We start from the raw sequence: 72,089 nt of genomic DNA, 5'->3' as shown, positions 1-72,089 counted from the left end.
GAATATGTTCTTTTGTACAACTCCCGTTTCAGATTCTTTGCAGGAAAACTCCTCTCAAAATAGGAAGGCCCCTATGTCATTAAGGAGGTTTATCGGTCTGGAGCCATCAAAATACATAATGTCGAAGGTACTACCCCGAAGGTTGTCAATGGGCAACGAATAAAACAATATATCTCAGGTACGCACATTAAAGTTGAAAGTAATATTATCCAAACTTTGACACCAGAAGAACACATAAAATAGTCCTTCCGAAACACTCCAGAATCGTGAAAAAAATGAGGTACGTGATACGGTAAGTAAACGGACTCCAAAAAATCCGCAAAAATATTTTTTATCAGTTTTGGAATATTTAGAAAATTAGGAAAATAAGAAACTTCCAGGCAGCGTACCCTGGTGGGTACAAGCCTGGCGCGCCCTGGCGGGTTGTGCCCACCTGGGACACCTTCCGGACTCTGTTTTTCTACCGTATGCTTGTCCTACAAGATAAAAATCTATATATACTTCCCGAACCTGTTAACCACCATATCACGGAGAAATCCTTTGTTCTCTTTTCTTGTTGTTTTTCTGACAGATTCAGGCAGACCAACATCATGTCTTTCTCACCCTTCAACAATGGAGAAGGAGACATAAGGTTTGTTTAGGAGGATCTAAGAAGGGATGAAGCTGAAGAGGTTGCTATGGAGGAAGAGGAGGAAAATCCTTTTGGGATTCACTCTTCGGCCTCCGAGAGAGGCACACTAGCCGGCATCTCTATTCACCCCAATCCTCATCAAGCCATGGGATCTTCAAACAATCAAGCGATCCTAGAAGTGCAAGAAGAACTCCCTCCGAGAAGGCCTTTACACAGGTTACATAGTAATAATTTTCATAATTTGATTCACAATTATGGGTTCGAGAATACTCCTCGTAGGCACATACCATCCAATTGGGACATATCTCGGACAAGAGAAAACAATGCAGGAACAAAACCGTGGGGCCCGGAAAATAAACACATAATGGCTGAGGTGAAGAAAAACAGTGAATTAATTCATCAAGCCCTTTGAGAGATTCAAAGTTTCAAGGAGATACTCATGGTTGAATTGGAGAATACTGCTTCATCACCACCATCATCTTCTTCACCACCAAAAGAGAATTGAGTATCGGGTATGGGCACTCCCCTTGGCTTCCGCCAAGCTTGGGGGAGGTGCCTCGGTATCGTATCATCCCACTATCTTTTTGCCTTTACTTATTTTAGTTTGATCTTTTGCTTTAGATAAATAAGAGTTTAGTTCGATCCTTTCTTCTTTGAGAGTTTTCTTAGTGATCTATCCTTGTAATCGTGTGCGAGCTATATAATAAAGTTTAGTTTGAGTTTTGCTTTCTTTACTTTCATGTTGCAAATAAAAGAAAAGAAAGAAGAAAGAAAAGGAGAAAGAAAATAGATAAAAGGAAAGAAATAATGAAAAAGATCATATACTAATCTTATAGTATGTGATGGCACCACATAAGGAAAAGTATAAGTAGGAAATTTTATAACAGATTGACAAACATAGCATTAGTCAATGATGCAACTCAGGAAAGAATTAATAAGGGAAGAGAAGATTCACATATAAATATACTATCTTAGAAATCTTTTGTGACTGTGAGCCCTCATCAAAATATTAGACGCCAAAATTGTTGACGTTGGACAAGGAAGACAACTTAATGGTTTATGTTTGTTTATATTCACATAGAAGTCATATTGTCATAGATCCTTTAACATGTGGTGCTTGCCCCCTATCTTTGCTAGCCAAAAATTCTGCACTAAGTAGAGATACTACTTGTGCATCCAAAGACCCTTAAAACCAAATCTTATTTTCATGTGTCCACCATACCTACCTAGGGATTGAGCAAGATCCCTCAAGTAAGTTGTCATAGGTGCAAAAAGGCAATAAAAATTGCTTCTAAATGTGTGAGATCAGTTAGTGTAAGAGAAAATTGAGCGTTGCACGAACTTCTGATGGTGAGGAATAAAAGTGACAGACTTCATAATAAAGGTCGCTATCACAAGGGAAATGTAACGTGACGTTCTTTTGCACTAAGGAGTTGAGCATACAAATAAATAAGTGCATGGCAACCTCTGCTTCCCTCTGCGAAGGGCCTATCTTTTACTTTTATGTATTTACTTTTATGCAAAGAGTCAAAGTTTTCCCTCTATTCCTTTTTATTTTTCTCCTTTGGAAAGCATCATGTGGTGAGGAAAGGTCTAGGCACATATGTCCAGTTGAATATAGATAGCATGAGTTATTATTGTTGACATCACCCTTGTGGTGAATACGTTGGGAGGCAAAACTATAAGCCCTATCTATCTATGTGTCAGGTTGAAACGTTTTGCTCATGTGTATGTGGTGAGTGTTAGCAATCATAGAAGACTATATGATGGTTGAGTATGTGGACTTGACTAAAGGCTCCGATACGTGACCCTTCCTGAAAAGATGATGAATTGTAGTTGCAAAGTTGACTGAGAACATAGTTTGTTGGTTTTTAATAGAGTTTTTGCTTTATACTTCGATTGTGTGATGAACTGTTACTTATTCATGAGAAGTATATGATAAAAGTTCTATGCTAAAAGTCTTATTTTTAAGTTTGTTGTTGTTATAATAATGAACATGATGCTTCTATGTCTGTATTTTGTTTTTATCGACACCTCTCTCTCAAAGCATGTGGACATGTTTTTCGATTTCGGTTTTCGCTTGAGGACAAGCGAGGTCTAAGCTTGGGGGAGTTGATATGCCATTTTGCATCATATTTTCGTACTGCTATTTATGATGTTTTTACCGTTAATAATGCTTTTTGGAGTAATTCTAATGCCTTTTCTCTCATAATATGCAAGATATACACAAAGAGGGAGAATTCCGGCAGCTGGAAATCTGGACCTGGAAAAGCTACGTCAGGCTACCTATTCTGCACAACTCCAAATAAGCTGAAACTTCACGGAGAATTTTTATGGAATATTTAAGGAATATTGGAGCAAATAACTACCCGAGGGGGCCCACCAGGTGGGCACAACCCACCTGGGCGCGCCAGCGAGCTCAGGCGCGCCCTGGTGGGTTGTGCTCACCCAGGCCCACCTGCGGTGCCCATCTTCTAGTATATAGGTCATTTTGACCTAGAAAAAAAGGAGAAGACTTTTGGGATGGAACGCCGCCTTCTCGAGGCGGAACTTGGGCAGGAGCACTTTTGCCCTCCGGTGGAGTGATTCCACCGGGGGAACTTCCCTCCCGGAGGGGGAAATCATCGTCATCATCATCACCAACAACTCTCCCATCTTGGGGAGGGAAATCTCCATCAACATCTTCAACAGCACCATCTCATCTCAAACCCTAGTTCATCTCTTGTGTTCAATCTTGTTACCGGAACTATAGATTGGTGCTTGTGGGTGACTAGTAGTGTTAATTACATCTTGTAGTTGATTACTATATGGTTTATTTGGTGGAAGATTATATGTTCAGATCCAATATGCTATTTAATGCCCCTTTGATCATGAGGATGATTATCATTTATGAGTAGTTACTTTTGTTCTTGAGGTCACGGGAGAAATCATGTTGCAAGTAATCATGTGAACTTGATATGTGTTCGATATTTTGATAGTATGTATGTTGTGATTCCCTTAGTGGTGTCATGGGAACATCGACTACATGACACTTCACCATATTTGGGCCTAAGGGAATGCATTGTGTAGTAGCAATTAGATGATGGGTTGCGAGAGTGACAGAAGCTTAAACCCCAGTTTATGCGCTATTCCGTGAGGGACCGATTGGATCCAAAAGTTTAATGCTATGGTTAGAATTTATTCTAAATACTTTTCTCGTAGTTGCGGATGCTTGCGGGGGGGGGGGGGGGGGGGGTTAATCATAAGTAGGAGGTTTGTTCAAGTAAGAACAGCACCGAAGCACGGATCCATCCACATATCAAATTATCAAACTAGCGAACACAAATCGAACCAACATGATGAAAGTGACTAGATGAAAATCCCGTGTACCCTCAAGAACGCTTTGCTTATCATAAGAGAGCGTTTTGGCCTGTCCTTTGCCTCAAAAGGATTGGGCTATCTTCCTGCACTTTTGTTACTACTATCGTTACTTGCTTGTTACAAATTATCTTGCTATCAATCTACTCTGCTACTTATAATTTCAGCACTTGCATACATTACCTTGCTGAAAAGCACTTGTCATTTCCTTCTGCTCCTCGTTGGGTTCGACACTCTTACTTATCGAAAAGAGCTACAATTGATCCCCTATACTTGTGGGTCATCAGGGTCCTGACTCGCCAGGCTGGCCATTATTGTTGCCATGATTCTGAAGTAAGTTAGAATTCTTGTACTCTTTCATGATGAAACAGTCCTTCCAAACATGAGTTGATGGCCGACCGGGCAGACTATGCTTTGGGCAAGGGTCATTAAGCATTGCCTCAAGGTTAAATTTTGGTCCTCCAAATTGCCTTTTACCCTTACGACGCTGATTTTTATTCTCAGCATTGGTGTTAGCCACAAAATCTGACCCGCATTGGTTTGTTTGCGGTTACCACCGTTGCCCTGGTTATGACCATTATGCCCTGTCACATTCTGCTGCTGACCCTTACTATTGCCACTCTTCTTCCCCTTGTTGGATTTTTCATCATCAGATCCAGGGCCCTTAGTGTTGTCTGAGTCAGCATACTTGATGAGAACCGCCATGAGCTCTCCCATGTCATCGCAGTGACGTTTAAGCCGCCCCAGCTTCTGCTTGAGAGACGTGAAGTGACAATTCTTCTCCAAATTCAGAACAGCAGAACCTGTCGCAGTGCTATCCGATGAGTGGATGATAGCTGAGACCCTGCGTACCCAATGGTGGGCCGACTCATCCTCTCGTTGTACGTAGTTGTCCAGATCAATAATCGACAGAGGATGCTTACATGTTCCTTTGAAATTCTGAATAAAGCGCGCCTTCAACTCAGCCCATGAGTTGACGGAATTGGTAGGTAGCCCATTTAACCAGGTTCGCGCTGGTCCATCTAACATCATAGTGAAGTACTTGGCACATATAGCATCACTAACGTCTAACATCTCCATAGCTAGCTCATAGCGCTCAATCCACGCCTTAGGTGGAAGATCAGGTGTGTAATTAAGCACCTTACGAGGGCGCTTATAATCTTTAGGCAGACGCTCATTGCGTAGAGCCGGCACTAGACACGGCACGCCAACTGTCCTGGAAGTCATCCCAGCCTCCACAAACGCCGAAGGGTTTAACTGAAATTGCTGATGAGCCATCAATTGAGCAGCCAATTCTGCCTCACGGCAGGCTCTAGCCTGATCCACAAGGGCCTGAGCATTATTATCATCACGGGGCGGGTTATGTCTGTGGGGCGAGTCATCCTGACGAGGCGGGTTATGATGTCTTTCGCTGCTGGAAACCGCCGGCGACTCAATAAGTCGGCTATAACTTTGACTTGGGCAGGGAGTTGAATGGACACACTCACGACTGTATGAATAAGCCGCCTGTTGCGCCACTGTCGTCTGAAGAAGCTCCACCGCATTCCGGGTCTCTATTGCAGCTGAAGACTCGCCCTCGATTGGAATAGCCGCCAACCGTGAGGCTGCAGCGATCATATTATCCACCGGGTTAGAGTAATGGCCAGAAGGTGTTGGAACCCGTTGAGGTGGGGCCAGATCCCTATGAGGCGGGTCTGGCACATGAGGCTAAACCGCCGCTCCGGTTCCAGGTGCCTCAGCAGCCCGGGTCACACCGGGCGGATTACTCGTTCCTGCTCCAGGCGTGTTAGAGAGATTCCGCCCCTAAAACTGCGAAGGTAGCACTACAAAAAAATACACTTCCGTGATGATACGTGTTTGTCATAATAGGTTTTGTTTTCCGTCATGCATGTACATCCATGATGATTTAATGACAGAATCAAGATAGTCATACCTGTGCTGTCATAGAAGTGTTCCATGACATTACCAAAATTATCATCATGAAGTAACCGACACGTGGCATCCACCGTAACGGATGGCCTTTAAGCTATCGGGTTCCGGTTTGGATCCAATCACTACTGGAATCAGCTTCTTTGCCGTCCGCCATGGCGGACGGCAAACTGTCCGGATGAACACGTGCCAGCAAAGGCCTTCTTTGCCGTCCGCTTCCTAGAAACGGACGGCAAAGGATTATGCCGTCCGCCGTCCGAGGCCAGCAGACGGCAAAGACAGTGGACGGCAGTGCGGTGGCGTGAGAGCCGTTAGGGGGTTAACGGCGCTCCATGCCGTCTGCCAGCAGACGGCAAAGATTCGAAGCTCTATGCCGTCCGCTGACAGACGGCAAAGATCTCAGCCAGGCAGCACTAGGAAGCTGCCACGTGTCCATCTATGCCGTCCGCCAGCAGACGGCAAAGAGGTTTGAATATTTGCCGTCTGCTGGCAGACGGCATAGCTGGTCACTTTGTCGTCTGCCAGCAGACGGCAAAATGACCAAATAGGCAGCCAGTGTTCCCAATTTGCACAGATGACTGCCATGTGTCCTCTTTGCCGTCTGCCAGCAGACGGCAAAGCTCTTTGTCGTCTGCCAGCGGACGGCAAAGAGGCTATATATCCCCTGTTTTTATTTATATCCCATTAATTAGACATGGTTTCAGACAAAGATATACATGCATACATATCCAACATATCCAACAGCATGTCCAACAACATATTTCATCAAATCCAACAACATAGGTCAACAAAGTCCAACATATCCATATATACATAACCAGAAACAAGTTTCCAACAACATATTCAAACAAGTTTCCATAAACAACAAGGAAGCACCAGAAGAATAGTACACTCCATGAATCCAAGCTTCCTCATGTAAAGCAAATCTGCAAATTGGGAAAGATGAAAGTTAGAAGAAGAAGAAGAAGAAGAAGAAGAAGAAGAAGAAGAACACTAGATAGAAGAAGAAGATTATTTTTTTTCTTCTCTTTCTTTTTCTCCTCTCCTCTTCTTTATCCTCTTCTTCTTCTAACTAAGCTAGGTAAAAATGTCATTTTATTGCTAAGCTAGGTAAAAATGCTAAGTGTAGGTCATTTTAGTGCTAAGCTAGGTAAATAGGTCATTTTGGAGCTTAGTAAGGTTATTATGTCATTTTCGAGGAAAATAAGCTAAGTCTATATCATTTTGGAGCTAACAAAGATTATCATGCCATTTTTTACCTAAGTATGCTAAGTATGTCATAAATGAACTGAATAAGCCAAGTATAGCTCATTTTTTATCTAACTTAGGTAATTATGCCATTTAGGAGGAAAATAAGCTAAGTATCCATTTGCAAAGCAAAACACTAGAGAAAACATACCCTCATCACAACAAATGTGATGAAGATCGCAACTAAGGTAACAATTGATCCAACGGCATAATGATACCAAGCCTCATTATCAATGGCATATTTTCTAATCTTCTTAAGCTTCAGGCGCATTGCATCCATCTTCAAGTGCATTGCATTCATCTTCATCTTGTGGTCATCGATGACATCCGCAACATACAACTCCAATGTCATCTTCTCTTCTTCAATTCTTTTAATTTTTTCTTTCAAATACTCATTTTCTTTTTCAACTAAATTTAACTTCTCGACAAGAGGGTCCGTTTCAAATTCCGGTTCACATACCTCCTAGATTAAAATATCTGTATGTAAACTTGATGGCCATAATTGTCATAAATGCGAAATGCAAAAAATAGTTATGAAAGAGAATTTACCACATCCGAATCATAAAGCGGGCGAGGGCCGACCGGGACGGACATCAAGACCATGGCACTATGTATAAGAAAAAATCATACAAAGTAACAAAATTATAAATACCAACTATATATCATACAAATAACTATATAAATCAAGTACAACGTAAAAATTTGAATACCTAATAATCACTATCGGTAATGACGTGCTCATCATCATCATCATTAATAAAAGCATCATCATCATCATCACTATCGGTAATGACGTGCTCATCATCATCATTAATAAATGCATCATCATGTGGAAGGCCACCTTTACGTAATCGTTCAAGCATTAACAGGTCATCTGCAGCAGTAACTTCTTCTTCTTCCGGCTCTTCTTGTTCCGGTTCAGGGGTGAATTCAGATTCACTATCGTTGTCTACTTCAATGTTCTGGGGTGGAGTAGAGCGGTTCTTGAAACGTTTTTTTGGAAAGACGTGTTTCTTGGAAGAATTCTCCTTCGTCATATGTTTCTTGGTTAATGTGAGGTTCATAATCCTTTTCATTGAGGGGAGGTGGTCTAACACATGGCGGCACTTCATAAACGACGGCCCAACCACTGAGATTTGGATCACTTTGACATGCCCACGGTAGATAGAAAACTTTGGTTGCCTGTTGAGCCGTAATATAGACATCGGGAACGTCCAAATGGGTGCTTTGTTTGATTTCTACTAGCCCTATATGTTCATGAGTCCTTCTAGTCTCCCTCGACTGGAACCAATAACATCTGAAGACTACGACGTTTGGTGGGTTTTCACCATAGAATTCAAGTTCATAAATTGCTTCAACTCTTCCATAATACTCGATACCTCCTTCGCTGATAGGAGAGATACGGAAGAAATAGCTTAGCTCTGCCAGTACTAGCCATTCATCCTCAGGGATGAAATCACGCAACATCACCGGCATTATCCGCTCAATCCATATGTGCCAATCATGACTTTTTAGACCAAATATTTTCAATTTTTTAAGACTCGCTCCCCTCTTTAGATTTGCTGCATACCCATCGGGGAACATCAACTGCATTTTGACCCACAAAATAATTTCCTTCATAGCTGGCCTTTCAAGATTGAACCATGCCTTTCGCTTCGTCCAGTTCCCCTTTCCTTTTGGTTCTTTCATGTTTTGTAACGGTCTATCACATAGCTCCTCTTAATCGACTCTAGCCTTAGTATTATCCTTTGATTTCCCCTCTATGCCGAACAATGTACCAAAAATGGCTTCAGCGATATTCTTTTCAGTGTGCATCATGTCGATGTTGTGTGGGCATAGGAGGTCTTTGAAGTAAGGCAGATCCCAGAAGCATGTCTTGTGAGTCCAAGCGTGTTCCTTATTATACCCCTTGAAATACCCTGGACGCTCTGGATCTGGCTCTGCATGGCTAGGCTACTCCAGAGGAGGTCTTGCGCCGTCCGCCTCGCGTTTAACTGATCTAGGGTCTGTTGGCCTGTCAATGCAGGTGGTGCAGAGTGTTTACAACTCTACCTTTGATGAAGTTCTTGTCTTTCCAGAACTTATGGCCAGGATGTAGCAACGGTCTATGCAAGTCGAAGCAACTATACTTGTGCCCTGCCGTTAGCCAACGAAACTCAAGAGCTCCCTTGCATGTGGGGCACGAGAACCTTCCATGCACACACCAGCCAACGAATAGCGCATACGCCGGCAAGTCATGCGTCGAGTACACATACCAGGCACGCATTATGAAGTTATGTTTGCTAAAGGTGTCATATGTTTTGAACCCATTACCCCAAGCTTCTTGCAATTCGTCCTTAAGCGGCTGCATGTACACATTCATATTCTTCCCCAGATAGTTGGGCCCTGGAATTATCAACGTCAGGAAAATGTTCTTTCTTTGCATAATCTGCCCGGGGGGAGATTGAGTGGAATGACAAACACGGTGTCGGCGTTCTGGGAACGGGGGTCCCCAGACTTGCCTGCCTGCAGCCCACAGCGTGGCTAAGCCAGCAGGCCGTATGGCCCATCTTTATCAACAAGGCATCCAAGACCCTCGCGAGGGTCCAAGCCTCGCAAGGCGGATGGCGCAAGACCTCCTCTGGAGTAGCCTAGCCATGCAGGCTCACGAGGAGCAGAGATATCAAGGTGGGGCAAACCTCACGAGGCTCTCGTGACGTGAGCCATGACGAACGACGCCAGGCAGGCGCCAGCGCGCGCAGCGTCCTTATTTCCTCTTTAGTGCTAAGGAGGCCAGTGCAGGCGAGGAGTACCGAGGCATCAGGCAAAGGTTGCTATATTGGTGCAACGAGACCAAGACTAGAAGGACGGCAAGACGGAGGTCATAGTGGAGCCCAAGGCAGCGTCACCACTAGAGCTTTTCGCAGGCGAAGACCGCTTTTGTCAGGATAGCTTGTACTAGCTGTCCCCCTTCAAACTTGCCCGCCGTTGTTGGCTCCCTTCCCGCTCGATATTTGTGAAGAGGACCAGGGCCTCTATAAATAGGACTAGCCACCACAGTAGTAGGCATCTCATCGGATCCAGAGATACACACAAGTCCGCAAGCACAAGAACACCTCAACCTCAGGAGGCTGTTCTTCCCTTGTACTGTTCATCATCAGCCCTAGAGGCAATCCACCACCACCACACTAGAGTATGGTATTACACCACAACGGTGGCCCGAACCAGTATAAACCTCGTGTCTTTCTGTGTTGCGAGCTCGTCGAGTTCGTCCGCGAGATCTTAGCGAGCTAGGGCGTAGATCGGTAGGAGGGAAAGACTTCGCGCGCACCCCAGTGTTCGAACCTTAAGGGTTTGTCGGAACCCCACATCCGACATTTGGCGCGCCAGGTAGGGGTGCGCCAGGGCTCCTCTCCACCAACCTGCGCCCCGTACCGCCGCACTACGCTCCCATGGCAGGTGCCCCGCCACCCACCTCTGCGGCCGACACCAGCAGCAGGGAGTCTGGGTACCGAGCCCTGGCCCCCGCCCTGCGGCGAGTGCAGTGGCCGACCAAGTTCAAGCCGGAGATGCCGCCGTGTTACGATGGTGCGGCAGACCCGGCGCCATTCTTGCTGGCGTACGAGGAGGCCGTCCTCGAAGCTGGAGGCAACGACAAGATCATGGCCAACTGGTTCCCCATGGCCCTCGCCGGCGAGCCGCGCGCCTGGCTGCTCAACCTCCCGGGATCCATAGTGGCATCCTGGGGGAACTCCGCAACCTCTTCACCGCGCGCTAGGCGGTGCCGGCGCACCACGCAGTCGCAGCACTGCTGGGTGGCTCCCAAGCACCGCCTTCAGATCGCGACGTCAACCTTTCTTCCGTCAGATTGGGGTAGCCTCCAAGCGCCCGGGGGCTCTGCCGGTTTGGGCTGCGCCGGAGGCCGACCTCACCTTCGGCTCGGAAGACCACACCGACTCCACCGCCGGCTCCGGGATGCTCCCGATGATCTGCACACCCACCATCTGCAACGTGGCCGTTACCAAGACCCTCATCGACGGCGGCGCCAGCCTCAACTTGCTCTCCGTAGAAGCCTTCAGCCTTCTTCATGTGCCGCTCGAGCGGCTTGGCCTCAGCAGGCCTTTCACGGGAGTGGGTGGTGGAGCTGCCCACTCTCTGGGGCAGATCCGCCTCCCTGTCACCTTTGGCACGCGAGGCAACTATTGCACCGAGCTGGTGGACTTTGACATCGCCCGCATCGGTCTCCCGTACAATGCCATCCTCGGGTTCCCGGCTCTCGCTCAGTTCATGGCAGCGACTCCCCCGGCCTACAACCTCATGAAGATGCCAGGGAGCAAGGGCGTCCTCACCATCAAGGGGGACACTAAGGAGGCCGTGACGGCGCTCAGGCTCGCCTTCAAGACCGCGGCAGCAGCACAGCCAGCCGGCGCCGGTACGCCCGAGGCCAAGGAGACCGCGCCCACCAAGAAGAAGCAGTTGTTCACTCAAGACAAGGCGGAGACCAAGCAGGTGCCGGTCAACGAGGACGGGTCTTTGAGAGCCACCTTCACCATAGGAACCGGCCTTGACCCGGGACTAGAAGAAGCTTTGGTGAGGTTTTTGCGCGCGAACAAGGAGATATTCGCGTGGGAGCCCAATCAGGTGGTAGGGGTCCCGAGAGAGGTAATCCAGCATCATCTAAGGGTGTGCCTCAACGTACGCCCCGTGAAGCAGCGAGCAAGACGGCAGTCCACTGAGAAGCAGGCCTTCATCGTCCAAGAGACACGCAAGCTGGAGGCAGCAGGTACCATCTGAGAAGTTCGATACCCCGAATGGCTGGCAAACCCCATCGTAGTACCGAAGAAAGGCGGGAAGGAACGTATGTGCGTCGACTTCACCAACCTTAACAAAGTGTGCCCCCAAGATCCGTTCCCGCTTCCGTGCATCGATCAAATCATCAAATCCACCGCCGAGTGCGACTTGCTATGTTTCCTGGATGCATTCTCAGGATACCACCAAATCAAGATGGCGGTGGAGGATGTGGAGAAGACAACCTTCCTGACACCATGCGGGGTGTACTGCTACACCTGCATGCCCTTTGGGCTGTGCAACGCGGGCGCAACCTTTCAACGGTTGATGCACATCGCCTTGGGGCGGCAGCTCGGCAGAAACACAGAGGCCTACGTTGATGACATAGTGGTCAAATCTCGCGAAGCGAGGACATTGATTCAAGACTTAGAGGAGACCTTCGAGAGCTTGCGCCAAATGAACTTGAGGCTTAACCCGGAGACGTGCGTGTTTGGCGTCCCCTCCGGCAAGCTACTGGGGTTCCTCGTATCCCACAGAGGGATCGAGGCGAACCCGGAGAAGATCAAGGCCATTGAAGACATGAGCCCACCACAGACCCTGAAGGAGATGCAGAAGCTAGCAGAGCGGGTGACCGCGTTAGGGCGTTTCATCTCCAAGCTAGGCGAGCGCGCCTTACCCTTCTTTAAGCTCATGAAGAAGAAGGGCCCGTTCGAGTGGACCCCGGAGGCCGACTGGGCCTTCCAAGACCTCAAGAAATACCTCACCAGCCCCCGGTGATGGTGGCACCGCGACCTCTCGAGCCTCTGGTGCTCTACCTTGCCGCCACCCCGTACTCCGCCAGCGCGGCGCTGGTGGCGGTTCGGGGGGAGCGCCAAGACAAGGGTGTGTCGCGCCAAGCCAGAGCTGATGCAGCGCGGGGTCAGGAAGGCGCAGCAAAGCCATCAGCGGCGGAAGACCAAGCTCAGCAGGGCAACATCGCAGAAGCTCCTGAGGACGGTCAGGTCTCAGGAAACCCACCACCTTAGGATATGCCACAATCTCCGCAGGACCCGAGCCTCGACAGTGTGCCAGCCCTCGTCTAGCACCCGGTGTACTTCGTCAGCACCGTACTGCGGGACGCGAGGGCGCGCTACCCCATGCCGCAAAAGCTCCTTCTCGCACTCTTGGTGGCCTCGGGCAAGCTGCGGCACTACTTCCAGGGCCAACCCATCAAGGTCGTCTCAGCCTACCCATTGGAGAGGGTGCTCAGGAGCCCTAACTCAGCCGGAAGGGTCACTGAGTGGAACATCAAGTTGCAGGCATTCCAGTTGGAGTTCAGCACTACCAGGGTCATCAAGGGAGCCGCGCTCGCCGATTTTGTGGCAGAATGGACAAATTCCCCGGCTCTTGAGGAAGGAGAAGACCGGTCCACCTCCCCAGGTAGCGAGGCACCAGATGGCTGGGTCATGTATTTCGATGGCGCCTTCGCGCATCAGGGCGCGGGGGCTGGAGCAGTGCTCATCTTGCCCACTCAGGACAAGCTCTACTACGCCGTGCAACTCTGTTTTCAGCATGGCGAGAAGGTCTCCAACAACATCGCAGAATACGAAGGCCTCATAGCTGGCCTGAAGGCTGCGGCGGCTCTAGGGGTGAAGCGCCTCACCGTTAAAGGCGACTCGCAGCTCCTCGTCAACTTCTCCAACAAGGTGTATGAGCAGAAGGACGAGCACATGAAGGCCTACCTCACGGAGGTGCGCAAGATGGAAAAGCAGTTCTCAGGCCTGGAGCTGCAGCACGTGCCCCGGGGCACCAACAAGGAAGCCGACGACATCGCTAGGAGAGCATCCAAGCGGCAACCGCAAGAGCCCGGCGTCTTCGAAGAGCGGCTCTCCAAGCTATCAGCTACGCCACCTCTTTCAAGAATGACTCAGCCTCGGGAGGAGCTCCCACAGCCCCCGGCCACGGGAGCCCCAGCCTGTGGCCCGACCTCAGGAGCTCGGCTGCTCTTGGCGCTCGAGCCCCAGGAGGAGTGCTGGATCAAGGAATTCAAAGAGTACCTGATGCACGGGAAGCTGCCGGAGAAGGAAGAGGACGCGGAGCGCGTGGCCCGGCAAGCCACGGCATACTGTATCCATGACGGCGAGTTATACAGGAAACGACCGAACGATGTCACGTTGCGCTGCATCTCCAGCGATCAAGGAAGGGAGTTGCTGATTGACATACACGGCGGTGACTGCGGACACCACTCGTCGTCACGGACCCTCAACGGCAAGGTGTTCCGCAGTGGGTTCTATTGGCCTACAGCACTCAACGACGTGGCCGAGCTGGTGAAGTCCTGTGAAGCTTGCCAATTCCACACCAAGCAAATCCATCAGCCTGCTCAGGGCCTCCAAACCATCCCGCTCACATTGCCGTTTGCGGTCTACGGGCTGGACATCCTAGGCCCGTTCCCCCGGGTGCCAGTGGGCTACCGCTATCTCTACGTCGCCATTGACAAGTTCACCAAGTGGGCGGAAGTGGAAGCTGTCCGTACCATTCCAACCAGCTCTGCTGCCAAGTTCATCAAGGGCCTCGTGAGCCGCTTCGGGGTCCCCAACCGCATCATCACAGATAACGGTTCGCAGTTTACTAGCAACCTCTTCAAAACCTACTGTGCTAACCTTGGAACGCAGATCTGCTATACTTTGGTGGCCCACCCCAGGAGTAACAGTCAGGCCAAACGCGCTAACGCGGAGGTCCTGTGGGGCCTCAAGACCAGGACCTTCAAGAAGAAGCTGGAGGCCTGCAGCAGGGGCTCACACGACAAGCTCCAGTGCGGGCTGTGGTCCATCCGAACCACCGCCACCAAGCCAACAGGCGAGACTCCATTCTTCCTCGTCTACAGAGCTGAAGCGGTCCTTCCTCACGAGGTGAAGCATCGCTCCGCACGGGTCCTAGCGTTTGATGAAACGCAGCAGGACGCCATGCGGGGGATGGATCTCGTGCTGGGGGAGGAACACCGTCGCGAAGCCGCATTGAGGGCGGCAAGGTACCAACAAGCGCTGCGGCGATACCACTGCCGCAACATCCGCTCCAGGACGCTCGAGGTGGGCGACCTCGTCCTGAGGCGGGTCCTCTCCAGGGAAGGGCTGCACAAGCTTTCGCCCATGTGGGAGGGCCCGTTCAGGGTCGTCCATGTCTCCAGGCCGGGTGCAGCGCTCCTGGAGATGCAGGACGGGATACCCATCCAGAACGCCTGGAACATCCAGCACCTCCAGAAGTTCTATCCATGAAGCAAGGCCCAGAGCCTGAGAAGAAAGGCCCAGAGCCTGTGAAGAAGGCCCGGTGCCTGTGAAGAATCGCCGCCCGTGACACTCTCACGTAATAATGAGTGGGGCTGTACACGCCCCGGAGTCTCAGGAGCGCCGGCCTCAGGCCCTGGGGCTCCCTCCCATGCCTAGTGGACAGCACTTAGCTCCGCGCTGGTGAGAAGACTTGAAGACTAGATTAGGTGCCGGACGCGGCTTTTCATTTGCTTTCCGTAGTTGGCTCGCTTTTCCATAATCAAAGTTTGCCTTTGGCGTTCCTTGCTGATTTGATTCCCTCGCCTCTCACTGCATTTTTTCCGGCTCGAATTTGCTCGTGTTCTCTCTCTCGCATGCCTCGCGAGGGGGCTAGGCAGGTGCCCTCACGAGCATTTTTTCTCCTTTCTGCCTTCTCGCGAGCCACCCTCGTTCGAGCCCAAAAGCTGGCGCACCTCTCCTAGTCCGTGCCCCTCGGGTACCGTGATACGAGGCGCCAGGTCAGGGCTAGGATGAACGGCAAATCTTTTAACGCACTTCCTAACGAGTTTTTCGCAGCTCCTGAGCGAATGCAGGCCGCCAAGGCAAGATGGATGCGAGGAAATAAACGCCTCGCGAGGAAGAGGGCGTCCTGAGTATACCAGGTTAAGTTATCTTTGCGCAAAATAACGACACAGCACGAGAACAACACGCATAATGTTATAACCGAGGAACCATAGTTCGATACACGCCCCCCTGGGCCCATACTGGTTTCATTCTTGATGCAGGAAAAGAGTAAAACAAAAGTAGTGTTGCAGCGATCCGCGAAGACAGGCACCTAGCACTACCCCGAGCCTAGCCAGATCCTTCCTCACGCTTCACGGAGGTGCGGCGACGAGACGACCCACTGCCGCCTTCAAAACGGGCGCGGCGCCGCGGCGGCTGGTCATTGCCGCCACTGCTGGAGCTATTGCCGGAGGAAGAGCCGCCGTAGCTGGACGAGACACGGTCGCCGCCGAGGGCGGGCTCGCCCTCGTCCTTGTCGCGACCGTCCCCAAGGCTGAGTACCTCCTCACCGTCGTTCGCCTCGGGGCAGCACCCGGCGCGACGACCATCTTCCCCAAACACCCTCACATAGAGGGTTGATCCACCATCGTACCTGAAGTGGAGGGTGCACCACCTGCCCAGGCCGCGCGCACGGGCGAATGTCTGCCAGCCGCGGGCCAGGGCTATGTTGCCCACGGCGGAAGTCTCGACTGCAACCCAAGAGGCCTTGCTGCAGCAGCCATCCGCCTGCAGCCAGAGTCCGCCTGGACCAGAGGCCGGCAGTTCGCCGGCGAAGAAGCGTGGAAGTTGGAGCCAGTTGCTGGCCGGGTTCTCCGACCAGACGATAAACTCTGGCGACACCTCCGCCGTGTGGAAGCGCGGACGAGGAGGCCGCGCCACCATAGCATGCCTCCCCTCATCAACTGGACCGCCATGGCTGGGATGACCCACTCCGCGTGCCGTGGCGCCGCCTCGACAATGGGCCACGGCGGGGGTCGTGGCATGCTTGCGCGGGCGGCCGCGGCCGCGCTTGAGCGCCGGGGAGACGGGTCCCTCGCGAGGAGCCTTCCCCTTCTCGGTGGCGGAGAACTTCCTTCGTGGTGCCATGGGTGTCACTGCAAGTGATGGAGCGAGGAGGAAGGAGCAAGCAAGGAAGGAAGAGATGGGCAACGGGGGCTCCGCCCCCCTCCCCATTTATAGCAACAGAAGGCCAACCGGCGTCTCCCACGATCGCAGGTAATGATGGTTTTCCTTGCATGTCGCAGGGACTTGTCAAGTCATGCAGTTGCCGAGGCGGCGTGGGGAAGCAGAGGCGCCCACGTCCAATCAACTGCCACGCGTCAACCGAGGCTACAGGCTTTCGGGGCCCGTGGTGCTCCGAATTTGACCCTTGGCTTCGCCGCGAAGCCAAGCCTGAGCGCACCTTGGGCCCGGGGGCTACTGTCGGTGTTCTGGGAACGGGGGTCCCCAGACTTGCCTGCCTGCGGCCCACAGCGTTTCTAAGCCAGCAGGCCGTACGGCCCATCTTCATCAACAAGGCATCCAAGACCCTCGCGAGGGTCCAAGCCTCGCGAGGCGGACAACGCAAGACCTCCTCTGGAGTAGCCTAGCCAGGCAGGCTCACGAAGCGGAGATATCAAGGCGGGGCAAACCTCACGAGGCTCTCGTGACGTGAGCCATGACGAACGACACCAGGCGGGCGCCCGCGCGTGCAGCGTCCTTATTTCCTCTTTAGTGCTAAGGAGGCCAGCGCAGGCGAGGAGTACCGAGGCATCAGGCAAAGGTTGCTATATTGGTGCAACGAAACCAAGACCAGCAGGATGGCAAGACGGAGGTCAACATGGAGCCCAAGGCAGCGTCACCACCAGAGCTTTTCGCAGGCGAAGACCGCTTTTGTCAGGATAGCTTGTACTAGATGTCCCCCTTCAAATTTGCCCGCCGTTATTGGCTCCCTTCCCGCTCGATATTTGGGAAGAGGACCAGGGCCTCTATAAATAAGACTAGCCACCACAGTAGTAGGCATCTCATCGGATCCAGAGATACACACAAGTCCGCAAGCACAAGAACACCTCAACCTCAGGAGGCTGTTCTTCCCTTGTACTGTTCATCATCAGCCCTAGAGGCAATCCACCACCACCACACTGGAGTAGGGTATTACACCACAACGGTGGCCCGAACTAGTATAAACCTCGTGTCTTTCTGTGTTGCGAGTTCGTCGAGTTCGTCCGCGGGATCTTAGCGAGCTAGGGCGTAGATCGGTAGGAGGGAAAGACTTCGCGCGCACCCTAGTGTTCGAACCTTACGGGTTTGCCGGAACCCCACATCCGACACACGGGCCAACAGTTGTATGGGGTTGCCATCTGACCAAACACACTGAACCCATCTGTGCTGACGGCGACTCGAGGATGCCTTGGATCTGCCGTTTTTTCCTTATGTAATGCATCGAAGCGCTTCCACGCTTCACCATCCGATGTGTGCACCATAATCACATTCCCATCTGCATCTAGTTTGGTTCTTTTGCCCGTTTTGTGCCATGTCATCTGTTTGGCCGTCTCTTCGACCATGAAAAGACGTTGAAGTCTTGGTACGATTGGCATATACTGAAGAACATTAATGGGTATTTTGGTCTGCTTCTTCTCACCCATACCGTTGTCTACCACAACATACCTGGAAGAATTGCAAATGGGACAATAGTTCAAGTCCTCATACTGAAGCCTAAATAAGACACATCCTTTCTCACAGGCATGTATCTTCTCATAGGGCATCTTAAGAGCATGGAGGATTTTTTCTGACTGGTACAGGTTTGGAGGTAGCACATGGCCTTTGGGTAGAAATCGTCCGAATATTGTCATCATAGCGTCGTAGCATTCTCTGCCCAAGTTGAATTGAGCCTTCAAAGCCATTATTTGTGAGATGGCATCCAGCTGACAAAGCTCAGTGTGCTTGTGGAGAGGACGTTTTGAGGACTCCAACATTTCAGTGAAGGCCTTTGCAGATTCGTCCATCTCCTCGCCCGAGTCCCGAGCATCGTCAAAGTCTTGCACCATGTCTGCGGTCCCGATACCATGCTCGTCGGTGCGACGACGAACCACTCGGCTCTGGCACGTTGGGCAGACTCACCATGTAATGTCCAGACCGTGTAACCAGCCGTAAAACCAAACTTCTGCAGGTCTTTACTCATTTCAAGCTCGTCCCTCTTTTTATAGTTGTTGCAACGGGCACAGGGGCACCAGCTTAATTCCTGGCCATTTGCAAATGCGGCTCTAACAAACCCCTTGGTTTTTGTTAACCATTCCTCGGTCCAAACTTTCTGACTAGTGCAACCGGTGTACATCCATGCACGATCACTCATATTGACTTCCTACTGGACACGCAAGAAATATATACATAATTAAGCAAACCATATCCATCAGTTAATGGAGTTTGTCAGTTTTATTACGTCCATGCAACCTACACGCTAATAGGTAAAGATAGGTCATAATCCCACCCGAGTATGTGTAGATTGGGTTCGTTTTCCCATGCTCTGCTCCGGATCCGACGCAAAATTTCGGCAGCACCTCCCTAATGTTCTCCTGATACACGTCTCGGCAATAAGCAGAGAGGATGTGTACCCGGAGAACAACAGGGAGGCACTGACAAAATTCTACATCGGATCCGGAGCAGAGCATATGGGAAAACGAACCCAATCTATACATACTCAGGCTGTCCATGGATAACGTTGGACAATTCGAAAGAATCACGATTATAAATATGCAAATACATGCATATTTATAGATGTAACCCTTTCAAACGGGAGACGCATAGTGGTTACGCATACTGATGATTGACACCTATAGCTAGCAAGTTTCATCGGAAGATGTCATTTGTGCTCACCAACGAACGCATGGGCGGAGCTCGTCGAACACTAGACCCTCGCAGCGACGAAATAACTGCACATTTAAATCCAAAGATGAGTTACATAGCAATTTTGTTTCTTCTGTCGACCTAACTAAATATTGACAACAGGACGAGCGGGTTAGGGGGTCCTTGGCGTCGACGGAATCCTAAATAGCAAGTATCATCGGTGCGAGATACATGTGGCGCTCGGTGTTGAACACTAGATCCACATTCCACAAGTGAAGCCGGCACCCGGCGTCCCGCGACAATAGTTCTGGTGGCCGATGACGGTCGAACACCATCACGAATTTGTCTGGCAGCCTCTGCGATGAGGATTAAAGCCGAGTTTTGAAATTTCAAACAACCAAACCGACTTGAGTCAGTTTGGGTGTTTCAAGTTTCAACACTTGCCTTTTAATCGTCATTGCAGTGGCTGCCAGAAAAATTCGCGATGGTGTTCGACCGCCATCGACGCCGAGAACAGTTGCTTTGGGACGCCGGACGTCAGCGTCACTTGTGGTACGTGGATGTAGTGTTCGACACCGACGGCCACATGTATCTCGCACCGACGATACTTGCTATTTAGGGTTCCATCAACACCGAGGAACCCCCTAATTAACCCGCTCGTCCCCGGGCGCCCCCTTTTCCTACTTCTATTTTCCATCTTCAACTTCTACTTCTTTTTTTCATCTTCTTCTTCTACTACTTATTGTTCTTTTTTCTTCTTCTTCTTCCTCTTCTTCTTTTTCTTTTTCTTTCATCTTTCTTGATTATTCTTAAAAAAAGAAAAAAAACCTAACAAAACTATAAACTAAATGTAACCTAAAATAAACTAAATTAACCTAAACTAACCTAAATAACCTAAACTAACCTAAACAAAACTAACCTAATTAACCTAAACTAAACAAACATAAACTAAATCTAAAAAAATAGAAGAAGAAAAATCACCACGATGAGGGGCAGGGTGGCGGCGGGGCGGGGCCGGGCGGTGCGGTGCGGCCGGGCGGCGGCGGCTCGGGACGGGGGCGGCCGGGGTGGTGTGGGGCGGCCGGCGACTCGGGACGGGGGCGGCGCGGCCAGGCGGGCAGGGCGGCGCGGGCGGCGGCGGTGGCTCGGCTGGGCAGGGCGGGCAGCGCGGGCTCAGGCACGGGGCCGGGGTGGCGCGGCATGGGGCGGGCGGGGCGGCCTGCGACGGGGGTGGCGCGGGGCGGCGGCGGTGCGGGGTGGCCGGCGACGGGGGTGGCGCGGGGCGGGGTGGCCGGCGGCGGGGGTGGCACGGGGCGGCCTGCGACGGGGGTGGCGGCGCGGGTTAGGGGCGGTGGCAGGGGTGAGGGGTGGCGGCGGCTCGGGCAGGGGACGGACAGATCAGAGGGGGGGGCGCGGGCGTGGCCCCTTTTCTGCTAGCTAGTAGGGCACACCTCTTTGCCGTCTACGAGTGGACGGCAAACAGCGTACCTAGTGGGGTGGGGCCGGGGGGAAACGGACGACCTAACAGCCATTTTCATTGCTGTCCGCTGGCTGATGGCAAAGAACTTTTGCCGTCCGCCAGCAGACGGCAAAGAAAATGGCCGTTAGGTCATCCTCATAAGCCCACCACCCATCCTCTTTGCCGTCAGCTAGCAGACGGCAAAGCATCTTTGCCATCAGCTAGCGGATGGCAAAGATATGCTGATGGCAAAGCCTTCCGTTGCCGTCCGCTACCTCTTTGTCGTCCGTTTTCCGGTGGCTGATGGCAAAGCCTTTCTTTGTTGTCCGCTAGCTGAGAGCAAAGAGTCGGCAGATGGCAAAGAAGCTGATTCCAGTAGTGAATAACCCGTTAACAGCCCGGACCAATGGGGATTACCCACCTGTAAAATTCGCAATGGCCAGAGGAACCACGTGTCGGCTGACCATTGGGACAGATGTCATCCACTCATTGGACCGAAGGCGCCTACGATACGTCGACACATGGCACGGCCCAACAGAGGCCCATTCCTGTGAAAAGGTCGGCCTGTTTTACTTGGTAAAAAGGTAGCGGGCCGGCCCATGGAAAGCCTGCTAACGGACTGTTCGCATATAGCCCATTTACAGCCCGCTAACTCATGGCCCGTTACGGCCTATCTGAATTAGGCCCGGTAGCGTCATCTGGGCCGTCCAATATGATTCTAGCCCGTTTGTAACTTCCGGCCCATATATGGCCTATGACGCCTTTCGGCCCATATGAGGCCATTTGTAACTGTTGGCCCATTAACGGCCCGTGGTGAAACTGGCCCGTAATGAACAGTGTATCGCTTTATACCCATTAACAGCCCATTATTACATTGGGTCATTTACAGCTCGTGTTATCTTTCGGCCTTCTCAGGGCCCATTTATTCTTGGGCCCATTTCCAGCATTCAGTTACTTACAACTTGTTACTGGCCTTTTCTGCTTGTGGGCCAAATTCAGCCCGTGGTTATAGTTGGCCCGTTTGTGGCCCATTAATCCGTTGGGCCATTTTCATAGCGTCATCCAATATGGCCGATTAACGATGGCCCATTATGGTCGGCCCATGAACGGACGATTCCAACTCTAGCCCGTTTACGGCCCATAATGCGGTCCGTTATTGGCCCATGTTTGGCCAATCGATCATACGGCCCATAGAAGTCCCATTGTTTCTACGGCCCGTAGGAGGCCCAGGGTCATTACAGTAAATATGTAGCCCATGGTTATTGTGGCCTAGTTTTAAAAAATAGGTTATTGCGGCCACTAGCAAACCGCGAAAAAAGAACTACACTTACTACAAGCAAACAAATAAACAAGACAACAAGGAAATAAATAAGCAAGCAACTTACGCTAGGCTATCACGGCTATTACACATATTACATCCACTGGGCATCAAAGTTAGCCACCAGTGCAAATATAGGGAACAAAGCAACATATCACATACAGTGGTTGTCAAAGTTGGCGACCAGTGCAAATAAACGCCGCAGCAAAACAAGTCCAGAACTTAAACCACTTCAGAAGAGCTCAAGAAACAATATCCTGGGTACCCATAATGTTGGCAAGATGCTTAGCAAGCTTATTAACTTTCTCTTGTTTGGCGCTTAAATCCTCCAACGCTTGCTGTTGCACCAGAAAGTATGCATCTGAATTCTGCAGGGACTTCCTCAGTCCTTCGGCTTCTTGCTGCAGCACAGCTCACTGATGCCTTTCAACTTGTAGCTGCGACTGAAGAAGCCGAAGTGATTCAGGCAGCGAGTTCGAAGAGCATGTGCTAGCGGTACTGGCCAGTAACTCGAACACTACATCAACGCAGGACTGTGGGGTTGTCTCACTGTCTACAAGATCATTTTTATCACCTTTCTTGGAGACCAACAGGGTTGTCTCACTATCTTGAACCTTATCTGCATTACTTTCTCTACCATTGCATAGTGGGGTGCTCTTCTCCAATATTCTGTTCGCATTCTACAAGAGAAACAAGAAGACACATCACAGGTTTAGCATGTAGTATACGAAACTCATTTTGGTAAACCGTTCAGTAGTAAGGTGGACAGGATAACAGCATGAAACAAACTCTATGTACTATGGTCACTGTATTGTCCATATCATCCTAGTTTATGTTGCCAAATCAAGATAGAGACACATTTCTAATCATATATTTTTAAGACATGGCAGCATAGACAAAATATAAGTGTGAGAAACTACACAGCACTGGCAACACTTGTAATGTGCATCACATGAGAACATAACTGTTTATACAACTGAAACTGAAATCAAGATAGAGCAAGAAGTTAGAACAGCAATCCATTTATAGAAATATGTTTAGAACATACCTGTTGCACCAATAGAGTTTCAATTGGATCCTTCAAATTCGAAAGTAGTTGGTATTAGTAAATACAGTGATGCAACAGCAAAGGAGTAGGGACCATAGCTACAGAATCTGACCTGAGAACGGTTGCTCTTCTGCTTTAAACATGGATTTTGGGTTCGTTGTGGTGGTCTTCGTGCTTTGGGCACTGCAGTTGCTTTACAAACCGCTCATGTGGGGGTACTCTATGGTGGACATGGTGCTGTGTCAACTAGAAGTGGGTTACTATCCACTGGGGTTGGGGTTAGATGCGTTGTAGCTGGTTCTCTGTCCAACGTTGTAAGTGTGCAATATGGAAGAGTCTCGATTATTTGTGGTGGGGCTAGTTTGTGGGCCAGTACAACCATGGTTCTATCTGCATCGATGGGTAGCACCGTCTTTTGTGAAGAACGGGCTTTTGCTCCCTTAGGTACTGCCATCACCCCCTCCAATTCAAATGGCTGATAAACAAGAAAAGAAATTGAACATACAGACATTGTATGATAGACAGATGTGGTAATTCACATATATGTTGTCTAACCCAACAGGACAACATGACACAATTTCACATATATGATGGCTAACTAAATTGGATAGCATGACATAGTTTCAGATATATGATGGATAACTTAACAGGATATAATGGCATAATTCAACATATGATGAGTATCTAAAATAGGTTGGGATGAAATAATTAACATACATGTTGTCTAAGTATACAAGATGGCATTATATAATTGACATAATTGATTCATATACTAAGCAACTGGCACTCGCATGTATGATCTCTAAACTAAGTAGGTGGAATTGAATATTGTGCATATGATGTCTAAACTAAGCAATGCAAGACACCATATGCATGATATGAGAAATATAAACATTGCAAATTAGAGCACACACCTCAGGTGGGATATAGGACTGGTCATCTGTCTCTGAATCCTCCTCTCAAGAGCTACCTGTAACCATCAAGATATATGCTTCAACAGGTACCATTGCCTGCTCCGTAGACCTTGTTTTCACTCCTAATATTTGCATAACCGGCTCAAATGGCTGATACACATGAAGAGTAGTTCAATATACATAGATTGTCGACAGATGGAATAGGTAATGGAAAAAAAGGATGGCATGAGATAATTCACATATATGATGCCTGGCTACATGGCGGTGCATAATTCACATATATGATAACTTGCCGAAAAACATGGCATTGCATAATTCACATATCTGATATAGAAAGTAAACAGGAGGCATTTACACAAAGCATGTCTAATCTAAGCAGATGGCATGGCAATGCAAGACACCATATGCATGATATGAGCAATATAACCCTGCCAAGTTAGAGAATGCACCTCGATCGGGGGGGGGGGGGAATACGACCGGTCATCTGTCTCTGAATCCTCCTTTGAGGAGCTATCTATAAGCAGCAAGAAATCTGCATCGTCAGGTAGCACTGACTTTTTAGAAGACCTTGTTTTCACTCCAGATTTTCCCATGACCAACTCAAATGGCTAATGCACATGAAGAGTAGATGAATGTATAACATTGTTGAAAATGGAATACATTATGAAAAGAAATATGGCACGATACAATTCACATATATGATGACTCGCTAAACAGGATGGCATTGCATGATTCACGTATATGATGCCTGGCTAAAGAAGATGGCATTGCATAATTCCCATATACTCCCTCCATTCCTAAATATTTGTCTTTTTGGAGATTTCAAAAGGACTACCACATACGGATGTATATAGACATATTTTAGAGTGTAGATTCACTCATTTTGCTCCGTATGTAGTGACTTGTTGAAATCTCTAAAAAGAAAAATATTTCGGAATGGTGGGAGTATGATATAGAAACCAAACAGGTGGCATTCACACAAAGAAAATCTAAACTAAGCTGATGACATATAAGATGTATAATGTAAGCAATGTGAGGCACCATATGCATGATATGACCAACATCAGCATGCCACATTAGAGCAAACACCTTAGGGGGTAAATAGGAGTGGTCGGCTCCCTCTGAATCCCCCTCTGAACAGTTATCTTCCTCTGGAATACAATCTGGAATTGCGGGAGGGGGCGCACTTCGCCCACCATGGAGCAACGTCTACATGACATTATATTCCCACGCAATGGTCTTCTCTTTTTCTCTACATGTTTAGTACGACTGTGTACAATAACTGACATGCATAATAAAAAAACATAGTTAGATTATGTAAGGCCTAAGGGGTGCATGCAGAAATCAAGACTGATGGTAGCAAACGAGTGGATCGATCCAAAACTAATGATAGCAGGTAGATTATAGCTTCAGTTTAAAAAGATAGATGATGGATCATCTACTGTTTGTTGCCCACCCAACATGAACCACATAGAAGACCCAGATGAACCAGATAGTAGAGAGATACTATTTGTTGATGCCTCGATATGCACCCCACAGGCATTTTAAAACTCAAGTTTGAACATTAGTTTGGACCTGACTCGGAGTCTAAGAGGTGAACATGATGATAAAGTAGAAGGTAATAAAAACTGATGTATAACGTAAGCAGACACGAAAGAGTGCGACCTCTCTTCCGGAATTGTGTAGTCCTCAGGTGCATCTGCTAAGTAGATGATGGTAATGCAATTGCGTGGCTGCCGGCAATGGGGAAGATGATCTGAGGCGGCGAAAGAAAGTCTGCATGGGGAATATCTGCTGCAGTGAATGCTTCCGTCGATGGTGCACCTCAGGTGGGGTGGATGACGGCACGGCAGGAGTAGGACATAACGCATAGAGTTTTCTTTGACACCTATCTGAAAATGAAGTAAATCTGTAAGGGCTCCTTAGAATTGGAGGATTCTGTAAACACAGGGATAGGAAAAACACAGGAATAGGATAGGAATGCACGTGCAAAATAGAGCATTTGCAAACATAGGATTTCTATCAACCTGGGTGTTTGGTTCACATGAAACATGGTCAAATTAAAGTCAAACCACGTGAAAATGAAAAAAACAAGAATCTTATTATGCCAGTAATGCAATTAGTCATGTTCATCATGCATATTAATTTGAAAAGGACGTCCAAGTGGATATTAAAATTCCAATGTTTTTCTTTGAAAGAGACACCGAAGGAAAAAATCCTCCAGTTTTGCTTTGCTCCATTCCTTCTAACCACATGCATGAATAATAGTACCATAGTAAAGTTTCCAATTTCTATGTTTTCCTTTACTTTTTGTTTGAACCGGTGGCTGCAGTCTTCAACAGGCTGAAGCCTACCCTCAAAATATTTTGTGAGCTTAGATTTGGTCCACATTAGTATCATATAATGGCTATCTTGCTAAACTAATTAAAATTGTGGTTCAAAATAGCATTTAGTTTTCTCCCTGTTAACTTTGTGACCCAGATTCATTTATTTCTAGATTTGCAACTGCTTTGAACCAAAGGATCCCTGAGGGATCGACATGAATGCAGAGTAACAAAGTGATGCGACGAGTGTACAACCTCTTTGGCATAGCCTTGTCGACCTCTCCATCATTGGCTTGGACGTGGAGGATGGTGATGCTGGTGTGACTGTCGGAGGCGGGGAAGAAGATCTGAGGCCTCTAGAAACAACGCCGAGGGTACTGCTCCGCTGTGATGGACGGTTCCGTCATTGGAGCAGCTCCGGTGAGGTGTACGGCGTCGAGGCTGAAGCAGGACAAGACAGGCAGCGTTAACCTGAAGTGGGACTCTAATATCATCTACAATAGATGATGTAAAATACATCACCAAAAAGTGCTAGATGTAAAATGCATCAGCCGCGCCACAGCCGCTCCGATAGATGTCGTAAATACTGTTCACTCTGAACTTAACTGAAGGAACTGAACTTTACAGTCGAAACTAAATTTTATTGTTGAAACTGATTGAAGTAGTAGCAAAGCATTGCAATAGAAGTTTAGGGCATTCAAGCACTAGTAGCAGAGAAGCAATGATCTAAATCAGCAGACGGTCGAGCAGGGAACTCACTAGCAGAGAGCAACTCGTGCAGCAGCACCGCGAGCGAGTGCTAAAGCAGCAACTCCTGTATCTGTCGGAGGTCATGTAGTGGCAGGAGCACGAGCAAGAGCAAGAGCAGAGCAGCAACATGAACGAGAGCATGAGCGGAGCAGCAGCGCGATCGACAGCAATAGCAGAGCAGCAGCATGAACAAAAGCAAGAGCAGTGCAGCAGCGCGACCGACGACAAGAACATAGCCGCAGCGCGAGCGAGAGCCGGAGCAGTAGTAGCAGCAGCAGCAGCAGCGCGAGCGAGAGTCGAAACAACAGTAGCTAGTGTCGGTGTGGAAGTCACCGCCGAGGAAGCAACGACACGGGGGAGAGACGCCGTGGATGAAGTGGCCGGTGACGGCGCCGTCGATGGAGACCCGCCATGGCTGCTCGGTATCGAACATCGGCAGCCCCGTGAGATCGAATAAAAGATAAAATGCAGCGGTGAGTGCAGAACCTCCTTGGTGGCGCCGAAGAGGCCTCGACTTGATCAGAGGAATTGGTGAGGGTGCTGCAGGGCGGCTCCTTGGAGCTGGAGGATGGAGCGGGTGATCCGGCGGGACGATGAGATCAACGACGGATCCTCACCCGGTGCGATGGATGAGGGACAGCGAGCTGTTATCGTGGACGACATCGTCGGGGAAGAGTCTCCAGCTGGGCGGCAGTCTGGAGGCCGACGGAGGAGCATGGGGTTTCGCGGGTTTTGGCGGCCTTAGTGTACGAATGGGGGGGCGAAGCGAAAGGTAGGGGAGCCATGACTTAGGGACACGCTTGTCTGAAATCTAGGGTAAGTTACCAACGTACCCCCACCGGTTTTGACCACGCGACGTCGAGGCGGCATTTCCGGTTGAGGGTTAGAAGGGGGATTTCGCGTGTCTGGGTTGCGGGACCGATTTTAGATGAGGAGGGAGTTTTCGCGCACATCGAAATTTTAGGATAACAAGGTGTGGCGCGGGTTGAAGAGACGGGAGTTTCACAGCAGAAAAGACAAAAGATACTCGAGCTTGAAAATTTTGGGATAACAATGCGCGGATTCCATGTTCGGCATAACAAACTTAACGTGTACAAAAAAACAATTCATACAAGACACAAGAGAGTCATGTCCCCTTTTACTATATTGTTGTAAATGCCATTGAAAATACTACAAGAAAAATGTAAAATAAAATTGGGAGAACAAGATTACCGTGTACAGTACCAAATCAAATCGCACTTCCCTCAACAACAACAAACAACAAATCAATTCCCACCACAAGAAAGATTCATGTCCCTTTTTATATGATTACAAATGCCAGGATCTTGAATTTCAATTTTTGAATCCACGTTATGTTGAATTCGAATATATCATTAGGTGACCTTGCAGTTTATAATGGATGTAGTCCTACATTTTGATCTTCCATCTTATATGAACAGTTTATTCCACCCTATGAATATATATACTGTCGTCCACCATATGGACTAAATTTGAATCAATTTTCCTTATTTGAATACGATTGTTGTCAAGTTATACCATCATTTAAATATTATCTTGATAACAGACAACATGCATATAGCAGTAATCATATTTCACTATGAACTACATGTACCATACGATCTCCAATTCAAATATGTGTATCCATTTTATGTTGAATTCAAATCACAGTACATTGGTCTAGGTAGCGAGATGTTCCGGATAATCTAAACCTTGTTTTCATATGTATAAGTTTTGGCTGAATTGGGACAAGTTTTGGTATAAGCTTCTTGCAAACCAGAGATTCTCTCAACAAGCCTCGTGGTTCCGAGAGGGAACGTGTCACCTTTGTGTGCAAAATGATATACGCTGCCTCCCCCCTAATTTTCTTTATAGAGGCAACATAGGACTATATGAGTGACCTGTTAAATTTTGGAATGATTCCGGGTTCGTTAGGCCTTTTTTATATACTAGCAAAACATGCCCGTGCGTTGCAACGGGAGGAAAAAAAGCATCTTTCATACACACATCCGACAACATTAGCAAACAATATTCTTAAAAAATATTTATTGGCACAATTTCAAACAATATGAAAAATCAAATTTAAGCCACTGGTTTACATAAATTAGTATCAACAGTTTAATGTGCATCATCGTATAGGGGTTGGTAGTGCACTGTGCAAAACAGGGAAGATGATTATGTACCTGTTTTAACCTTTAGGATATGGTAGTTGATAGGAATCAACATCCCCTATAGTGCCAATAATAGATTATGTGAGAGCATCAAACTGTCATATCTACTAATTTTGAATATGGTAGAGAACATATATAATAGACATTTAAATGCCCACATAGGGAAGATATTAATTAAGTTTACATTTTGTTATATTTTGGAATTATTCCGGGTTCGTTTGGCCTTTTTATATATTAAATGAGTTTCTGGACATTTAATGTGCATAATTCAAATTTGAACTGCAAGCACATGCTCTAGTGCACCAAAGTTGGTTGAAAATCACATGTGTGTCCTTGGGTGAATTTCTAGGTACCATGCAAGAAATGGGAATGAAATTCAAACATCTCAGCATCGTGACTCGGCCGAGAACATTGAGAAACTTGGTTTTTAAATTCCTGTAAATCCAAAACTCGCTTGGAAATCATGGAACTTGGCATGGCGTGATGTCATGGCACTAAAATGCCGTGGTAAAAAACTTGGCCGAATTTGAACAAGTTTTGGTAAAGCTTCTTGCAAACAAGAGCTTCTCTCAAGAAGGCTCGTGGTTCTGAGAGGGAACGTGTCACCTTTGTGTGTGAAGCGATATACGCTGCCCCCCCTTGATTTTCTTTAGACTGGCAACATAGAACTATATGAGTGTCGTGTTAAATTTTGGGATTAGTCCGGGTTCGTTTGGCCTTTTTAATACATTAATTGAGTTTATGGTCATTTAATGTGCATAATTAAATTTTGAACTACAAACACACGCTCCAGTGCACCAAAGTTGGTTGAAAAATAACATATGTGTCCTCGGGTGAATTTCTAGGTCCCATGCAAGAAATGAGAATGAAATTCAAACATCTGGGCATCGTGGCTCGGTCGAGAACATTGAGAAACTTGGTTTTAAAATTCTTGTAAATCCAAAACACGCCTGAAAATCATGAAACTTGGCATGGTGTCATGTCATGGTACTAACATGCCTTGGTAAATTTTTTGGCCGAATTGGAACAAATTTTGTCATAAGCTTCTTGCAAACCGGAGTTTCTCTCAACAAGGCTCGTGGTTCTGAGAGGGAACCTGTCACCTTTGTGTGCGAAACGGTATACGCTGTCCCCCTTGATTTCCTTTACAGAGGCAACATGGAACTGTCGTGTTAAATTTTGGAATTATTTCGGGTTCATTTGGCTTTTTATACATTAATTGAGTTTTTAGTCATTTAATGTGCATAATTCAAATTTGAACTACAAGCACATGCTCCGGTGCACCAAAGTTGGTTGAAAAATCACATGTGTGTCCTCGGATAAATTTCTAGGTCCCATGCAAGAAATGGGAATGAAATTCAAACATGTGGGCGTCGTGGCTCGGCCGGAAACATTGAGAAACTTGGTTTTTTAATTCCTGAAAATCCAAAACACACATGAAAATCATGAAAATTGGCTTGGTGTCATGACATGGCACCAACATGTTGTGGTAAATTTGCTGTCCGATTTGCGAAGGCGCACATATTAACAATCAACAAAGTCATTTAGGAACAAGTGTTGTCACGTTACAATCGGAAACACAAGTATTATTGGAACTATGGGTGTTCTACTTACCATTTACGTGCCGCCACGGGTCCCCTTTTTTAATTAGCTAGGAGGCTTCATGCAGGGTAGCTATTTGTGTATGGGAGGCGTGCGATTAGACCCCTGAGCGTGCTTATCGGGAGGAGAGCCATTTGACCTCCATCTACCGCCCACCTCTCTCCCAAGGTCTCCATTAATGGTGCCGGAGCCCCTGTTTAATGGTGTGGCTATGTCTCACTCGACTAAGATTTAAGAGAGGAAAAAGAAAATTTTGCACGGATCTTGATGTAAGATCCGACGGACCTATATAGCATCTACTGCGACTTATAGCAAGACTTATGAATATATAAGGACGACGAGAGTGGATTATAATTGTCTTAGATAATTAGGAAGATAATTAAAAAAGCCACATGCGGCTACGCCCAAAATACACAAGGGCAAAAGAAGAAGTAAGATGCATACAATGATCTGGCTCGCTGATCTCTACTTTCTTGATGCGCTGCAGGTCGCGGAGACTAGTTCTCGCGGCGAGTGGCGATGATCTCTTTCATCAGTTTCATGTCCTTAATACGCTGCTTGGCAGCATCCACTGATTCCTTCACCAGCCTTTCGCGCTCTATGAGGAGCATGGCATTCCCGTCCATAAGTTACTTGACGATGACACCCGTCCTCTTCAACAAGGCAGCGATCTCCTCCACCTGCTTCGCCCTTCCGGCGATCCTCGCCCTCAACAGGTCGCGCTCGGCCCGGAGCTTTGCATTGCCCTCCCATAGTTGCCGGATGACACCGTTAGCCTGTTCAAACGAGGCTTTCATGTCGTCCTACAACCTTGCCCAGCCGGAGATCTGATCCATCTGGCTATGGACGATCGCATGAATGCGCCTGTAAGAGTCGTCGCCTTCCCACGAGACATTTTCCCAGGCCGCCGCAGCGCGGGAGGTCATCTCTGCTGCATTCACGGCACGACGGGACATCTCTGCTGCTTCCGCGGCGCGGCCGGACCAGTATGCTGCATCGACGGCGCGGCTAGACCTCCGTGGTGCTTCGGCGATGCGGCGGGACCTCTGTGCTACTACTACTGCGCGGCGGGGCATGCCGGCTGCTTTCGCAGCGAGGCAGGACATCTCTCGTGCTTCCGCTTCCATGCTCGCCTCTCCCTATGGGTAATCTCTCGACCCAGAACTCATGCTGACCATGGCAGACGCAAGGGAACGATGCTGAATGACTTGTTTGTTTTTGTGGATGAGGAGTTGAGGAGGAATGTGCAGTCATCTTGACCTAGTAGTATTTATAACCGAGTACTAATACGCTCCTAAGTGGGAAATCGTTTAGGTTGTGATCGGTGTGAACAGGTTTGCAATTAAATATAGTGTGGTAGTGATTTGGAATGTGACGAGACACAAGCTCAAAATTTATTGACGGTTATAGTTTCTAAGTGCCGCACTATTCCCGGATGGAGTAACGTGGGCACGTGTTCTCGGTCGTGGTGTAGCAGTTTTGTAATATGCCATGGTACTTCTTTTTCTACTACTGTGTACATGGAATAACTGGCACCATCGGATACATATCTTACGGTTATTGGGGCGTTCGACGGGAATAGCCTCATGGCGAGCTATAGACTAGTCTTTTTTTCACACGCATTACATCGACACATATCATCTCTCTCCCTCTTTCCCACGCACACACCTAGTCTCTTGGGACTTCTCGCACGCACCATCTCTAGCTCCCTAGGTCGATGCCACCCACATACACTTGTACTCTGAGTTTAGTACGTTATACACGAAGGGAAGAGGTGCATGCACGCACTCATCCTCTCTCACACACGCATCTGTAGCTATGAATTGTAGTGTTCTCAACCATCCGATTGGCTCTATCATAGGTTCTTGTTGCTCCTTGGCCTTGAGATTTAGAAGTTTAAAACGCAGAGGCTAAGCTGGAGGTGCGAGGTTTTGGTTAATGTGCGGGCCGCACACGGCACCAACACGACACGAGCTTCGTCTGCCTGGTGCGTAGTCGGGTGAGTTGTCCGAGTATAGACACAATCAAGCCCTCCTTAGTATCTGCGCCTCCATTTATGCGCAGAGAAATTAGGATCGAAGGGAGTACTACTAATAGTAGTACTACATTGATGTGTCGCGTCAACTCGCACAAGTATACAACACTTCCTGAACAAACAAGCATATAAGCTACTTATACTTCTTACGCAAAGGATCTTTATATCTAACAGACACAAAATATCCGTTCGACTGCTGGAAATTACTTTAACTGCTGATCTGATGTCGAAGTAATCGTTGCATCGCCACCAAAACGCACCATCTCTTAAGCTAAAGTAGACCGAGCTAACCCCAATATTAGCATATTACTAAGATAAACAGAAGGCACTGTAGAATCATTTAGGAGGTGAGCTTGTCAATCTGAATGTGGAGGGACACCGTCCTCGACAACCAAGCCCCGGCCAGCAGCTTGGGCGGAACTGTGAAGAAGGTCAGCTCCTGCACGGCGACGTCGTCGGGATCCTTGCTGCTTGTCACCTCAATTTCCACCTTGACGGTGTCGGTCCTGCCTTTGGGCTCCCTCGGCGGGCCGTTCGAGCATAGCTTGGCCGTGTAGTGCAGCAATGGGGACGCCCCCGCTCTGATGCATATGACCGACACGGCGATAGGCGTGCCGATGTCGAGCACGCCGCTGACCAAGAAAAACGCGCGGCCGTCCTCCTCCGCGATCAGCAATAGCCATGGCTCCGACACTGGTACTTGCACTTGGAGCACCTTGTCGTACTGGATCCTGTGCACGGGCATGGGATGCACGGTGCTGATGTGGTGGGAGAGCGATGGCAGCGGGCCATCGTAGCCGCAGACGGCCACGGGGCATTTGCAGGGCGCGAGCGGACACACGCTCTGGTGATCGGTGAGCTTGTGGTAAGTGACGTAGAGCCCACAGCCTTCGTGCGGGCACTCCACCCTCACCGAGGAGAGGATGGCGTCCATCGCCATGTTCCACACGTCGAAGCTGTCGCCGCGCTCGCACTTCTAGCACTGTCGATGGTGCCCAGGGTGCTCGCCACGGCAGTCCGCGCAGGACAGGTGCCCTCCCTTGCACTGCACAAATCAATCGAACAGCACATCAATCAAGAAACCTGCATGTTGCTTGATCAGCCAAACGGACGAGGTGTATTTGAACCTCATACACTGGAGGCTGGGAGGGGCGGAGGCACAAGGGGCAGTGCAGCAAGCTGAGGTCCATAGAGACCATAGAGAGCTCCATCGTTGGGTCGTGTTCCGTCGGCATGATCTCGCCCTTTGTTCCATCAGCATGATCTCGCCCTCCTCATGCGCAACCATCTCTCGCTTTAGGGCCGGGGCATTACAAAGTTTTACTCTCGCATATTCATACGACTTCAAGGTGCATTAAATCAACACATGCAAGTATCAAAAGGAAAGTCACAGTGTGCATGCATGCATTTAATTAATGCATCGGTAAATGCAAATTATTGAAATATATTGAGTGCATTGCTTTGATGTGTCGCGTCCACTCGTACAACAAGGAGAAGTTTGATTACAACGCCCTCTCCCTTGCCCATGAGCGTGGTGGCTCGCGAGACTAGGAGAAGCTTTCGCTACACGCTCTCCCTCCCGCACGCAGTGGACATGCAGTCGTTCATTTGGTGTCAGATGGCCAGAAGCATATTGTTTACTCCACTGCAGTAGTACCATCATTGTTCGACTTCCCGAAGAGGAAAAGAGCCAAGCGCAACCCGGACGCTCGTGTGGCAGTTTCATGTGTAGGAGAGGTATAGTGACATAGTCTAGGATAGCGTGTATCGTGCCTCTAAGCTTAAAATCGTTGGAGTCAGCTCCATGCTATGAGGCCGTCTTGAAGCATTTTTTGATCAAAATAATCTTCTGGCCCTACCTGTCATCCTGGTCATTGTAGTTTGCACGCTCATCTAGTCAAGACAGTAATATATATTTTAATTTGTGGTGGGGTATATGTTAGAGGTTGCAGCAAATATATTGTACAATGCGGGTCTTTTAGCCAAGTTTAGAGGCAGGCATGTGGGGCCAGTGCTATGATGTGTCGCGTCAACTCGTACAACGACGAGAAGCTTGATTTTACTACTACACGCCCTCTCCCTCGCTCATGCACGCGGTGGCTCACAGACGAGGATAGGCTTTTGCTTACTACAACAAGCTATCCCTCTCGCACGCGGTGGACGGACATGCAGCAGTTGATTCAATATTGTAGAAGTAGTAACATCATTGTTTGTCTTCTCGAAGAGGCAAAGAGCCAAGCACAACCCAAACGTGGCAGTTGTGAACGCTTGCGTGGCAGTCTTTGTGTAGGGGTGGGGCGTGGTGCGGAGCCTTGGAGCACGCATATAGCCAGGCTCTTCATGAGACAAAATTGCCATGTAAGCAGGCTATAAGCCCACTATTGTACTTGCTCTTAATAGTATAGCCCTGTAAACCGGAAAGGTGGTACTACTCCCTCCGTTGCTAAATACTCCCTCCGTTTTTATTTAGTCCTCATATTAGCTTTGGTAAAAGTCAAGCTTTATAAACTTTGACCAAGTTTATAAAAAAAATATTAACAAAAGCAATAACAAATCAATACAATTAGATTTATTATTGAATGTACTTTCACATCATATATTTGTTATGATAAATGTTTATATTATTTTTTATAAACCTGGTCAAACTTTATGAAAATTTGACCTCAGTCAACTCTAATATGCAGAATAAATAAAAACGGAGGGAGTATTTGCCTTTCTAGAGATTTCAACAAGTGACTACACCGTAAATGAGTACATACGAACCAAAATGAGTGAATCTACACCCTAAATAAATACTTAGTTCTCTCGTTTTCCTCTCCGCCTTGGTCGAGGTGCACAATATTGAGCATACTACTACTGACTAGTCTCTTTTTGACATGCATTTACGTTGATACGGCTTGAATGCCAATGAGGCAGAGGGTAGCGGTTCCCGAATTGTTGAATGGTGTAGGATCGAAAGTATGTCTAGAGGGGGTGATTCAAATACTTGACCAAATAAAAATCTAGCCTTTTCCTAATTTTATGTTTTGGCAGATTTTAGCAACTTAGCACTAGTCAAGTAAACAACCTACACATGCAAGTCTAAGAGTATAGCAGCGAAATGTAAAACATTGCACATGAAGGTAAAGGGAGGAGTTTGGAGGGAGCAAATGCAATGTAGACCCGGAGATTTTTGGCGTGGTTCCGATAGGTGGTGCTACCGTACATCCACGTTGATGGAGACTTCAACCCACGAAGGGTAACGATTGCGCGAGTCCACGGAGAGCTCCACCCACGAAGGGTCCACGAAGAAGCAACCTTGTCTATCCCACCATGGCCATCGCCCACGAAGGACTTGCCTCACTAGGGTAGATCTTCACGAAGTAGGCGATCTCCTTGCCCGTACAAACTACTTGGTTCAACTCCACAATCTTGACGGAGGCTCCCAAGTGACACCTAACCAATCTAGGAGACACCACTCTCCAAAAGGTAAAAGATGGTGTGTTGATGATGAACTCCTTGCTCTTGTGCTTCAAATGATAGTCTCCCCAACACTCAACTCTCTCTCACAGATTTGGATTTGGTGGAAAGATGATTTGAGTGGAAAGCAACTTAGAGAAGGCTAGAGATCAAGATTCATATGGTTGGAATGGAATATCTTGACCTCAACACATGAGTAGGTGGTTCTCTCTCAAAAAATGTATGATGGAGGTGTAGGCATGTTCTGATTGCTCTCTCCATGAATGAAGAGTGGGTGGAGGGGTATATATAGCCTCCACACAAAATCTAACGATTACACACGAATCACCAAACTCGGTGGGACCGAATAATGAAACTCGGTCAGACCGATTTAGTTCAAAATGTGAGCGTTAGGCTTTTCGGTGGGACCGACATGTCAACTTGGTAGGACCGATTTCATTAGGGTTAGGGCATAACGTAATCTCGGTGAGACTGATTACACAAACTCAGTGGGACCGATTTTGGTAATAAGCTAACCAGAGAGTTGGTCAGGCAAACTCGGTGGGACTGATTCGCTCATCTCGGTGAGACCGAAACGTTACGAAAGGGAAACAGAGAGTTTGCATTGCGAACTCGGTGGGACCGATCGCTCATCTCGATTGGACCGAAACGTTACAAAGGGAAACAAAGAGTTTGCAATCCCATCTCGGTGAGACCGAGATCCCTATCGGTAAGACCGAAGTGACTAGGGTTTTGTGGTAGTGGCTATGTCAACTGAACTCGGTGGCGCCGGATAGAAAGTTTCGGTGGGGCCGAGTTTGACTTTGGGTTTGGGACATATGTGGATATGAGAAAGTAGTTGAGGGTTTTTGGAGCATATCACTAAGCATTTTGAGCAAGTAACCCATTAAGCAACACCTCATCCCCTTTTAATAGTATTAGCTTTTCCTATGGACTCAATGTGATCTTGGATCACTAAAAGTAAAATGTAGAGTCTTGAGCTTTAGAGATTGAGCCAATCTTTTGTCCTTAGTATTTTGAGGGGTCCACATTTCTCATCCATGCCATGCCAATCATTGAGCTTTCCTGAAATATTTATCTTGAGATATCATTAGCTCAATGAGCTATATGTTCTTAGGAATTACCAAAACCACCCAGGGATAGTTGCACTTTCAATCTCCCCCTTTGTGGTAATTGATGACAACATATAGATCAAAGCTTCGACAAATAATCATAAGATTGAATTACATCGTCGCTTTGAGCAGTATCTGATAAGAAAGAGCTCCCCCTAAATTTGTGCATTATTTAAAATTTTCTTTTGAATGCAAATGCACATCGATTAGGGTCATGGGTTACTCTTCCATGTCACAAACATCTTGGTGGAGCACTCAAAACGATGGAAATTAAAAGCATGCACTCATCACCAAGCAAAGTGAATGATCATATATGGAATATAAGAGATAATATCATCCAAGCAAGCATTAAAGTAGCATATGATCAAACACATGATCAAACAAGTATCTCACACAGACATAGAGTATCAACCAAGCACACAAAAAGTTCAACCAAAGGCAAGAGAGACAAAGAAGCAAAACACTTTCTCTCGAAGCCTATGATCTATACATTTCTCCCCCTTTGGCAACAAGTTACCAAAAAGTTCGAAAATGCATAGTGCTATGCGTCTCTCAGGCTTGGTCTTCGGGAGGTGGTGTAGATAGAACTCCAAGGACGAAGGCATCTGTTGATGTAGTTAGCTGGTGGAGTGGCTGCTGGAGGTGGCACGGAAGCTGTAGCTGCTGGTGCTGATGCTGTAGCTCTAGTATCTGATATTGGCATTGCAGCAGACCGCTGACTCCTTGGCACTCGCTGAAATGCATCAGTAGTTGCCTTCCTTTTCCTCTCTTCTGCTTCCTCCTGGAGCTGCTCAACTACTGTTTGTATCTCAGTAACTTTCAGATCAAGATCATAAAATTTTGTTTCTATGATCCGCTCCAAGCTCTCCTGATTCTGAGTCAGGGTGGACAAGCCCTTCTCAATCCTCAAAGTAGATTGGATCAAATATGCTAGCTGATCTTGCTTGCTCTTCAGGAAAACTTGAGATGCTTCCTCAACACTTGGCATCTTGGCAGCTTTCTCTGCCTTAGCTTTAGCTCTCTTCTCTTGTGCTTGTGCTGATGATGGTTCATCCTCATTCATCACAACTTTGCTGTCTTCAAATTCAAGATATAGAGGTAGATGCTCCTTGTCCAACAAGTAAGTTCTTGTGCCCATCTTGGAGTTGATGAGCTCCTGAATATGTGGAGCATACCCACAAGATCTCTTCTGGTCAGCAGCTGTCCTCTTGATTGTCTCTACAATCAAACTCATGACCTTGAACTTTTGAGGGACATCAAATAGTTGCATCAAGTTGATGGAATGTCCTCTAATCATCTTGTGATCTCCAGACTTGGGTAGCAAAGTGTGCCTTAGGATGGTGTTGATAGTAGGCAGACCAGACAACAAATAGTGTACAGATCCAAGCTTGTGTGTCTCCAAAGCTTTATCAGGGATCTCTTTGTACATCTTTGCCATAGAGTTGTGGTCTTTCTTCTTCTTGGCATACACATCCAAGTCATCCTCATGTTCTTCTAGAGCATTGATCAATTCAGCCCATTCTTCAACAGTTGATTGGTACCTTGTACCTTCAGACATCCATACTATCCTTCCATCTGGATAGAAGTGAGCAGTGGAGTAAAACTGCATGATTAACTCATCATTCCATTTGGTGAGCTTCTGACCAACAAACTTGTCAACTCGACATGCTTTGAAGCTGTCATATACTCCTGGGAAGTGATCTTCCTTCTCCTTGATGTAATCCTAATCAACCCATCTCATGTCACAGATGATTGGCTTCTTGTCAAGAAAAATAGTCTCATAGAAGTCTTGTTGTTCTTTGGTATGAAACCTATAGTCAACTGCAGTCCTCCTCCTCACAGCATAGGGATCATACTGTCTCCACAATCTCAGTCCAGCATCTTTCCTGGTGTGCATGTCCTCAGCTACTGGATGAGCATCATTGTGTTCTGGAATCTTGGGTTTCAGTTTTCTCAATACATGAGATTCATCATCCTCTTCTTCAGCTTGAGGCACTGGGGCCTTGTTCTTCTCTTCACTAGGATATTTCTCGTGCTTCTCTTGGGATTAGGGGGTTTCTGAACTTGAGTTGTTGCTTTGGGACCAGACTTGGTCTTAGATGTTGTAGCCCCTGACTTGATAGCATCTCCCATAAGCTTATGGGCTTTGGGTGCTGGTGCAGCATCCTCTTCCTCTTTCTCTTCTGAATCTCTTACCATAGTTGATTTTCCAAGAACTTTGGCAGTTATGGTTCTTGCCCTCTTTTTCTTCTTGTCATCTCCAAGTGCCTCACCATCATCTGATTCTATTGTGAATTTCATGGTTTCTCCTGTTGGAACTTTCCTTGGCTTTGACATTGGGACTCTCTTGGCAGGTGCCTTCTTGTGCAACCCTGGCTTAGTTGCAGCAGCTGTGCCATACTCTTTCTTCAGCACTTTCTTCCTTGAGGTGGCCTCATCCTCAACAGCCACATAGTCCTCATATTCAGAGTCTGAGGTTCTCTTCTTCCTTGTTCTAGTGGCTGCCTTGGGTAAGTTACTTGGTGTGCTCCTGCTACCCTCATCATAGCTGCTTGAGGGATCAGAACCCTCACTCAATTGCACTTGTTCTTCAGATCTGTTCTGGCTGTCGCTCTGGTCAGACATCTTGGCAAACACACTGATAGCAGACCCTGTGAATAGATGTAGATGAGGTAGAGTGGATGAGCATCACAAGGTGCAGAGTTTTTGCAAACCAGATGACTTAAAAACTTAGTTTTAGTTCTCCACAGAAAGCATTTCGGAGCTACCGATTTGTTAAACTCGGTGATACCAAAGCAATTTTGGAACCTAAACTAGTGAACTCGGTCAGACCGAGTCACAGTTTAGTGGCACTGAGATTGCTAGGGTTTCAAAGAGAGTCGAACTCGGTCGCACCGATTTGCAGTTTTCGGTCAGACCGAAAACGCATTTGCAATGGCCTAAGCCAAATCGGTGAGACCGGTTTCTACAACTCGGTCGGTCCGAGATGAGTTCGGCGCAGACCTAACCCTAAATTTTCAAATCAAATCTAACCTAAAGGATGTTTTTTGTGGATATATTGTTTGCATTCGTGGTAAAGATCATGGAAAAGCAATGTGCTATGAATTGGAGTAAGGAATTAGCACATAGAGTCGAACCCATACCCTAGTTCGGCGAGAATTCGCTACGGCGACAACGGCGGAGCAGATTCCGTTGACGGCGACGGAAACCAGTGGCAGGAGGTCGCTGGCGGCGAGGAGACGATCCAGAGACCCGAGGAGGCAGAGCAGGACACACGCGTGGGCTAAGGAGTTTGAAGAATTTTCCAAAATCTCACCTGAGGGTTTATATATCCCGACCCTGTCGGTGTGACCGAGTGGAACAACTCGGTGGCACCGAGATGCAGAATCGCAAGTGGTTACTACAACTCGGTGTGACCGAAAAGTTCAAATTGGTTGCACCGAGATGGAAAACCTAGATTAACTTAGTGAACTCGGTGTGACCGAAGTGGATGACTCGGTCATACCGAAATGCACAAAGAGGTTTTGGATGTTTAAGTCTATGACGAATCGGGGACTCCGAGTGCTCCTCACACAGAGTGGTTCGAATCTGACTTGATCAAACTTTGTGATGTAGCATGAATAGAGTTTGAGACGAGAAAATCATAGATAGATAGGGGATTTCTTAGGCATTCTTGTCCATCCATTTGGCAAAGGAGAAAAAGCCAAACTGTCAAAGCAACAAATGGAAGTCCTTGAATGAGTAAAATATGCAATCAACATGCTCATACAATAAAATGGCAAATGAAATATGTGACAAAGCATGCACAAACACTCTAGCATCTATCAAGCAATTGGCGATGACTAGGTCATCTATATATGAGTATATTGACTTAGGAGTCAAATAAGGACATTTGATCATAGGTCATACTCATCGTTTAAGCACAAGTGGGGTTGCCAGTTTTACATAAAGCATTGTTGTGTTCACACCATTAGAGTTGCTTTAGCTCAATTGATTAGAGTAAAGCTCCCCCTAGATGTGATATCCCCCCTAAGAGGGATGAACTAACCTTGGGTTTTGTCGATGATGACTTCATGTAGGTGTTGAAGATGTGGATGCTCAGTGTTGATGTAGATCGTTCGGAGCAATCCATTGGAGTGAGTTGCACTTTCAATACCTACACGGGTTAGTCCCACAAGGAACAAAAAGGATATCCATAGACATAGAGTGATGTTCACAAAAGATGATGCCCATGAAAGCATTAGGTTACCTTGTCCCTTGTCTTACCAACAAGAGGGTTTGTGACTCCTTGAACTAGTGCAAGATGTGGAAGTTGTTTGCACATGTCCTTGCGGAAAGATATGAGTGAAGTATGTTGGCGGAGTCACCCTCAAGAACTCTCTAGTTCTTCTTCTTCGGGATCCACACCATCTTGATGGGAATCCGTGGAGTTGTAGTCATACTTGATGTAGTAGAACTTGATGTCTTCTTGGGAACCCACTTGACCAAGGCCTTAGGAGCTTCTTCAAATGCATCAATCTCCTCTTGAAGCTTGTCCTTGCCTTTTTGCTTGTGGTCTTGTGGTGGAAGATCGTCTTGAGCTTGTGTTCCTTGGAAAGAAGTAGGATCATATTTCTCTTGTTGAGGAACAAACTTTGTCTTGGGGTATTGATCTTCTTCCCACTCAACTCCATTGGCATTGAACTTACGTTCAAAACCAACACCTTGATTCTTCCGGTGTCTTCCTTGCTTGCGTACAATTTCCTCAAATTGCTTACTTCCAGCAAGGCTCTTGTTAACACCTTTCTCTATAATTCCATTCAATAAGCTATTTTCTTGATCAAGTGAACTTGGCTAAGAGAATCATTAGTGGAATCAAGAGAACTGCTAGAAGCAACATCATTGGATTTAGCATGATTATTGTTACTACTAGATGAAGAATCTTTCTTACTCTTGTTGCTAGATTTTACTTGTGGCATGTAAGTAGACAAGAGTAAACGCTTGGCAATGTAAGAAGAACTTTTCTTGTGAAGATCATCATTGATTGCCTTTAAGAACTCATGCTCTTGCTCAAGGTTGAGCTTTTCAAAGCTTAGCTTCTCATGAGTCTTTAAAAGTTCTCAATGATCTTCCAAGGTAGTTTCATGAGCTAACTTAAGAGTGTTTACTTCTTTAGTTAGACGCTCAATCTCCTTCTTATCATCATCATTCGTTTTATCTTGATTAGCATGATTAATAGCAAGTTCATCATAGTTTTCATAACTAGAGTTATCAACAAGTAAATCATCATCTCCTAGCAAATCATCTTCATCACTATTGAAATCAACATACTCGGGGTGTGATACCTTTGGGCCTTTAGCCATGAAGCATCTTCCAATTCCTTCATTTGGTGAGTCAAATATGTCGTAGGAGTTGGTTGACACAAGTGCTAGACCGGTAACACCTTCATCCTGAGTATATTGGGAGTCGGAGTGATAACTTCTTTCGGAGTGATGGTCGGAGTCGGAGCCGGATACCCATTCACCAACATGAGCTTGATGTCTTCGTTTTGTGTAGCTCTTTGATGATTTGTCCTTCTTTTTCGAATCCTTGCTTCTCCGAGAGGTTCTACGTTCATAACGATCATCTCTACTCCTTCTCTCCATTGGTGGTGATTCTTCCTTTCTACTTCTTCTTTTGGGAGAATCTTCTCTTCTTTTGTAGGGAGCCGTACACTCATTGGAGTAGTGTCCGGGGCTTCCACAATTGTAGCAATTTCGTTCACAACTTGAAGATCTTTTGTCATTGTAGGACATTGACTTGGAACTTCTCTCCTTGCTTCTACTCTTGTAGAACTTGTTGAAGTTCTTCACCATTAGGCTCAATTCTTCATTGAAGGTTTGTTTCTCACTTGATGATGTGGGAGCTTCACATGAGACTTTGTAAGCACCACTTGACTTGTTGTGGAGCTCTTCCTTATCCTTAAGTGACATCTCATGAGCAACAATTCTTCCGATGACTTCCGTTGGCTTGAGATCTTTGTAATTGGGCATCATTTGGATTAATGTGCACACGGTATCATATTTTCCATCCAAGGCTCTTAGGATCTTCTTGATGATGAATCTATCGGACATCTCTTCACTTCCTAAGCCGGCAATCTCATTTGTGATGAGAGCAAGCCTAGAGTACATTTCAGCGACACCTTCACCATCCTTCATTTTGAACTTGTCAAGTTGACTTTGAAGCACAACCAATTTGGATTCCTTGACGGAGTCGGTACCCTCGTGCATATCAATCAAAGTATCCCAAATTTCCTTTGCATTCTCAAGACGGCTGATTTTGTTGAATTCTTCGGGGCACAATCCGTTGAAGAGAATATCACAAGCTTGAGCATTGTATTGCAGCATCTTCAACTCTTCTGCAGTAGCTTCACGGTTCGGTTCTCTTCCATCAAAGAATTCACCTTGCAAGCCAATACACACAATAGCCCAAATGGTGGGGTTATGTCCAAGAATATGCATTTTCATCTTGTGCTTCCAACTAGCAAAATTAGTACCATGAAAGTAAGGACCTCTATGGTGGTAATTTCCCTCGCTAGACGCCATACTCTCCTAGGTTGTGAAACCAAGGCTATGATCACCGAAAGCTATGGAAAACAAGGCAAATGGAGACCAAAGCTCTGATACCACTCGTAGGATCAAAACTATGTCTAGAGGGGGGTGATTAGACTACTTGACCAAATAAAAATCTAGCCTTTTCCCAATTTTATGTTTTGGCAGATTTTAGCAACTTAGCACTAGTCAAGTAAACAACCTACACATGCAAGTCTAAGAGTATAGTAGAAGAATGTAAAACATTGCACATGAAGATAAAGGGATGAGTTTGGAGGGAGCAAACGCAATGTAGACATGGAGATTTTTGGCGTGGTTCCGATAGGTGGTGCTATCGTACATCCACGTTGATGGAGACTTCAACCCACGAAGGGTAACGGTTGCGCGAGTCCACGGAGGGCTCCACCCACGAAGGGTCCATGAAGAAGCAACCTTGTCTATCCCACCATGGCCATCGCCCATGAAGGACTTGCCTCACTAGGGTAGATCTTCACGAAGTAGGCGATCTCCTTGCCCGTAGAAACTCCTTGGTTCAACTCCACAATCTTATTGGAGGGTCCCAAGTGACACCTAACCAATCAAGGAGACACCACTCTCCAAAAGGTAATAGATGGTGTGTTGATGATGAACTCCTTGCTCTTGTGCTTCAAACGATAGTCTCCCCAACACTCAACTCTCTCTCTCTCTCACAGATTTGGATTTGGTGGAAAGATGATTTGAGTGGAAAGCAACTTGGAGAAGGCCAGAGATCAAGATTCATATGGTTGGAATGGAATATCTAGACCTCGACACATGAGTAGGTGGTTCTCTCTCAGAAAATGTATGATGGAAGTGTAGGCATGTTCTGATGGCTCTCTCCGCGAATGAAGACTAGGTGGAGGGGTATATATATCCTCCACACAAAATCTAACCATTACACAAATCACCAAACTCGGTGGGACCGAATAATGAAACTCGGTCAGACCGATTTAGTTCAAAATGTGAACGTTAGGCTTTTCGGTGGGACCGACATGTCAACTCGGTAGGACTGATTTCATTAGGGTTAGGGCATAACGTAATCTCGGTGAGACCGATTACACAAACTCGGTGGGACCGATTTTGGTAATAAGCTAACCAGAGAGTTGGTCAGGCAAACTCGGTGGGACCGATTCGCTCATCTCGGTGAGACCGAAACGTTACAAGAGGGAAATAGAGAGCTTGCATTGCGAACTTGGTGGGACCGATCGCTCATCTCGGTTGGACCGAAATGTTACTAAGGGAAACAGAGAGTTTGCAATCCCATCTCGGTGAGACCGAGATCCCTATCGGTAAGACCGAAGTGACTAGGGTTTTGTGGCAGTGGCTATGTTAACTGAACTCGGTGGCGCCGGATAGAAAGTTTCGGTGGGGCCGAGTTTGACTTTTGGTTTGGGACATATGTGGATATGAGAAAGTAGTTGAGGGTTTTTGGAGCATATCACTAAGCATTTTGAGCAAGTAACCCATTAAGCAACACCTCATCCCCTTTTAATAGTATTGGCTTTTCCTATGGACTCAATGTGATCTTGGATCACTAAAAGTAAAATGTAGAGTCTTGAGCTTTAGAGCTTGAGCCAATATTTTGTCCTTAGCATTTTGAGGGGTCCACATTTCTCATCCATGCCATGCCAATCATTGAGCTTTCCTGAAATATTTATCTTGAGATATCATTAGCTCAATGAGTTATATGTTCTTAGGAATTACCAAAACCACCTAGGGATAGTTGCACTTTCAAACGGTCAATGATGCCTCTGCATTCAAATAGCATGTAGAGGTAGGAGTAAGTAATTGGAGAAGTGGAATGGAGCCAGCGCGATGTGAATGCAACGCAGTTTGGACTCTCATATAAAGGCGCCCCACCACTCTAATCCATCTACTCCTAGTGTCTGTGCAACACTGCCTACTCCAATCCATGACCGAGACCAAGTGACCAGAAGTCACAAGCACCCATGGCATCGATGGAAGCGAGCGGCAGTCGGTTGTGCCGGATCGTCCAAGACGCCGACCTGCGGCCCCGCACCATGCAGCATTTCCAAACGGTGCTGGCGACCACCGGCATCATAGCCCTTGTCGACGCCGGCTTCGCCTCTCGCATGTGCCAGATGATGGTCAACTCCATGCTAAAGTTCACTAGCGTCAAGAAGCGCGCAGACGACCTTGCCGTACTGCTCCAGCCCATGCGCCCAGGCTCCTTGTTGCCCTCCACCCTCATCGGGCTCCAAGGTGACGAACTCTTTGAAGCACTGGTGGCCCTGCAGCTGCCGGAGGTCATGACGAAGTATGTGCACCTCGAGGCCACACTCGCCGCACAGCGCCTCGCCATGTAAGAAATCATCGACCTACACATCCATGTCTACGAGTAAATCGTCTACATAGGCCACTACAAGGCCAGCGAGGACAGAAAGACGTTGGCCTTCTTCCAGCGGCTGGAATCTTTGGACGCCATTGTTCAGAAGCATGTCGACCTGGCCACGAAAGCCGCTGCTACTTAGCCGCCGTTCAGTGGGACCGGCCCTGAGTCAAGCAGGTGGACGTCGTCGATGGATGAATCTTTCTTCTTGCCTCATGTAACCAGCACTTCATTGCCTTGTGGCCTTCATGTTTTATTAGTGTATGGCCTTTTTATTCCAGTCATAAATGGCATGTGTGATCCCTTGCTCTTATTTGGCGTTAATTATATGTAGTATCATTGTCTTCGACCTAGTGTACTACCTAGGTCCTGGTTTAATTGTCCTTTTTGTAATTTGTGCTAAATTTTGACCAAAGATTTAACTGACAAAATGTTAGTGCATGCCAACAAAAATTATATCATTTGATTTGTATTTGAACATAGTTTTCAATGATACTCCCTCCATTCCCTTATACAAGGCCACAAACTCAAATTACAGGTACCAAGGTAAAACTTAATGACTATTTTGCAAGCTAACTTTTCTTCCCATTAACCGGGATCATTAATATGCTCGCATGCATGCAAAGAAGGTATGAGATGGAAGTAGCACAGTGTCATTATGACTAAATACATGCAAATATTAAACAAGTTGCTAGTATGAGGAAACATCATTAAATTTTGCCTCCATTACTCTTGGTGGCCTTGTATAGATGCAAAATGTATTTTTCATAGTAGCCTTGTATAAGGGAATGGAGGGAGTATAATTTTGGTGACATGCATGGACCTTTTGTTAGTCAAATTTATGGTCAAAATTTGGCACCGATTATGACGGGGAGCAACAAACCAGGACGGAGGTAGACTGGTCGGTCACCATCGTGTTTTGTGTCTAATTTTGACTTCAGCGACCCAACCTACATGGACGGAGTGCTGTATATATTGGCGCGACAACCAAACTTATATATTCAAAACTGAGCGTTACTACAAGTCACGAGTTCAAAACGAGAAAGTGGAATAAGTATAGCATGTCTGTGCCGTTCACGTCGCACCCCCACACGGTTGCGGTGCACAGTGTAGTAAATGACTAGTCTCTTCTTGACCCGCATTTACATTGATACGGCTTGAATGCCAAGGAGGGAGAGGGTAGTGGTTCCCGAGACATTGAATGGTAAATGATGCATCCTCAATTAGCATGCAGAGGGAATTAATTGGAGAAGTAGAATAGAGCCAGCACGATGTGAATGCTATAGAGTTTGGACTCTCATATAAAGGCGCCCCACCACTCCTATTCTCTGCGCAACACTGCTCACTCCAATTCACGACCAAGTGACCAGAAGCCACAAGCACCTATGGAGGCGATGGACACGAGCGGGAGTCGGTTGTGCCAGATCATCCAGGACGCCGGCCTGCGGCCCCGCACCGCGCAGCGTTTCCAGACGGTGCTGGCGACTGTCGGCATCGTAGCCCTCGCCGATGCCGGCTTCGCCTCTCGCATGGACGACATGATGGTCCAGTCCATCCGCAAGTTCACCGCTGTCAAGAAGCGCAGATGACCTTGCCATACTGCTCCAGCCCACGTGCCCAGGCTCCTCATTGCCTTCCACCCTTATCGGCCTCCATGGTGATGAACTCTTTCAAGCCCTGGTGGCCCTGCAGGTGCCGGAGGTCGCGACGAAGAATGTGCACCTCGAGGCCGCGCTCGCCGCGCAGCGCCTCACCATGCAAGAAACCGTCGACCTGCACATCCACGTCTACGAGGAAATCGTCTACATAGGCCACTACAAGGCCAGCGAGGACAGGAAGACGTTGGCCTTCTTCCAGCGGCTAGAATCTTTGGACGCCATTGTTCAGAAGCACGTCGACCTGGCCACAAAATCCGTTGCTACTTAGCCGTCGTTCGGTGGGCCGGCACCCTGAGTCGAGGAGGTGGACATTGTCGATGGATGCATCTTTCTTCTTGCCTCCTGTAACAAGCACTGCATCGCCTCGTGGCCTTAATGTTTTATTAGTGTATGGCATTTTTATTCCAGTCGTAACATTTTCACTATGAGGTGGGGCCGCATTTGAGCAAACCGACCATCGGCAAATCCCTACCCCGCCGACCGCGCGTCGGCTGAGTTAGAATTAGAAGAGAGAAACGAGGGGGAAGAGCTAGCTGTAGCACGGACGCTGTTGTCAGATGGGACTCGTGTTGATAGAATAGGAGTACTGAGTACTCGTACCTCTTTTTTTAGGGAAAAAGTAGTCGTACGTCTAGTACCACTAGTTGGGTGCGTGTGACCTATACCTGTCATCACTTTAGGTCTCCTTTTTGAACCGCAGCTACGCTTCATAGTACTTATTTTTTCATGCATTTATCCTCCTATATGTACTCCTAGGCTATTTCCACGTGCTCCCTTTCGCCGACATGTGGGACATAGAGCATCTGGGTCGTAGTGCATGCACGACTCGGAGCATATGCAACCATGCCGGCATACTTTACATTTCAGACCTCACGAATTACATGTAAACCCCCCGCAGAAGAATAAATAAATAAATGAATTACTACATGCAAACCGGATAATTTTCATAGAAACTGGAGCATGTTCATTAAATTTTGGACATAACACATTTATAAAAAACGACCGGACCTAAACCAATCTAAGGGCCTCTTTGATTCGCAGGATACTGAAAACACAGGAATGGGGAAAGTATGATGGCAATGAACCGAGACGAGGAGGAAGAGGAGTAGTACTGTACATGCTACAGACTGGACTGTAGCACATTGTTTTTATGGCCATGTCACCACATTGTTTACTATGGCCTATCGCCTGCTGGTTCACTGGGCTGCCAGGGTTCACACTCCTCCGACGTGAGTAGTAGTACTAGTATATATACTATATATACCGCATGATTCTTTTCTCCTTCTTACGTACTTCGCTGACATGTGGGAGTGCCAGCATCCGGGTCGACGTGTAATGCACCAGATTAGAGTGGGGAACGGAAGGGGGGCATTACCCCGGTCGTAGCACCAGTAATTCATGACTATAGTGAGTAGTCATATCACAAGACCCCGTCCTTCCAGCAGTAACACGCCGTCAAATCGCACAGCCCTACCTTTCCAACAGTAAGTTGAATCCTCTACTCCCTCACCCTCCTCGCCTCTCTGTCAAACCGCCTACGCGAAAACTACCACACGCACTGCCCGGGAAAAGCCCCGCCCTCAACTTTTAACTACTCATAGTATAATTTTGTATCGATGAATTGCGCCATGGAGCATAAAACCAAAAGAAAAATGTGGTACATGTAAACAAATACAGTTCAAGCTCTAGCCAGTGATTCGGAATGTAAACCGTGCATGTGTTTATACGTATAGGTTACTTCAAAGTACTGATTCCATTGATGCAATGTGGTCAAACTGTACAATCGATATCTCAAAGCCAAAATAGTTCGAGCTTGTTCGTTCTATATAAATACTAGTACTGTATGTTTATTCACCCGTGGGGTTGTTCAATGAATGGAGGGCCGGGAGCACAAGTGAACAATACTACTGCTAGTAAGTAGGAGTCGTACAGTTAGTCACGTTAAACAGAGAGTTTATTTTCTTTAATGCCACATACACAAGTTGAAATGCTTGTTGTGGAGAGAAAAAGATAATCACTCCATTGTATATATAGGTAGGGGCCTGAGCGCTCGCTTTACTAGGGTTGCTCTCTTCATTCTCTCTTCCTCTCCAGATCTAAACAAGACAGCAGTAGCGACATTTTCTCTCTGGTCACCGCTGGTCATAGATCCGGCCGGACCCCTTCGGCCGGTGTGTGTAGAGGAATAGGTGCATCGTTCACGCGGTCATCGGCGTCGAGGGAGGAAACCCACAGCTGCCCGCGGGTCCCGATCCTCTGCCCGTGTCGTTCTCTCTGACACAGCACCAGCTCGGGAGGTCCTCCGACCCTTCTTCTTCCCTGTCGTATTGTGCGCAGATCCGACCTGCCGCCGCCGACATCCTGACGACCCTCTGGTATAAGTTCTTCGAAAGCGGCCTTGCTCTACTGCCCCAGCTCCCCACGTGTCTGCATGTGCATCTTTTTCTACTTCCATCAGCTCTTCCAAAGCCACCTAAATTTTTAGTATTATTGGAGTTAAAGCTACTTCGTGCAGTCGAATCTAGGACTTGGTTCAAACAACAAAGAAAGGGGGAAAGTCGTAGCATCAATCTAGGACTTGATTCAAAGAGGAAATAACAGGGGGGAAGTAGTAGAGACTGGATACCCAACCAGTCTCTTGGTTGAAAAGGGAAATAAAGGGAAAAGGCAGTACAAACTAGATAAGGAACAGATCTATTATTGGTTGAAAAAAAGGATAGAAAGTGGCGGTTGGTGGACAAGTCAACAGAGTATGTCCAGGATTAGAATTTCTGCCATCACATAGTCAAAGGTCTCCAGGATTAGATTTGCTGCCCTCATAGAGTATGAACAAACTCGGCATCACCACTTTATGCCTCCTTGTAGGTACATTGTGCTGAAGCGTCCACTGTCGCATGTCCTTATACCAACTTTTTGTTGTTGTTAATGTAAGGGCGCATGTAAAATGAAGCGATCACACTGTTACCTTAAGGACATGTCTAACCAGTGTTATTGTTAATCTAATGCCTCCAGTGATATGATGCAATTAAATTGTATTACAAATGGTACTCCTGCTATTTTCCCAAGTATGATAAGCAAGTTGCTTCTTTACGCTGTTAAGTGTCCTAGTGTCCCCACGGTCCCATGCCCTTAAACCAATTCTTTAGCTGCTGTTGATCTACTATATCTAGTAAATAAGCAATGCCGCCATTAAAGTAATCCCATATTTGACGAATGCCATTGTTGATCGTAATGCTTCCGGTAACATGAAGCATTGCTGACGTTTTAAAATTTCTACTGTCCTTGCGTGATTGCCATGAACATAATTAAGATGCTTCTTTTCATTTCATGTATGTTTCGTATCTTGTTATTGACCATCAACTGTTTTCTTTCTATCTTTTTGTGCAGATCGGGATATCCATTTTACCTTGTTGCTATTGTGACCTTTTGGTGAACTGCACAAAACACTTTTTTTTGGAATGAGTGTCTTGTGCAGTTGAACTAAAATGTCACGTGGGCAACATCTCTCAATTTTAGTGGAACTGCACAAAATGGTGATTGGAGTTTCCAAAATCTCCGTCAAGTTCTGCTGGTAATCTCGTGCAACATTTTATTAGCCTTTGCAAGATGAGCCGTCACTGTCACCACAATGGCACTTTATTTTAGTGGAATTGCACAAAAGGATAAGAAAATTATAGTTGCACCTTACATGAGTAGTACAGCCAACCTTAATGTTGCTCAATTTTAGTGCAACTACTAAAGAAGAACCTCCCAGCTCACGAGAGCAGGTATTTCTTGCTAGCTGAATGATGCAATCTTTGCTTCATTTCAGGTGAACTGCAGAAAAAGTCACATGAATTGAATCATCGAGTGGAGCTACAGATTGACTTCAACTAGTGCCACTATTAATCATGCTCTTTCTTATCTGTGCAAATAGGAATACTCAACTACAGATGTTGTGATGGTCAAGAGCATTCACCAAGTTCTTGGGTTGTATGACACGGCTAGCCAAGATGGATTTAATCCTGATATTCACTTTATCAAAAGGCTCTAATGGGTTGGTTCTGAATCTTGCAAGTTGGGAATCAATGAGATGTGCAGGCATCTTTGTTGTACTTATTATTTGAATGTTATTTGTTGGTTCTGAATCTTGCAAGCTGGGAATCAATGAGATGTGTAGGCATCTTTGTTGTACTTATTATTTGAATCTTATTTGTTGGTTCTGAATCTTGCAAGCTGGGAATCAATGAGATGTGTAGGCATCTTTGTTGTACTTATTATTTGAATCTTTATTGTTGGTTCTGAATCTTGCAAGCTCGGAATCAATGAGATGTGTAGGCATCTTTGCTGTACTTATTATTTGAATCTTAATTGTTGGTTCTGAATCTTGCTAGCTGGGAAACACGGCATGATGATGCAGAGGACAGCAACCATAACAAACAGTTCAAACTTGGTAGTATTATCTGTGTGAAAATGCGACAAATATGCTGATCGTGTGCGTCCTGAGAATAATAATTCTAATTGTTGTGCATGTTGATCCTGTGGCACTGATAGAATGAGGCAACGCATTGCTTGTTTTAAGAATAAATTTTAATTAAAGCTAATTAAATTTAAGTAAAGTGACCACTAACACTTGTTATTACAGTACCAATACAGACCCGCTCGTGAACCGACGTGTGGCCGGAATAGGTTTCTTAATGGAAGCGTTTAAATGCGCCGAGGGTGCATGTTCTGCCGGGCGTGCAGCGGGCGAGGGAAGGGTAGTAACTGTTGTCGCATGTACACGCTCAGTTTACTATTGAATCTAGTTCCCCAAGAGCTGAAAAATGAACTGCTGCTGTCGCCTACCACTCGTTCATTGGAAGAGACTCTAATGGCGATCTGAGGGGTGAGCCTGTTGGATATGGACTTCAGCAAGGAGTTCACCTTTGAGTTCGCCGTTTAGTCCCATGGCTGCACCAAGTTGAATGTGATGTACACCAATGATCCGGACTCGGTGAAGCTCTGCATCGCCGAGTTCAAGCAGTACCTACAGGACGAGAAAGCACAAGGTCGCAGGACTAGACCTCGTGCCCATCCATTCGTCTCCTGACTGGGACCAGCGGATCGCCGTCGCCCACGTATGCGTGCAGGACAAGGTTCTCATCTACCACTGCTATAGGGCCATCAGAGGTTCTAGAGCAATCGCCCGTTTCATCGGCAGCGCCGACTGCACCTTCACTATGATGGAGAGAAGGAAGAACACGATGATTCGGCCATCTGGTGCAACAAACTTGTCCACATCCATAAGCAATACAAGATCATCAGCAATGGGTAGGAGAAGGACTCTGTGGTTGACCTCGCTGAGACCATCATCGACCCCTGCTATGCTAACATGAAAGAAGACAACATAGCAAGGATCTGAACATGTGGGAGGTACCTCTGAATCTAGCCTACGCGGCCAAGGATGCATACGCATGCTACGACATGTATAGGAAGATCTTGGACATGAGGGCGTGTCTGCTTCTCGTAACCGATGAGTACACGGATAGCCGCAGCGTCATGATCAAGCGTGCCAGGAAGGTCTAGATGAAGTACTTTATCTGTTTAAGCACCATTATCATCTGAGTGTTTCATGAATTAGCCTATGTGTCGTAATTATCTGTTTTTTCCGAAATATTTCGTCTAAGAACCCATTAACCTGTTTTCTTTTTTGAGTGGCTATTTGCTTATGTATGTAACTAATTCACTGGGCTGCCGTGCTTTGAATCTCCTTCCTCCCAACATATTCCCCTTCTCAGGTGGAATCAGCAGGTCTCGTACACAGACATCTGGGACCAACCACCTATCCATTTGTATTTCTTTATTTTGTTCAATCTTTCGTCCTCTTCCTATACAGTGGCTGGCGGCGCTATCACACATGCCTCAGTGACCAATCATAACCTATGGCGTTGGCCAGGCCATACCTCTACTCCCACACATTGTCTGGCGGCGGCGGCTCCATCGGCCCACCCTGCACCCGAACAAGTCAACCCTCATACTCCCCTCCGCCAGCATCTTCCCCCGCTTCGGTTCGTTCGGTCCGAGGTCTCGACGTCGTCCTCCGCCTTGGTGCTCTCGCCGCGGCGCTGCCATTTGTCGTTCCCAACATGGTAAGCAAAACAAGAGGAATCAGGAGACGACTGTTCATCGAGAGGCTGACAGTCCCGGGCCCACCAGGTCCATGGCCTAGGTTTTTTTGTTTAACATGCGCAACCCACGACATGTTTCAACTTTTTTTTAATCTAGCAGGTATCAAGCGTCCTTTGGGCCTCCCAGCCTAGCTTGTCTATGACATCAGCAGCCCAAGTTATGTTTGTTTTTTCAAGACGATGCACGGCTCAGTTCTATTTTTCTATAAGAATGCAAAACTGACCCAATGTTTTCCCTTCTACAATATTATATATATTTATATCTTATTTTATTACGTATATATAATAGAAACAACATAAGGTTCCGTTAAACCTGTTGTTCGTCCAACCATTTTATAGACCTTCCCACTTCCTTTATTTTTCGTTTTCATTAATCCTATATCTTAATTTTCTCCCACTTTCTTTTTTGATGTAATCTGAGTTTTCTCCTAGTACTTTTCCCTAGAACAAACTTAACTGTCCCACGTCTAGCCTAAAATATAATAATACCCCACGTCTTATTAACTCATCAAATTAAAATGATATTTTATTTCGTAAATCGAAAGTTCTTACAAAATAATAATAATAATAATAATTGTTTATATAACTTTGCAAGTTAACTCCTGGTGATTGCGTACATAAGCGTGCAAAGATTTTTACTGACCAATGCAGTAATAGACGTGCAATCATGTGTTTATGTTTTTATAACATTTCTCCGTCTAGCCCAACATGATATTTTCACCTAGCCCAGCAAGTCCGCGGATTTCGACAAAAATGCAAATGGGCTTTAAATTCTACCATAATATATAAACGGGCTCCATAGGCGCTACATAATTGTTTCACCCAGCCCACCAAATGGACTAAAAAACAAATGGACTGTTTGACATGTGGGCCAGTAGGTCGAAGCCTAAGCACTTTCGCTAAAAATAAAAATACAAAGGTGGAAGCCTAAGCAAGGCGTTTGATTTACATCCAACGGTCGGCATTCTTCTTCAATCTCTCGTCTTCTTCCCCCAGCGCTGCCGGGACCGCCTGCAACAGCCTCCGGCGTCCAGTGGCGCTGTTTTGCACGCCTCGCAGCAAAATGCTACCCCACCGACGGCCAGGCCATCCCTCCACTCCTCCGCACCTCCTGTTATGCTCTGCCGAGTGTAGGCCCACCCCGTACCCAAACCAGTCAAGTTTCGCACTCCTCTCCAGCTGCGACTCCACTGTCGCGTCTTCCCCATCTCTGGGGTGTTCCGGTCTGGGCCTCGCCGTTGTCCACCGGCTTGGTGCGCTTTGCACGGTGTGGTCAACGTGGTCAACAAATGAGAGTCATCGGAAGATGACTGTACGTGAGAGGCTGACAGTGGGGACGCACCACGCCCATGGACGCATGCATGCAACTGCATCCTTTTCACCTTGAAAAAATAATGTTTTCTCCCCCTGCCAGCTGTGACCCACCAGCTACTTCTTTGCACGCAAGGAAGTGTGTCCTTATTACGGGCAAAAAAATGATTCCCCCTGACAGCTAGGACCCAGCAGCTATATCTTCACACGCAAGGAAGTGCGTTCTTATCCTCCCTGACAGCTGGGACCCACCCGGTCGAAGCGTATGTAGAGTTGTCTGTCTTGTCGCGAACGTGTACGTACATACTGGTCTATCGGTCGCTCTGCAACGATGAACCATGGCCGAGTAAGTAGAAGCACATGTCATAGTAGAGCCCCCCACGTAGCAGTTCAGGTTGTCCCGTCTAAACCGTGTACACGTACATACAGCCACACGCCAAAAAATACGGCCACGTACGTACATACGAGCAGGGTCTCGAAATGCATACTCGCGCATATGGATGGCCCGGGCTTGTGTACGTGGAGAGTCAACGGACGGCAGCGACGTTGTCCTGTTCATCTTCAGCTAACCAGCTGGGTCGAAATGGAGGAAACAGCGCCGTGTTCACCGGGAGCCAAGTGACTGGGTCGGAATGCATCCTGTTCATCGGGAGGCAACAGACTGGGTCAGAATGGGTCGTGTTCAATGGGAGCCAACTGGCTTGGACGGAACAGCCGCAACGGGGTCTGGCATACCACAAAACAGAGGAAAACGGCCTTGTGTTCGACCGCGTACGGTCGAAACATGGTCCTGCTCATCGGGAAGGGTCTGGCATACTGCAAAACGGAGGAAACGGACTTGTGTTCGAGCTCCTACGATCGAAACGGTGTGATGTTGATTGGGAGTGGTGTGCCATACCACAAAATGGAGGAAACGAACTTGTGTTGGAGCACCTACGGTCGGATAAGGGGTCATGTTCATCGAGAGGGGTGTGGCGTACCGCAAAACAGGACTCCACGGGCTACAGTTCATCCACCGTCTACTGTCTCGCTCCAGCCTCCACGAGCTACTGTTCATCCACCGTCGACTTCCTCCAGCCTCCACATGCTACTGTTCATCCATCGTCGCGACTTCCTCTAGCCTCCACCAGCTAATATTCACAACGGGGTCCTATTCATCCAGCCTCCACCAACTACTGTTCAACCAGCCCTCTCCATGGGGTCCTGTTCAACCAGCCCTCCATGGGCTACTGTTCATCCCGCCCTCCACCGACTACCGTTCAACCAGCCCTCCACCGGCTACTGTTCATCCAGCCCTCCACTGGGTCCTGTTCATCCAGCCCCAACCAGCTCGATCGGGGTCCTGTTCATCCAGAGGCAATGGCCTCTACTACCACGGGGTCCTGTTCATCCAACCCCCACCAGGAACTATTCATCCAACCCCCAACAACGCTCACTATTCATCAAGAGGCAGCAGGTTCGATCGGCTTCAGTTAGCAGCAGTAGCGAAGAAATCGATCGGGTTCAGTTAACAGCCAGGGACCGATTGCTAGGGTTCAGTAACGTAGCCAGTGCAATCGCTCGGGTTCAGCAAGTGAACGCCTCGCTCAGGTTCAGTTAGAGCCCAACGCCTCGCACACACGCGCGTACGTGTACGAGAGAAACGCGCAAACCTCCGTGCATAGCTCAGCCCCGACCACCCACCATAACCGGAAACTCCCCGAAATTTTCCTCACCCTTGCTTCTACCACGATTTTTTCCTTCATGGACGGCCCAAAGAATGTCATGTAGGTGCGTCTCCGGCCCGCCCAGGACGAAAAGCCCATTTTCTGTCATGATTTTTTGTCATAGAAGTAGGAGCCCACCACATCTACGATGATACCGGGTTTTGTCACAATTATCGTCATAGAAGTGTCATAAGCATGAAAAAAAACCGTTCGGCCCAAAATGTCACGGATGTGTCTTTTTTTGTAGTGTAGACGGCTCTAGTGCCTCCTTTGTAGAACAACATTTGATGCATTCTGATCCAGATTTAGACGAAAGGCTTCTGCCCTTATCCGCTGTGACTCGGCCTCCAACATGGCTTGCTCTGTCGCCATCCTGGCATTTTCCGCATCAAGATCCTCTCGGGCCTTAGCTACCTCGTACCGCAGCTTTGCAACCTCTGCATTGTGCTCCACTTGATTCGCCGGAGTTACCTCTGCAGCTAACAGAGTCACCAAGGCATCCAAGAGCCCCGATAAGATTTGAGCCGGCGGCCGCGCAGAGCCACTCGCCCCGGCCGCCGTAGCAGTAGTTGAACCAGACATCATTGCCGCAATAGTTGAGGAATTTGGCATTGGTTGCGTGCCAACCATAAACATAGCAGCCCTGCTCGGCGGCTCATAGGGGTCCGGAATACTGTCACCGTCGGAATAGCCCCCAAGCTCGCCATCCTGAAGTTGATATATTGACTCAGTTTATCTAGTTGAGGACTCATCACCTGAATAGATGGTCGTCTCTCCACCAGATACAGATCCTTCCTCAAGATCCGCCCCATGAACAAAGCCAACGAAGGCGCGCTTCCGGCCGGGGTGAACCCTCGTGGGTCGTGCTCGCTGAGCCGTCTCGATGATGTCGGTGCAGGTGTCCAGCTCAGGCTCTGATTCGCCGATCTTGCCAATGAAGACGTGAATTCCGCCAAAAGAGAACTGTTACCTATACTCAATTCAGTCGGCCTCGGGGCCCCAGCCAGTGTCGTCAATGTAGATCTTGCTGCGGTGACTCTTGGTCATCTGGCCCATGGCATATCCTTTGATCCCTGAGAAGCTACCCTTCAAGAACTCGAAACCACCATGCTCTGGCCCCACGGTGGGCACCAACTGTCGTGGTTTTGTCACGGCAGATGCCCTAGTGAAAGGACTTAGGTGTGGAGCCATCGCAACGTAGGTTAGCTTGAAGGGGTTGAACGGGACAAAGGACACAAAGGATTTACCCTGGATTGGCCCCTCACACCGAGGTAATGGCCTATGTCCTGGTTCTTGGTGTATTGCTTGAGTTTCGATTACAAGGGAGCGAATACGGTTGACCTAGCTATCGATCAATTGTTTCTTGAGTTAAACCGCCGCCGGGTCACGCCTTTATATACACAGGTTGAGGTCCGGCAGTTTACAAGAGTCCAGGTCGGGTCACACAACGTAACCGACTCTTATTCTAATTCCCTTGCCTTACAGAGCAAGTCATCATCGGGCGGCTCACACCTTCGGGTCTTGAGTCGCCTCTAGGTCTTGGGCGTCCAACAAGCCTGTTTATGAACCGTCGTCTTCACGTCTTGTTTTCTTAGGCCTTTTTGGACCCCTGCTATAAGTTGGACACTAGTTCCTAGCCCCCACTTGCTATATAGACACCCACTGCCTAAATTGGAAACCTACCCCTCCTTCCTCGGATCCGGCACCACCACCTCCCTTCCCTTCCTTGTTTTCCGGCGCTGGCCATCACCATCGTGCCACTTGGCGGCGTCACAATGGCCGCGCCGCCACCTGCGCGTCAGTCCAGCCAACCACAACCCTCCATGTCGTTGCACCCTGCATCCTCCCACCATCGCGGCCCTGCAGGCCCATCGCGGGCCTGCCCGGCCCGATCTGCCGCCGCCGCAACCCGCACGCTCGAGCCACTCCCTCCTCGATCCTAATCTGGATCAAGGGGACGGGGAGCTCTTGCCCCACCTCGCCGAACCTCCTTCGCCAGCCGCCGGCGAGCAGAGCACCGCAGCAACCTCGCCGGAGATGAGTATCTGGCCGCCCCTGCTTCTCCCTCTCCTTCTCTCCTCGTGCTCATCTCCCTCTCTCTCCCGTGTCTGTGTAGAGAGCCCCATGGCGCCTCCCGCCATGGCCCCAAGATCCCCGCCTCGGAGCTCACCGTCCATCGTAGTTCTTCAATGGATCCGGCCGGGTCCCGCCGGATCCATCACTACTGGAATCAGGATCTTTGTAGTCATCTAGTTGACGGCAAAGAAGTTCTTTGCCATCAGCTTAAATAAAGCTGGCGGCAAAGAAAGAGCAGACGGCAAAGAAGTTATTTGCCATCAGCCTGCTCTTTGCCGTCCGCTACCTCATGGCATAGAATCTTTGTCGTCTGCTAGCAGACGGCAAAGATGGTAGGTGGCGGACTATGAGGACGACCTAACGGTCAGTTTCTTTGCCGTCAGCCAGCAGACGGCAAAGAAACTGGTCGTTTTAACGGCCGTTTCCCCCCGGCCGCACCCCTCTAAGTGTCGACGCCCCACCCCTCTCTCCTTCCCCCCTCTCTCTCTCTCTTTCTCCCAGCCCTCACCTCACCCGCGCCGCCGCCGCACCGACCCCCCGCCCCCGCCGCCCTGAGCTCCGCCCCGTCCCCGCCTCCTCCTCGCCTCGCCCGTCGCCTCCTTCGCCCCCGCGCGTTGCCGCCCGAGAACTCTGCCTCACCTCTCTGACATCGTCGCCGTCCCGTCGTCGACCACCGCCGTCCCGAGCTCCAGCCCCTCCGACGCCGCACCAGACCCCGACGCCGTCACCGTCGACCCCCCGACCCGGCCCCTCCCCCGAGAAGGACGCCCAACCCCCTCTGCCTCCGACCCCGGCCGTCCCCAACACCGAGGTGCGCCACCCCTCCCTCTTCCCTCCCTCTTCTCTCTCTGTTTAGTTTAGGTTTAGGTTTACCCCAACCCCGACCCAAAATTCAGAAAGGTTGCATGGTTAAATCTGATGGTAGTTAGATCATGGGTTTTGACGTTCTCGATTTGGGGGAGAAAGTAGCTCTCATGTACTGGTATTGATTACCTGGCTCGTTACCAAATTGTTGAATTTTTTTCTTCCAATGCTTCAGCTATGGATGCGTCGTGTGAAGATTCAAATGTGTTATAAACACACGTTTATTGAGTATTGACTTCTGTAAAATCACTTCGATGCTCTCGTGTTGCTGGTATGCTTGCTGTAATAAGGCAGTTGCTTTGCTCGCTCGGAGTGTGTTCCTGGGAGTTGTGGTTGGACAGGTAGATGGTTATTTTTGATCATGTGCCTGAGTGTGGTAAATCATTCTTAGGGGTACATCGATCTTGCCTTCTGTCATGCTCAGATCTACCACTTCCGGTAGTACAACTCACTAGATCTGAATGCACAACTTAGCAGAGGCACACCATCGTGCACATTGCTTGCTAGACCTAGCTATAGATAGAGTTTACTTGGCCTAACCATCCATGTACAACCAATGCTGCATATCAAGATTCAGTAAAACTCTGAGTACATGGGATTTCTTTTTGTTGCGAGTGGTTTGCATTTTGCATAAAGTTTTCAGCAGTGTGTGAAGCATTTTCTGATTTATATAGGAAAGCTAAGCATGTCAACCTCACACTACATTAGAGAGCGGGAAGCCTTGTAATGGCACTCTTATAAATGCCAAAGCTATAAACAAAGATATCGGGGGGAGGCCAGTTATGGGCTGCGGTAAGACCCCTTGTTGTGCTTCTCTTGTGGTTTGTTCGGATGTGATACGTCTCCAACGTATCTACTTTTCCAAACACTTTTGCCCTTATTTTGGACTCTAACTTGTATGATTTGAATGGAACTAACCCGGACTGACGCTGTTTTCAGCAGAATTGCCATGGTGTTATCTTTGTGCAGAAACAAAAGTTCTCGGAATGACCTGAAACTTCATGGAGATTATTTTTGGAAATAATAAAAAATATTGGTGAAAGAATCAAGGCCAGGGGGGCCACACCCTGTCCATGAGGGTGGGAGGCGCGCCTGCCCCCCCCCCCCCAGGGCGCGCCCCCTGCCTCATGGGCCCCCTGGAGCTCCACCGACCTCAACTCCAACTCTATATATTCATGTTCGGGGACACAAAAATCAAAAGAAGAAAAAGATTCATCACGTTTTACGATACGGAGCTGCCGCCAAGCCCTAAACTCTCTTGGGAGGGCTGATCTGGAGTCCGTTCGGGGCTCCGGAGAGGGGAATCCGTCGCCATCGTCATCATCAACCATCCTCCATCACCAATTTCATGATGCTCACCACCGTGCGTGAGTAATTCCATCGTAGGCTTGCTGGACAGTGATGTCGAGTTAGTTTTGTTAGGGTTTGATCCCTAGTATCCACTATGTTCTGAGATTGATGTTGCTATGACTTTGCTATGCTTAATGCTTGTCGCTAGGGCCCGAGTGCCATGATTTCAGATCTGAACCTATTATGTTTTCATGAATATATGTGAGTTCTTGATCCTATCTTGCAAGTCTATAGTCACCTACTATGTGTTATGATCCGGCAACCCCAAAGTGACAATAATGGGGACCACTCCCGATGATGACCGTAGTTTGAGGAGTTCATGTATTCACTATGTGTTAATGCTTTGGTCCGGTACTCTATTAAAAGGAGGCCTTAATATCCCTTAGTTTCTTAGGACCCCGCTGCCACGGGAGGGTAGGACAAAAGTTGTCATGCAAGTTCTTTTCCATAAGCACGTATGACTATATTCAGAATACATGCCTACATTACATTGATGAATTGGAGCTAGTTCTGTGTCACCCTATGTTATGACTGTTACATGATGAACCGCATCCGGCATAATTCTCCATCACCGATCCAATGCCTATGAGCTTTTCACATATTGTTATCCACTTATTTACTTTTCCGTTGCTACTGTTACAATCACTACAAAACCCGAAAATATTACTTTTGCTACTGTTACCGTTACTATCATACTACTTTGCTACTAAATACTTTGCTGCAGATACTAAGTTATCCAGGTGTGGTTGAATTGACAACTCAACTGCTAATGCTTGACAATATTCTTTGGCTCCCCTTGTGTCGAATCAATAAAATTGGGTTGAATACTCTACCCTCGAAAACTATTGCGATCCCCTATACTTGTGGGTTATCAAGACTATTTTCTGGCGCCATTGCCGGGGAGCTGTAACACCCCGCATGTAACTTTCTATATTTGTAACTCCGACTCTTGCCATTTTCGGCTATGTGTTATGATATTCCCTCCGTGGTCGGGTTTTGTTTTTCATTTTGTATTTTGTTCATGTCATGCATTTCATATCATGTCATCATGTGCATTGCATTTGCATACGTGTTCGTCTCTTGCATCCGAGAATTTTCCCCGTTGTCCGTTTTCCAATCCGCCGCTCCCATGTCCTCCGGTGCACTCCGTTTGTTTTCTTTCGTGAGCGGGTGTTAAACGTTCTCAGAATGGACCGAGGCTTGTCAAGTGGCCTTGGTATACCACCGGTAGACCACCGGTCAAGTTTCGTTCCATTTGGAGGTCGTTTGGTACTCCAACGGTTAACCGGGTAGCCGCAAAGTCCATTCGTGTGTTGCAGCAAAACCCCCCTCAAAACCAGCCCAAAACCCACCAAACTCTCTTCCATGCTGTAGGTCGTTCGATCACGATCGTGTGGGCGAAAACCGCACCTCATTTGGACTCTCCTAGCTCCCTCTACCTATTTATATGTGACCCTCCCGAAAAACAATCGCAGTCCAAACCCTACCTCTCTTCCACCTCGCGCCCGGACAAAATCCTCCGCCGCCAGATGTGTCCGCGCCGCCGTCCCGGCGAATCCCATCGCGCCACCTGTACCCGCCGCCGCCGTTCCCACCGCGCGCCGCCGCGGGCCCGTGAGCCCATATCCGGCCCGCGGGGCCCGAACCGCCACCGCCCACGGCGCCCCGTTGTTGCGCCCGAGGCTCCCCGCTCCTCGCCAGCCTCCTCCCTCCACTGCCGCTCGCCCGCTGCCCCGCGCCGCGCTCGCGCTCGCGCCATGCCGCCGGGCTCCGCCGCCGGCGCGCGCCGCCGTCCGCCGCCCGTCGCCGCCAACCGACGCCGCCGGTGCTCCCCCTCCTCTCCCCGCCGATGTATCCTCTCCCCGAGCTCCGGCCCGAGCCGGCGAGCTTCGGTCGGTCTCGATCCAGATCCACTGTAGCAGGTTGACTTTCCCGTTTTCCCGAATTCCACCAAGTCTTTTATTCTCACAATATGTACCCATGTTCAACAGTGCATAACTCTCTGCATATAGCTCCGTTTCACGCGTTTAATATGTCAAATTGTTCGTCTCGTGATGCTCTACATTTTGTTCAATTGCACCATGTTCATTAGAGGTCATCTTGATGCCCAAATCTCTGTTGCAAGAGGGCTAGTTGCTGTTATCTGCTGGTTCTTATCAGAACTTGGAGATTTGTCATTTTTGTATCATTAAATCTGTGCATCTTATGGGCATGAGCATTTGGGGTTGTCTTATTTTCATTTGGATCTTGACCGTAGTCGGTCTATATGTTTGTATTTTGGATGATGTGTGAATTATATTTATGTATTGTGTGAAGTGGCGATTGTAAGCCAACTCTTTATCCCATTCTTGTTCATTACATGGGATTGTGTGAAGATGACCCTTCTTGCGACAAAACCACTATGTGGTTATGCCTCTAAGTCGTGCCTCGACACGTGGGAGATATAGCCGCATCGTGGGCGTTACAGGAGCATAGCTCTATTCTTTGAGTCACTTGGGATTTATATTTGCTGGTCACTATGAAGAACTTGAAAGATGAGAAAAAAATTTATCCCTCAACTACGAGGGGAGGTAAGGAACTGCCATCTAGCTCTGCACTTGATTCACCTTCTGTTTTGAGTAAGCTTGCGACACCTAAACCTGCTTCTGCTATTAATTCTGATATGTCGCATGTTATTGATGATGCCACTTCTGCTATGCATGATACTTATGATGAAACTACTTCTATGCTTGATACTACTGTGCCACTTGGTGAATTTATTGATGAACAACTTGCTAGGGCTAGAGAGAATGAAATTATTGAAACTAATAATATCGATGAAAGTGATGATGAAGATTCTCCCCCTAGATATGAATTGCCTGTTGTGCCTGAGGGTTATGTTATGGATGAAGAAGCTGCTAGAGACTTTCTTGCTTGCAATGATAGAAGTGATCTTAAGAAATTATTAGCTAAGCTGAAACAAAAAACTCTGAATGCTAGAATGAAATATGATCCTGCTTATGCTACTTCACCTATCTTTATTACTGATAAGGATTATGATTTTTCTATTGATCCTGATATAATTACTTTGGTTGAATCTGATCCTTTTTATGGCTATGAATCTGAAACTGTTGTGGCACATCTTACTAAATTAAATGATATAGCCACCTTGTTCACTAATGACGAGAAAACTCGCTACTATTATATCCTTAAATTATTTCCGTTCTCATTAAAGGGTGATGCTAAGATATGGTTTAATTCTCTTGATCCTGGTTGTGTGCGTAGTCCCCAGGATATGATTTATTACTTCTCTGCTAAATATTTCCCTGCTCATAAGAAACAAGCTGCTTTATAATTTTGTGCAAATTGAAGAAGAGAGTCTCCCACAAGCTTGGGGGAGGCTTCTCCAATTACTTAATGCTTTGCCTGATCATCCTCTCAAGAAAAATGAAATACTTGATATCTTTTATAATGGACTAACCGATGCTTCCAGAGACCACCTGGATAGTTGTGCTGGTTGTGTTTTCAGGGAAAGAACGGTTTATCAAGCTGAAATTCTATTGAATAATATGTTGACCAATGAAAATAATTGGGCACTTCCTGAACCAACTCCTAAGCCAACTCCGAAGAAAAGGGGTGTTCTATTTCTCAGTCCTGAAGATATGCAAGAGGCAAAGAAATCTATGAAGGAAAAAGGTATTAAAGCTGAAGATGTTAAGAATTTACTTCCTATTGAAGAAATACATGGTCTTAATTTACCGCCTGTTGAAGAAATACATGGTCTTAATCCATCACTTATTGAAGAAACACATGGTCTTGATAACCCGACACAGGTAGTAAAGGTAAATTCTCTCTATAGATATGATAAAGCTGAAATCCCGCCTACTAAGTTTGCTAGCCAATGTTTGGATGAGTTTGATAATTTTCTGGTTAAGCAAGAAGACTTCAATGCTTATTTTGGTAGACTCAATGCTTATATGATTGAACACTTGAGTGATTATATGTCTAGAGTTAAAGGTGAACTTAAACTCATTAGTAAACATCCTTCTATGGTTACCACTCAAGTAGAACAAGTACTTAAAGCTCAGAATGATTTGCTCAATGAATTGAATAGTAAGAATAATGACTATGCTGTTAGAGTTGCAACTAGAGGAGGTAAAGTGACTCAGGAACCTTTGTATCCTGAGGGCCACCCTAAGAGAATTGAGCAGGATTCTCAGAGAACTAATGTAGATGCACCTAGTCCTTCTAAAAGGAAGAAAAAGAAAAAGATAGGACTTTGCATGCTTCTAGTGAACCTGTTGTAGACACACCTGAGAATCCCAATGATATTTCTATTTCTGATGCTGAAACACGATCTCGTGATGAACATGAACCTAGTGATAATGTTAATGATAATGTTCATGTTGATGCTCAACCTAGTAATAACAATGATGTAGAAATTGAACCTGCTGTTGATCTTGATAACCCACAATCAAAGAATCAACTTTATGATAAGAGAGACTTTGTTGCTAGGAAGCATGGTAAAGAAAGAGAACCATGGGTTCATAAACCCATGCCTTTTCCTCCCAAACCATCCAACAAAAAGGATGATGAGGATTTTGAGCGCTTTGCTGAAATGATTAGACCTATCTTTTTGTGTATGCGTTTGACTGATATGCTCAAAATGAATCCTTATGCTAAGTATATGAAAGATATTGTTACAAATAAAAGAAAGATACCGGAAGCTGAAATTCCCACCATGCTTGCTAATTATACTTTTAAGGGTGGAATACCAAAGAAGTTAGGAGATCCAGGAGTACCCACTATACCATGCTCCATTAAAAGAAATTATGTTAGAACTGCTTTATGTGATCTTGGAGCCGGTGTTAGTGTTATGCCTCTCTTTATATTGTAGACTTGATTTGAATAAGTTGACACCTACTGAAATATCTTTGTAAATGGCCGATAAATCAACTGCTATACCTGTCGGTATTTGTGAGGATGTGCCTGTTGTGGTTGCAAACGTTACTATTTTAACGGACTTTGTTATTCTTGATATTCCCGAGGATGATAGTGTGTCTATTATTCTTGGAAGACCCTTTTTGAATACTGCAGGGGCTGTTATTGATTGCAACAAGGGCAATGTCACTTTTCATGTTAATGGTAATGAGCATACGGTACACTTTCCAAGGAAACAACGTCAAGTCCATAGTATCAGTTCTATTGGAAAAATTCCATCGATTATTTTTGGAGGTTTTGAATTTCCTCTTCCTACTGTCAAAAAGAGATATGATATTCTTATTGTTGGGGATGTGTATTAGGTAACATAGTGTTATTCGAAATTTCTCCGGTTCCATGTTATTCGGAATGAGTTTGTTAACAAGACTTGATCAACCTTGTCAGTGGATTCCTTTTGATGAGCATGAGATGGATGAAGTTAGAAAGCACAACCTTCTGTACCCTCCTTTTACTTTCTGTTATTTAGAATGAATAAAGTAAAAATAGTATTTTCTGTCAGTTTTCTGAATTATCCGTGCAATAAAAAAATACCCCAAAAATAAAAGTTCTCCAAATGCCCTGAAATTGAAATATGATTTTTTTTCTGGAATATTTGAGAATATCTGGCACTGAGAACACAGCAGGGGGAGCAAGCACCTGGCCACGAGGGTCCAGGGCGCGCCCCCTGCCTCGTGGGCCCATGGTGGCTCCCCTCCACTTATTCCAGCAACCACACACTCCTTCTTCCTCCCAAAAAAATCACCAACCAGCCAAGCACGAGTTCTAGCTCATTTTGCTGCGATTTTTGATCTCCTTGCTCAAAGCACCTCTCACAAAATTGCTTTGGGGATTGTTCCTTGGTATGTACTCCTCCAATGGTCCAATTAGTTTTTGTTCTAGTGCTTTATTCATTGCAAATTTTTGCTACCTAGGTGACCCTATTCTTGAGCTTGCATGTCAAATTTATATGGTCCCAAGTAGTTCTAATGCATGATATAGTCTCTAGGCACTTGTGGGAGTAGTTGCTATCAATTTTGTTGAGTTTGGTTCACTTTTATTTGAAGTTACTAAAAATTTCAGAAATTTTCAGAAAGTAATGAAGAGATTTTTGAGGGGTTCTTCGAGCCGAAGCTCGAAGGATAAGCAAAGTGAAGAAGAAGAGAGGCCCAAGTATAACCTCCCTCGCATCGCGGAAGTTCGGCCGTGTGAATGGCCTTGTGACGATTTCTTGAGAGCAGCCGGGATTTATGATGATTTTTATGAATTGGCTGAGAATGCAGGCCTCACCGACTTCCTCCACGACCAACGCGAACAGTATCTCTTACTCACCAATATCTTTGTGCAAAATTTTCATTTCCATTCTAGGAGGTCTCCACCTTCGGTGGATTTCTATTTATATGATGAGTATAAGGAGATGACCCTTCGTGAATTTTGTGAGGTTTGCAAGTTTCCTTTTCCGGGCAGCTTAGAGGAACCACACCATGACGATGTGGAGGGGTTTATTGATACAATTGATGTAGGGGAAACTAGGAAAGTTTTCGATGCAAGAATCACTAGCATACATTTTCCTGTTTTATGTTACTTTGCATTATTTGCTAGTAGATGCTTAATTGGTCGCAGAAACTGTGGCAACCTAAGTGCCCCTGATATTGTTATTTTGTGCCATGCCTTGTTTTGTGATGACTCATTCAGTATGGGCACTATTGTTGCAAAGCGGTTAAATCTTAACCGCACTAAGGGCCCCATCTTGGGAGGCATCTTCGCCTCGCGCCTCGCGCCACGCTGCATACTTTAACATACCTATTAGGCATTATGAGAAGGAATAAAAATTGTTGCCTACTGTTCTTCTAGATTACAAGAGTATGATTGCACATGATTTCATTGTTAAGAACAGGAAAAAGGAGCTTAACTATAGACTGTTATTTGATAAAAATCACCCTAAGACTATTACCTTGCCTGCTCCTTCCTTGTTTGATTTATCTGCAGGCGAGTACCTTGTTCCGTTGGAGGCCATTCACACCTACCGGAACCCCACATCAGCTACAAAGCCAGATCCGGAACCACAATTTCTTCCCCCATGCCAGTCTGTTTACCAGTGGGATCCGGAGGAGGTTGCCAACAAGTGGCAACCCGAGGCTTTATCTCAGTACGACCCCAACTACAACTTTGGATATCCGTCAGGCCAGCCGTGGCCATAGACCAACTTAGGCCAAAAGCCTAAGCTTGGGGGAGTACGTATTTCTCACCGACATTACATTTATGTTTACACGTTCATTGCTAGATGTCAGTGCTCATACTCTTTCATTGTATTATCCATGCTAGTTTATTTTCCTTTTTATGCTTTCTTCTTGTGTGTTTGAAAAACCTTAAGAAGAACTAAAAAATAGTTGTAGCTTTTAGCTAGTTTATTTTCATGTTGTAGTAGTAATAATTAAAAGAAAACCCAAAAATATTTCCCGTTCTTCTTTTTGCTTGTTGGGAGCTTTCCCGTGTAAATAGTTTTATTTCTCTTCTTTTCTTTGGGGGTCGATAGGAGAAGACCATAATGAAAATGTTGAAGTGGCTCTATTATGCACTATTGTTGATTTAACCAAGAACCATATTGCCTTGTCTTCTCCTGTTTATTGAATGCTCGCAGATTCCAGCTTAGTCCAATGCACGTGCACTATTATTATTATTCACATCGTTCGGTCGTGCAAGTGAAAGGCAATTATGACGATATATGATGGACCGATTGATATGAGAGAAGCTGGTATGAACTCGACCTCTCTTGTTTTTGTAAATATGATTAGTTCATCATTCCTGATTCAGCCTATTATGAATAAACATGTTTGCAATGACAATTAGAGATTATAGCTGCTTATGCCATGCTTAATTAGCTAAGAGTTTATAATGGTTTACCTTGCGTGCCAACATGCTATTAAAATGGTTGTGATGTGGTATGATAGGGTGGTATCCTCCTTTGAATGATTCGAGTGACTTGACTTGGCACATGTTCACGCATGTAGTTGAAACAAAATCAACATAGCCTTCATGATATTTATGTTCATGGTGGATTATATCCTACTCATGCTTGCACTCAATGTTTATTAATTTTAATGCATGTTCATGACTGTTGTTGCTCTCTAGTTGGTCGCTTCCCAGTCTTTTGCTAGCCTTCACTTGTACTAAGCGGGAATACTGCTTGTGCATCCAATCCCTTAAACCCCAAAGTTATTCCATATGAGTCCACCATACCTTCCTATATATGCAGTATCTACCTGCCATTCCAAGTAAATTTGTATGTGCCAAACTCTAAACCTTCAAATGAAATTCTGTTTTGTATGCTCAAATAGCTAATGTATCAACTAGGGATGTCTGTATCTTCCATGCTAGGCGGGTTATTCTCAATAGGAGTGGACTCCCCTCCTCACTCACGAGAAAATGGCTGGTCACCGGGATGCCCGGTCCCATGCTTTATGCAAACCAAATCAAAATAATTGCAAACAAAACTCCCTCGGGACTCTTGTTAGTTGGAGGCACTCGTTGTTTCGAGCAAGCCATGGATTGATGCTTGTTGGTGGAGGGGAGTATAAACTTTACCATTCTGTTTGGGAACCGCCTATAATGTGTGTAGCATGGAAGATATCGCCATCTCTCGGTTGTTATGTTGACAATGAAAGTATGCCGCTCAAAATATTATTTATCTCTATTTGAAAATCGAGCTCTAGCACCTCTACAAATCCCTGCTTCCCTCTGTGAAGGGCCTATCTATTTACTTTTATGTTGAGTCACCACCCTCTTATTAAAAAGCACCAGCTGGAGAGCACCGCTGTCATTTGCATCCATTACTATTAATTTATATTGGGTATGACTATGACTGGATCTCTTTTACCATGAATTACAATGTTTAGTCAGTCCTTGATCTTTAAAGGTGCTCTGCATTTATGTTTTGCGGTATCAGAAAGGGCTAGCGAGTATTATGATTGTTTTGAGAAAGTGTTGTCATCCGAGATTTATTATTATTGCTCGCTAGTTGATTATGCCATTGACATGAGTAAACATGAGACCTAAATGTTATTGTGAATATGGTTAGTTCATAATCTTTGTTGAAAACTTGAATGCTGGCTTTACATATTTACAACAACAAGAGCAAATAGAGTTTGTAAAAGTTTTTCTTTATCAATTTCAGTTTGTCAACTGAATTGCTTGAGGACAAGCAAAGGTTTAAGCTTGGGGGAGTTGATACGTCTCCAACGTATCTACTTTTCCAAACACTTTTGCCCTTGTTTTGGACTCTAACTTGTATGATTTGAATGGAACTAACCCGGACTGACGCTGTTTTCAGCAGAATTGCCATGGTGTTATCTTTGTGCAGAAACAAAAGTTCTCGGAATGACCTGAAACTTCACAGAGATTATTTTTGGAAATAATAAAAAATATTGGCAAAAGAATCAAGGCCAGGGGGCCACACCCCGTCCACAAGGGTGGGAGGCGCGCCCCCTGCCTCGTGGGCCCCCTGGAGCTCCACCGACCTCAACTCCAACTCTATATATTCATGTTCGGGGAGAAAAAAATCAGGAAAAAAGATTCATCACGTTTTACGATACGGAGCCGCCGCCAAGCCCTAAACTCTCTCGGGAGGGCTGATCTGGAGTCCGTTCGGGGCTCCGGAGAGGGGAATCCGTCGTCATCGTCATCATCAACCATCCTCCATCACCAATTTCGTGATGCGCACCACCGTGCGTGAGTAATTCCATCGTAGGCTTGCTGGACGGTGATGGGTTGGATGAGAATTATCATGTAATCGAGTTAGTTTTGTTAGGGTTTGATCCCTAGTATCCACTATGTTCTGAGATTGATGTTGCTATGACTTTGCTATGCTTAATGCTTGTCACTAGGGCCCGAGTGCCATGATTTTAGATCTGAACCTATTATGTTTTCATGAATATATGTGAGTTCTTGATCCTATCTTGCAAGTCAATAGTCACCTACTATGTGTTATGATCTGGCAACCCCGAAGTGACAATAATCGGGACCACTCCCAGTGATGACCATAGTTTGAGGAGTTCATGTATTCACTATGTGTTAATGCTTTGGTCCGGTACTCTATTAAAAGGAAGCCTTAATATCCCTTAGTTTCCATTAGGTCCCCGCTGCCACGGGAGGGTAGGAAAAAAGATGTCATGCAAGTTCTTTTCCATAAGCACGTATGACTATATTCGGAATACATGCCTACATTACATTGATGAATTGGAGCTAGCACTACTGGAATTAGCTTCTTTGCCGTCCGCCATGGCGGACAGCAAAGGCATGGATCACAGACGGCAAACGTCTTTGCCGTCCGCCAG

This window comes from Aegilops tauschii, chromosome 6 (assembly GCF_002575655.3).
Source record: "Aegilops tauschii subsp. strangulata cultivar AL8/78 chromosome 6, Aet v6.0, whole genome shotgun sequence".
In the NCBI taxonomy this organism is placed as follows: domain Eukaryota; kingdom Viridiplantae; phylum Streptophyta; class Magnoliopsida; order Poales; family Poaceae; genus Aegilops; species Aegilops tauschii.
The sequence above is the reverse complement of the archived record's forward strand: the minus strand, read 5'-3'. Positions refer to the sequence as shown.